Source organism: Anomalospiza imberbis, chromosome Z (genome assembly GCF_031753505.1).
Source record: "Anomalospiza imberbis isolate Cuckoo-Finch-1a 21T00152 chromosome Z, ASM3175350v1, whole genome shotgun sequence".
Classification (NCBI taxonomy): domain Eukaryota; kingdom Metazoa; phylum Chordata; class Aves; order Passeriformes; family Viduidae; genus Anomalospiza; species Anomalospiza imberbis.
The window spans coordinates 48,259,372-48,318,086 of record NC_089721.1 but is presented as its reverse complement, the minus strand read 5'-3'; the positions used below and the strand labels follow the sequence as shown (position 1 = coordinate 48,318,086).

At 42.3% G+C, this 58,715-nt stretch overlaps 2 protein-coding genes across 10 annotated transcripts in view; both read right to left on the bottom strand.

Moving 5' to 3' along the window:
• The window catches only part of ARL14EPL (ADP ribosylation factor like GTPase 14 effector protein like), a 2,291-nt gene extending 1,507 nt beyond the window's left edge, over positions 1–784 (bottom strand). Inside the window, exon 1 of the mRNA XM_068176192.1 lies at positions 659–784. Coding sequence (XP_068032293.1) covers positions 659–769 — 111 coding nt within the window. The 5' untranslated portion in view covers positions 770–784. The remainder of the gene's footprint in view (positions 1–658) is intronic.
• A 22,692-nt stretch (positions 785–23,476) lies between these two features.
• Positions 23,477–58,173, bottom strand: LVRN (laeverin). Of its 9 annotated transcripts, none has more exons than XR_010994649.1 (21): positions 57,566–58,173; positions 51,914–52,056; positions 50,552–50,691; positions 48,320–48,446; positions 46,009–46,163; positions 44,491–44,604; positions 42,229–42,369; positions 41,860–41,925; positions 41,661–41,726; positions 40,425–40,594; positions 38,915–38,991; positions 36,995–37,134; positions 34,745–34,800; positions 33,295–33,448; positions 32,332–32,426; positions 31,543–31,650; positions 27,382–27,552; positions 25,725–25,865; positions 24,380–24,455; positions 23,880–24,006; positions 23,477–23,707 (listed from the first exon to the last, which is right to left on the bottom strand). XR_010994649.1 is itself a non-coding variant. In XM_068177478.1 (21 exons), the coding sequence occupies exons 1-20, from the start codon at positions 58,156–58,158 to the stop codon at positions 23,922–23,924; spliced, it is 2,853 nt and encodes a 950-aa protein (XP_068033579.1). In that variant the 5' UTR covers positions 58,159–58,173; the 3' UTR covers positions 23,477–23,707; positions 23,880–23,921. The 9 variants fall into 9 exon arrangements, 8 of the variants coding, with proteins under 8 accessions (XP_068033579.1, XP_068033578.1, XP_068033580.1 ...); XM_068177478.1 differs by having other exon boundaries at positions 23,880–24,041; XM_068177477.1 differs by lacking the exon at positions 23,880–24,006.
• Positions 58,174–58,715: the final 542 nt, after the last annotated feature.

Below are 58,715 nucleotides of genomic sequence, written 5' to 3'. Positions count from 1 at the left end.
ATGACTGTAAGCTTTGACCATACACTTGTCATTCATTATGTAAAGACACAAAAATACATACAAATTTCTACTTTTCTCCTGTTATGTAAATGGAGCTGCCTTGCCATCTCTTGGCTTCCCTGGAGGGTGTCATTCCTATCAGAATTCACTGTGATTTTCCACAAACTATTGAGCACTTTCACTGTTTCTCAGGGGAAAGCAGTGGCGGTTCAGCCCAATCTGCTGATACAGTGATTCAGGAATGTCCATGCACTTGAGTGCACTTTTTTCCAAGGTGGTTGATGCTGTGCATCTTCAGCTGCATGCTCCTGAAAACATACAGGGCAATCTCATGTACCTTATTCAGACACGTCTGCTTTGGACTCTGGGGTAGATTTCCGGCATCATCACCATTCATGATCATAAATAATGCAATTTTAAGTTGCAAAAGAATAATTAGGTGATAGTCCTTCCTCTAAGACTACTCTACTGTTTCCCTACTTACTTAGTATTGCTTTTTTTAGCCCTCTAAATCACTGCATTACAAACTTGATCCATTTCACCATTGTTGTTACTGACATTTCCCTCTTGAATCCAGCTCTTTATTTTTGTAATGACTGAAGAAATTGAAGGCAATTTTAAGTATCTTGATAATAAAATAGTACTGGAGAAGTCATACCAATTTTTTGTGTCTTATTGAGCAGTTCTCATCAGGAGACACATTTTTTCCTGTAGATGTTTCCTGGGAAGAATAGCTTTTCTTGCAGTTTTCTTCCACGAGATCACTCATTTGACCACCCTTGTGAAATACACACATATTTGTTAAACATGTACAACGGTATAAACAGACTTTTAATTTAAAGTTTTAAGGTGAGCAGGTGATATCCACACAAGGCTTTTATGTATTCTTAATCAGTAGCAAATGCAGAACAAAATGAGGTTCAGTAACAAGCTCGGTTTTAAAACTGTATTACAATAATATCACGAGCATGTACAAAAGCTGTATCACGAAAGCCACTCCATAATTCGCTAAGCAGACGCCGGAAAAACGCAGGTGTTTAAATGACACAGAGCTCGGCAGCGCTGCCACCACGCGTGGCTCCGAGGCGAGGCGCGCACGCAGTCCCCGCGCCAGCCCGCAGGTGGCGCTGCTGCCCCAGCCATGCGCGGCGGCGCGCCCTGCGCCTGTCGCGACATTCCCTGTCGGGGACGCACGGTGCTCTTCCCGGAGATTCTAACCAATGGAATAAACTAAGCTGCTTGGTTTTTGAATCTCACTCCTTTGCGAAAGATTTTTTTTTTTAAATAAAATAGAATGTGGACGTTTTAGGTTTAATAGGAAAAAGGGCATAATTCACTCTGCTAACAAAGTACCCAGGGAGGTCTGTGGGTACTGTGAGTCTATCCTACAAATGCCATCCATCACCTCTCTGCCATCAATACAGGTTCAGCATGGATATCAGCTACCTCTTACCAACCTGGTGCAGATACTTACTTTAAAATGTTATGCAATATATACAGTACCACTGCCTCAGACTTTAACCCCAAACACAACCAGAAATAATTTAAGATTTCTGGAGTTACTCCAACCCTTCCCCACATGCTGCCCAGTCTCTCTCATCACTTCTGAAAGGTAGCATAGTGGCCTCTATCACTTTATCCCGTACTTCAGGACTGTTGCTCCAGCCCCGCCCCAGAGAAGAACTTAATTTCACCACTGCAGAAGGACCACCACCTCTCTAAAAATAAGGAGGAGTCCAAGCCTTAGGTTTCGTCTCTTGCAGCCACTTCCTGCAGGGCGACAGTCAAAGTGAGAATAGGAACCACAATGGAGTGACTTGGTATAACCTGGAGGGGATGTCTTTTAGAGAGGTGAAACAGCCTTCAGCCAGTTTCAGGGTTTCCCGTTCCCTTCGGTAACCTGAAGAATGACAGATGTGACACTGTTCACAATGGGAGGCTTGACAGCAACTGTTTTATTTCTGGGACTTGAGAATCATTTTAAGATTAGAAAATGAATTCTATTACCAGGCAATTAATATTTACTGGATGGAAGAGCCTGCTTTCCTACTGGAAATTTGTTAGGGGTCCACAACTGAATAAAGTATGAAGGGCAGCACTCAAAAGAAGGCAAGTATTGCTCTTCATTTGCACTGAAGTTGGAGTCCTGATAAGGATTTGCTTCCTACATTTCCTCTTGAGTCCAACCATTCATCTAGCATTGTTAAAGCTCTTTATGAGTATGCATGACTGTCATCCATGCCTGTTTTTTCACAGTATGCCAGGTTCAGGAGCAGAAAAGCCATCAGCATCTACCAGGGTAAGCATGGAGAGTTTCCATGTGTCCTGTAGCAGTGTAAGAATTTGACTGCTCTGACAACTAAGTCCTAACAGTTATCTAGAACCAAACACACAAAATCAGAGACCTCATTTGAAATACTAACAGAAAAGAACAAGCATCTTGTTCCACAGACGTGTTTCAAATGCCCTTGCAACTCAGCAAAAATATCCTACACAGCAAATGTAGCAGACTTATGTGTTCACATACATACATTTTAAGTAGATAATGTTGAATTTTAATCTCCAGGAGAGATAACAAAAACTTAATAACAAAGTGAGCAGGACTGATTATCCTCCACAGTGTGCTCTGAGGAGAGATGGATATGAGGGAGACACTGACACCCACTATGAAGTCTGCAGAACCTAGTTATACAGAGGAAAGTGTTCTTGGTCCTGAAATGGATTTTTTTTTCTTCTACTATTTTTAGTTTGACTGTAGCAATAATTTGGGGGCAATGCATTAAACACTGCATTTTGTCTTCCATAAAATTTAAACTCTGAGAATAACCATCAATTGCACTCTTCCTCCACCAAAACCTGTGTTCTCCCATGCTTTTTGAATACATCAAGTACTTTTCCGGAGGTGATCACCCACAGCTGAACATCCAATTGTAGCTACAGTGTATGGCTAAGGACTGGCAATTTCAGCACAGAGCCTTGAAACAGCTGACCAAGCTAAAAGCAGAGTAATGGAGGAAGAAAATTAGAGGCTGTGTTATATTTAGAGTCTTATCCATGACACAGATGTTTCTGCTCAGAGAACAATTTCAGAAGTTGTTAGGATTTGGAAGGAATTAAATTTGTTTATGATTCACATGAAAGAAATATTTTCCTATATCTGTTTTTTCAAGAATTTAATATTTCTGTTTATGACCCCTGCAGATTACACAGCAAAATGTTTCAGCAGGTGTGAAATGTGGTGACCAATATTCCAGATACTTCAGGCTGTTTGATCTCAGCAGCCTAAAGCTAGTGTCTCTGCCAGGGATTGCCAGAGTGAATTCACATTGTTTTCAAGTTGTATTTGTTTGTGCCATTAGAGATGCTTTGGTTGAGATATGTGAGCATGTTCATCATCTTCACCAGGGCAAGACGAGATGCTGCCCCTATGCCTTTAATCCCACAGTGCACACAGGGATTAGACAGACCTGTTGTAATAGTCCAATATTCCTCACAGCCTAGCTCTGCAGAGATGTCTGTGAGCTCAGGAACAAGCAGTCAATTTTGTGGCACATTCAAGTATACATCTTGGAATTTCTATAGGACATCTGATGCCAGCCAAATTAAGAATGGGAATAAATTAATCTTTCTCAGATCAACTATGGACTGAACTGTAAAGCTGTGGAAAGACCACTTGGCATCTATTCTGTGCCTTCTCTCACAGCCATGAATGTGCATGTGTGTTCAGAGGACAGCCTTGAAGCCAGGTAGGAAACACAGACCACATGAAGAAATAGATCTCATCTCTTGTAACTCAGCTGGTTTACCAGAACCCTGACAAATACAATGAGCCCATTCTTTAACAGGGGTCTGGAGGAGCAAACACATCCCTCTCCAAGTAAAATAACACAAAACCTCATAAATTCTCCCTCCCAAACACAGACACTTTCTGCTGCGTCTGGAAGCAAGGGCTCCTGTAGCTGAAGTTAAACAGTTAATTATAAAATAATGTGCAATTTCTGGTTGTCCTACAACAGGGAGAAGAGATCTGCCAGGTACTTACCTACCTTCTGAAAACCTGTGGTTCTGAAGGGTGTATGTTCAGTTCAGAGCAGACAGCAAGAGAGCAAGGAGGGTCTCCATAATCTTAAACTGCATTTACCAGAGAGAGGAGGGGAATGGCACAGCCTGGATTTACTGCTGCACGAGTCCTCTGATAGTGGAAGCATGACATCAGCCCCACAGAGACTGAAACAGAAGACAAATAATCAAAATAGTGCTCCCTAGAGAAGCAGGCTGAAGACAGTGCCAGGTAACTGTTTTAAAGGACCTTACACTTTCTGTCTCATTAATTATGGCTTTTACATAGTACTGAGCACAAAGAGTAGGAATAAAGAAATTGGATAAACTGGGATGAGAGTTCTAATTTCTCATTTGCATCTGTGAACAACAGAGCAAATGTATTTCTTAGAGCTTTTTTTTTTCTTAAAGGTAAGTAAAGAAAAATATCCTGTAATAAAATATTGCAGTTTTTATTTCAAAAATATTTAAACGTGATACATTTTTAGGATGTGGATGTAGTAAAGAAATATTTTACCATTTTAGATAAAATGTTCTTGATTCTATTCACTGTTTCTGGAAGTCAAAAATAAATATAATCCCCAATTCCTGAACTGAAGTGCAACCTCATGTTTCAGCTTGCTGCCTTTCAAGTTTATTTACTGCAGTACTGCCAACAACTCAGGCTTCTCCTGATACCTTCAGATGCTAATTTTCAGCATGCTGTAATCACCAATGGCTTTCAATATTCTTCTCTACAACACAGCTAAATCCTGAGCATCTGAAACTGTCAAGTTTTATAAATTCTCCTTTTGTGGCTTAGACAGATAGCCCAACATGTCTTTTTATCTTAATCAGCTGTATCTACCCATTCTCTGAGGTAGTTTATAACCCAGATGGAGGCAAATAGATTTTTTATTTACCATATTTTTCTTTCCCTCCAAACATTTTTAAACACAAAAGCTGATACATCATTCAAGCAGCAGACCTTAGCTAGGTGATGCAAATGCTGCTACACATGTATTAATTTTGCTTCACAGAGTGTTTTTTGGGGGTTTTGTTGTGAAAATTAAACCAGAAATCACTCCAGGGAAAAAAAATCATCACAGTATCCCAGGTACATAACAACAAGCCAAAACCAAAAAACCTACAACCTGTTGTTATAAATGAAGTCCTATATGTCTAATTTAATAAACAAAAAAATTTAAATTTAGCAGCAATTTAAATTGAGCAGCAATTTTATATATAATTAATACAATCAAATAAGCATGTACAAAGTAAGTTTGGCAGTGATTAATTAAGTCTGATTAAGGTTCTGATAAGGCATAAGCAAAACCGAATGGGGTACGAGGAAGGGCTTTTTCACCCTCCCTCACGTACAAAAACAAAATCCCAGCTAAACTTATATACTGTATGTTAATACATGTTCATCGATATTTTCCGTAAATCTCCTCCTGTTTTTGATTCTCGAAATTGACATCGCTATACTGTCTCTATAGGACACGAGAAAGCACGATGCGAGCAACTGCTATTGTAAAGGTAAAAAAAAAAGTTTATTTTCAGACTCCAGCATTTATAGTTTTCCAAAGGTGACAGTGGATTGGAGGGTGAACGTGCCACCTCTCCAACAACACTGGACAAACTACCAGTCCATCAAATTTCTCTGCCTCTATGAAGGAATGCAAAAACAGTAAGTTATTTACAGAAAGTGTGTGAGAAATTTTGCTATAAGAATATAAACTCAGAAGCCTTTAGAAAATCTTAAAAAATTAGGATGACATCTCACCCTTCTCAGTTTAAAAAAAAGAAAAAGGAAAAGAAAAAATGAACAATGTTCAGTGTCTATTCATGGAGGAATCATCAGAGTGATCACTCACGTCATCTGCATCCGAGTCACCACTCAGCAATTCACCCACTTGATGCCTTTCAGGTTGGTCACGGTTTCCATGTTGCCCGTTGGCCGGATTCTGTCTCTGCAGTCGCAGGTCAGAGTGAACACACTTCAAAGGTACCCAGTGCGCCCCAGTATCTGTGGACACACAATCATACCTGCACCCTGAAGTGATAAGGTCATAAGGACCTTCCCACTGTTTGGTGACTAAATTCCGCACTCGAACCTTTGCTCGAGGCTGATGTGCCTCATCTGCAGCCTGCAATGACAAATGATGGCTCAAAATGATAGGGTTATTTGAGTTCTGTTGCACTGTAAGATGATTGATGGTGTACAATGCTTTTTCCAACCGACTGTGCGGGGTTTCAACCTGCATTCCCTGTTTCTGTCTTTGAAGAACCCGCTTCAGAGTACCATGAGTGCATTCTACAATAGCTTGACCAGTCGGAGAATGAGGGATACCAAACTTGTGTGACACACCCCACAACTGTAGGAACTGCCGCACCTTTTGCGACGCGTAAGCAGGACCATTGTCGGTTTTCACAGCAGAAGGTACATCCAGAACGGCAAAGACCTGCCTCCAGTGGGCAGGGATATCACGGAACTTTTCTCCAGTGTGAGCAGAAGCCCACATCACAGAGGAGAATGTGTCCACCGTTACATGCACATACTTGAGCCAGCCAAACTTGGCAATCTGGGTGACATCGGTCTGCCAAAGCTCCAAAGCCCTAAGGCCTCTGGGGTCTACCCCTGCTGGTAAAGGCGGGGCCAGCACATGGCAGTCATCACAGGACTCGACAATGTCCCGAGCCTCTGTTGGAAAAACCCATGCGATGCCTTGGCCTGTGTGAGTGTATCAGGCTGAGGTGCTACCCACGCTGGGTTAGCCAACTTGTCACCCCTCGTGTTACCTTCTGCTACAAACCCTGGCAAATTGGTGTGACTCCTTACATGCAGAATGTAAAACGAATGAACCCGAGCCTGAATGGCACACCACAATGTCTTCAGTAAATGAAACAAGGCAGGATTACTGACTTCCTTCAAAACCAAATGACCCAATCGCTGTGCAGTGTCAGCCACATAGGCAGAATCCGTGACCAAACTGAAAGGTTCCTGGGAAAATCTCTCAAATGCCATGACAGCAGCCCTTAATTCAACCAACTGGACTGAGCCATCCTGAGGACCTTCCAGAACCTGCCACTCAGATCCATCCTGCCAGGTAGCAATGGCCTTTCCAGTCTTCCCCGAACCATCAGTAAAGACGGTGAGCCCTTGCACGGGTTCCTGACTGTTTTTGGGCCGCAAAGAAATTTGTGTGGATATCGCCACCTGCAGTAGCTTGTGGCTGGGCAGATAAGTGATCTGCCCTGAAAAGTTTTCCAGAGCACTTTGCAAGGACATGCTGTGCGCAAAGCTCCAGTCAAAATCCTCCCGGGATACCGAGAGTATGATCTTTGCGGGATCCGCACCCATCAATTTCAAACACCATTGCCGGCATTTGATTATCAAGTGAGTAAGCAACTCAGGCAATTCAGTTGCCTTCTTCTGTGGCTGATGGGGCAGGAAAACTCATTCCAAGATGTGCAAGGGATCGGACCATTTGTCACTCCATTGGCCAATGATACCTGTGGGATGTGAATCTGGAGTGGTAACGAACACAGTGACATCAACGGAAATATCAGTGTGATAAAATTGGTGGGCAGAGACAGCTTGCTGAACCTCCTCCAGCACCTGACGTGCCTCAGGGGTCAATGTGCGAGGCGACTTTAGATCAGAGTCTCCTTTCAACAAATCATACAGAGGAGACAGCTGTGCGTCGGTTAGTCCCAGGTATGGACGTAACCAAGTGATGACACCCATCAATTTCTGGACATCATTCAGTGTCTTCACCGAATGCACAAATTGCACCTCCTGGTGTTGGATCGTCTGTTCCAGAATTTTGACCCCCAAATACTTCCAAGGAGGCTGTTGTTGAACCTTTTCTGGAGCCACCTGCAGCCCATGAGAATGCAAAGCATCGAGCAACGGAGGCTGAATGCTCAGCAGCTCATCCTGGGTGGACACAGCCACCAAAATGTCGTCCATATAATGATACAGATGTGCACCGGGAAACTGCTTGTGAACTCCAGACAAGGCACAGGTCACATACCATTGGCATATGGCAGAAGAATTTTGCATCCCCCGGGGCAAAACTTTCCATTGATATTGCTGTGCGGGCTCAGCATTGTCGATTGCTGACACTGAGAAGGCAAATTTTGGTCTGTCATTGGGATGCAAAGGAATTGTAAAAAAACAATCCTTCAGATCCACAATGAAGATCAGCCAGTCTGCAGGAAGCATGGTAGGCAATGGCATGCCCGCCTGCAATGTTCCCATACTTTCCATCACGGCATTGACCTTTCAGAGGTCTTGTAACAACCTCCATTTCCCAGATTTCTTCTTGATGCAGAAAACAGGAGTGTTCCAGGGACTGGTAGAAGGCTCCAGATGACCCTGGTCCAACTGCTCCTGCACCAAATCTTGAAGGCCGCTCAATTTATCTTGAGGGAGTGGCCACTGGTTCTCCCAAACAGGTGTGTCCACCAGCCACCGTAGAGGAGGCATGAGACACTCTGCGCCATTTGTCACAGTGGCCCCATCAAAAACCCATCCCGATGTGCACCACCCACGCAGACAGAACATCCCTTCCCCAGAATTTAACAGGAGCAGAAGTAACATGAGGCCTAATCCAGGCCGTCTGTCCCTCTGGGTTCGTGACCAGCACAGACCGCTGGCTCAACATCGCACCATTCCCCCCAGTCCTGCAACAGGCGTCTCCACTGGATTCAGGGGCCAGTCCAGAGGCCAGGCAACAAGGAAGAGAACCGTGACGTCAGTGCCGCTGTCGAGAAGCCCGCAGAGGTGAATCTCCGACGGTGTCGCACCGGGGATGCACAGAGTACACGACATCTCGGGACAGTCCTTGGTCAGGACAGCAGTCCAGTGAACTTGAGGCGGCCCAGTGGATCCAAAACAGCCGGCCCCACGCGGCCGGCCAGCCGTCCTGCAAACAGAAGACTTAAAAGGTACAAGTTGAGTAAGTTACGTCCCCTTCGGGATCGTGACAGGGGTTGGGTGTGGAGACCATTGCATAAATCTGCCCTGTGAAGTCTGCATCAATGAGTCCCATGTGCACAATGATGCCCTGAAGGGTGGCACTAGCCCTCCCCAGAAGGAAAGCACTCATGCCCTCACCCAAGGGACCAAAGGCATCCAGGGGAACCTTGTGTATTTTACAGGATTCTAAAACAACTGTTGCTGCTGTGCAGACATCCACACCTGCTGAGCCACGGGTGCTGGCTGCAAGCTGGCTGAGCAAACCTCCATAGGCTCCGGGGTCTGGAGAGGAACTTGTGTCTGGGCGCGCTTCCCCTTCGCGCTCCGCTTCCCGTTTCCCGGGCCCGGCAGTGCCTGGCCATTAACATGAACAGTTGCCTTGCAGACGTATGACATATGGTTTGGCCTTCCACACCGGCCACACAAGAACATGGAAGTTTGCCCTTCTGCGCTTTCTTCCCCCATTTTTTGCTGGCCCGAGCATTCCCCCGCTGCTGCTGCCAGCCCTGCAGCACTGCCCAGACCGGCTGCGCAACAGTAGTCCAGGCAGCCGTCTTTTGAACCGAGGGGCTGAGGTCTGCACAGGCCTCTACCATCTGCGAGAGAGTAGCCGTACCAGGAAGAGCCCCTATGACTCTCCTACAGTCTGCGTTACAGTTGCTCCTGGCCAGGTTCGCAAGCACAATTCTCCTCGCCTCAGGATCTGCCAACTGCCTCTCCACAGAGGCAGTCAGTCTCCCTGCAAATTTCATGAAAGGCTCGTCAACGCCCTGGACAATGGTCGCAAACGGCTCCAGCGGAGCAGCCATTTCCAGGGTCTGAACCAGTGCTGCCAAGCCTAGTGTCTGGCACTGGTCAAGCACAAGGGGATCGTATCTGGCTTGTCCCTGAGGATCATCATAATTGCCTGTGCCCAGCAACATATCAGTGCCAACCGCACTCCTGGGATCCTGTGGCCCCCGCGTAGCATTCTTTTGCACTGCGCTGGCTACCAAACGAGCCCACTTGTCCTCAAAAACGTCAAACTGCACAGGGTCAAAAAGAGCATGGGCCACAGAACGGATATTGTAAGGTGTCAGCCCCTCAGCAGCAAGCATTCGGAGCGTCTGCATAACTTCAGCAGACCCAACACCATGCCGGGCAACTGTATCACGGACTTCCTTCACTATCTTAAACGATAAAGGCTTATGGGTGTTGTGAGTAACACCCCTGAGCACACGGAAAGCCTGGGGACCCCCTGGCAAGGTTGCATCACCCGCCGTGTCCCGTCCCGTGGGCTCCACAGGGACAGCGGCAGCCGCTTGACTGCGGGGCAGTGCAATATCACTTGACACCACGCTCCCCGCAGCATCAGCAGAGCCAGAGGAGCCTCCTCCGCGATCCTGCAGGCGCTGCGAGGAGGAAGAGTCGCACACCTCCTCGGCCTTATCTCGGACCTCTCGCCAAACCCGCCCGTGGTCCCTGGGACGCACGGTCACCTGGCAGGCGAGGAGAGTCCACAAAGCCGACGGGGAGGGTCCGCGGCCACGGGAACCCACCGGTCTCCCGCCGGCCGCGTCAGCAATCGCGCTAAAGCTAAACACCCCAGGGCCCCGCCGCGCCGTAGCCCCGACACCCGCGGCAGGCGGGGAAGGCGGGACCGAACCAGCCGGCAGCTCGGCGGTGCCGCCCGCCGCAGCGCTGGCAGAGGGCACCGCGGCGGACACTGGCTGCGGCGCGGAACGCAGACCCGGCGCGGCGCCCCCCGCCCCCGGCGCGGGGGAGGGATGGGGCGCTGAGAGAGACGCGGTGTGCGGAGCCACGGCACCGCGGGCCGACACAAGGGAGTCCGGCACGGCCCCAAGGAGCGTCGCACCCGTGCCGCGCAGCCGCGCAGCGGGCACCGCCCCCGCCGGGCGGAGCGGGGCGGGCTGCCCGCCCGCTGGGCCGGGGCCCGAAGGAACAGCGGCCAGCGCCCCGCCTCCGGCGGCTCCCACTGCCGCCGCACGCCCAGCAGGCTGCGCAGGCTCAGGCATGGGAGACGCTGCTCCCCCAGAAGACGAGCCCGAGCTCGGAGCGGGCGAACCCGCTCCCACCGCCCTCAGGGGGTATGTCGTAGAAACACCACAATTCGGACAAAGTGTTGTCACCGAATCAGACTCAATCAGAGGCAGAGGCTGATCCAAGGGCCCCCCGCCGCCCCCGAGCGCCGGGAAGGCACAAGGAGAAGGCGATTCTTCCCCCAGCCCGCCACCTTCGCGGCACGGGGCGGGGCGAGGCGGCGGAGCCGGCTCCACCGAGCCCCCAGAGGCCTGCGGGGCTCCGTCCGCCGGCTGGCCGCTCGGGCCCAACTGGCTGGGAGCCCAATTCACCCCGCAGGCGGAGCCATCTTCCGGCTCACCGCCCCGGGGAGAAGGGGAAGCGCCTGCATCGCGCAGAAACTCGAATTCCCTCTCGTCCGAGACGGAAGGGTCCCCCAGGGAACTCCGAGAGCTACAAAATCCAGATCCCCGCCAAAGTGCGTCTAACATTTTCCACTGCATCAGCAGTGGTCCCACGTCTACAGAGCAATCATCAAACAGGGCGTCCATGAGACGGCCTCCCACGAGAGACCACATATCCCTAGAGAGCGCCTCCGCAGGGTTGGAAAAGAACCCTTGCTGCCTCGCCCACAGAAACAATCTCTCAAAATCACTCCAGGAAACGGAAACACGTTTCCGCTCCAGGATGTCCCTCCAGAGGTCCAAAACCAGAGACTCCATCATGAAACCCACAGAGGTTTCAATTACTAGAATAGCAGCAGGCAAAACGCCAAACGGGGCGGGGGAGGGGGGGAGGTAAGCACGATCTCACCCGGCAATCCGGACTCAGTTCCCAGCCCCTAAGCTGCAATGCACTCGACGGTCACCAGATGTCACTACAGAACACGAGAAAGCACTATCGGACGCGAGCCACAGCTATTGTAAAGGTAAAAAAGAAAGTTTATTTTCAGACTCCAGCATTTATAGTTTTCCAAAGGTGACAGTGGATTGGAGGGTGAACGTGCCACCTCTCCAACAACACTGGACAAACTACCAGTCCATCAAATTTCTCCGCCTCTATGAAGGAATGCAAAACAGTAGGTTATTTACAGAAAGTGTGTGAGAAAGTTTGCTACAAGAATGTAAACTCAGAAGGCTTTAGAAAATCTTAAAAAATCAGGGCGACACTATACTGCATATGGCGCATGCTCCACTTGTTGCTAAGGGGGCTTCTTGGCTTTTCGGTGGTCGCTTCCAACGAAGGCTTCTCATCATCGTCACTGTCCTTTGAACACCCCCACAGGTTGAACATGTACCCTGAGTTCTGTGTTATAGAAGCCAGCATTATATTCCAAAATAAGCCACCTTATTTCATAGATACCTGGAATCATCTCAATTTTGTCCATTTCAAGGCTGATTCCTTAATTATCCTGAGGCCTATTCCACTTTGGGATTTTACTTATCTCAAACTACATTTTCTATCCTATTTTCTCAGGAACATCTGAAAACATCTGTTTTGTGACACTAATTACATATCCTTTTCCTCTATTACTTTTTAACAAATATTTTCTAAAATATTGATATAGTTACAATTGTTATCATGAATTATATTCATCTATCACACTGTTTTATTCTCATAATTTTTTCCAAGGTTCTTCTTTCTCCATATTCTACTTGATGAAGAAAACAGAAGTTAACTCTTCCAGCATAAAAATTGTAATTAAACCATCTTATGCTTAGTATCTCTTTCCTCTTTGCTAATTATACTCGTGTACCTGAATTTTATCTGAATTGCTTGTGCATGAGTTGTATTTGCTTATTATGGTATATGTGGTAACATGTAGCTTGCAATCTGCTCAGAAAAACGTCTATTGGGTGGGTGTCAGGCTACAAGGATGTAAACACAGGAGGATTAAAATCTTAGGTGACATTTAGAGAGATTGATTTCAGAAGTGAAACTCCTATGGGTTCCTCTAGGGACAAGTCTTCTCTGCCATGAGCATGGGACTGTAAATACACCTGGATAGATACAATAAAAATGTCCTTACCTGGGCAGAAGGAGGTGCAGGAGAGCAGATATCTTAAATTTCTCTTGAGCTTTCTGGTCAGTCTGATTGCTACTCAAACACCCCAACATACTCTGCCTGCAATGTTGTGAGTAGCACCTACAGCGAGACAAATGGGGCAGCTGAAGAGGGAAAAAAACCACATTTTTCCGTGTAAACAATTAATCTCTGTGTAAACAATGCTCTTGTCCTGTTGCAAACAGTTCTTTGGATCTCTATTATTTAATTATTAAAATTTTGACAAAGTGCTGTTCCTCCCATTTTATAATTAATTTTCACATCCTCTTCCTCCTTCTCCTCCCTTTACCCTCATTTTTTCCAAACAACCAGATTTTTCAGGTCTCTCTGCCTCTTTCTGCATATTCAAATCAGTAACAGTCACTGGGAGGGACGGGGTGGGTGCAAGGGGCGGAACAGGCAGGGGGATAGTACATGAATGTCCGGGAGGTAATTCTTGTGGCCTAGATGCCCAAAAGAGAATGTGCAAGGATTGTGCGAGGCACAAGGGGAGAGCAAACCAGCAAACTCCCCGTGTCCAGAGAAGGCTGCAAATCCTCCTTGCCCATCGGCCCGGCTCTGCAGCTGCGGACCGGCCCCTCAAGGCTCCGTCTCCCACAGGCAGACCGACCCAGCCTAGAGCAGATCGTACCGCCTCCGTGGCCCGTGTCCACAGAGCTTCCTCGGCATCGCAGGCACAAGCCCGTCCCCCTGAGCCCCACGGCTCCGGGCCGCCGCCGGGAGCTGTCCGCCTGCCCCGCTCCCTCCCAGCCGCGCCCGCCCTCGCCTGCCCCGCGTTCCTCCCGCGGCGCCCCGATCGCTCGCACCTTGCGAGGGCGGCCCAGCGGCTCTCCCTGCCGGCCGCAGCCCCGCAGCCGAGCGGGCGGCGCCCTGGGGAAAGCCTGCGGAGGGAAGGGCCCTGCGGGCACAGGCGGGAGGGGAAACCTCTACGGGAGGAACAGCGGTGCGAGCGCCAAGGTGAGCGACGCCGGCTGGGAGGCACCGGGAGAGCACCACGGCCGGGCAGGGGGATGATGTTCACTGCAGGAACTGCGGTCTGTAAGAGGGACCCCGCGCTGGAGCAGAGAAACAGTGAGGAGGAAGGAATGTCAGAAAGGAGCGGTTCAGGACTGACCTGAATTCACTTCCTTCCTTCCCAGTGGGCTACCCAAAGAGCGGAGGTGAAAGAGTTGGGAATGAAGACGAGCCTGGGAAAAAGGAAGAGTGGGGAATGGTTAATTTTTGGTTTTGTTCCTCACTATCAAAGGCTATTTTAGTGGACGACAAATATTAGACATCTGTTTTAATAGCAACAAATCAAATTATTTTCCCCAAGTCAAATCCATTTTGCCCTGTCCTGGTTCCAGCTAGAAGAAGGTTAATTTTTGCAATAACCAGGAGGGGGCATGTTCAGGATACCGTTGTTATTCTGTACCACCACATCATTGCCAGGTACAGGGGAAGCACAGCAATGGGAACAAAGACACATGGAGCTCCTTGCTAGCTCCAAAGAAGATCATTTGTTGTAAGGAACCAAGCATTTTTATACTTGAAACTTAACCAATACTTAATCAAAATAAGCACTCGCTGACTGGCTGCCACTGCAGTGTCGTCGTTCATGCATCCCTTTTCCCAATCAGCTCTCTTGACACAGTGCTGGAGTCCGCCCCCAGCAAAGAGTGGGCTGTTCCCAGAAAGCAGAGCAGTCTAGGATACATCTGCAGGGCTTAAGCTCTATGGCATTGATAGCTCAGTGTTGAAGGCAGGGTCAAGAATGAAGGAGAGGTCTTTTGTACAGGTTCCAAAGAGGTTTATTCTGTGGAGGGTTCAGGGACAAAATATGTAGAACATGGGTGTGCAGGGATTCTTATACAACAAAGAGGCTCAGGGGAGGATACAAATTTTTAGCCAATAGGGAAAGGGATGGGAAGGAGCATTAGGCACTCACTCACAACACTCAAGCCAATGGATTAACACAGGGAAGGGGAACAGTTCAAACAGGCCAATGGGGCTTCGAGTATTAGGGGATTTGCAGAACAGGGGATAGGTGCAATGTGGGATTGACAACTCAGAAGGAGGAGGGGCAGAGAACATTCTACAACAAGGGCAAAGTCTTAGTGTAAGATTGACAACTAGGGGGAAGGGCACAACTCAGACTAAACCAACAATGCAGGGGGGAAAGGAACAAACCACTAGGGATAAAAGCACACCACAATACTCTCTGATTATGTGGTGTCCATGTGTCTCCCAAACTGACTACTGCCTCACACAAGAGGTGACTATCAACCCACTCATCCTGATGCTGTGATAAGTCCGACCTAGAACAGAGGCTAGGAGATAAAGAATAAAGTAGGCATTTACTGAAAGGCGTTAATAGATACACCTTGGTCAGTACAAGAGCCTGGCCAGGGATACAGCCAAGATGAACCCAAAATAGTCACAAAATAGACAACTGATCATGAAGTCTCACAGTTTTATAAGTTTTGGTCCATCTGCCTAATGGAGCTAATTGTCCAGTTATAGCCCCATGTTATGAAGTTCCATCCTCCTTGGCTTTCTCTCTTCAAATCACCATTGTTTTTACTTTTTGGGCTTTGAGCTTGTACCAGTTGTCCTTGGTCTCAAGTTTGAAAAGGATTGTTCTGTCTACTTACTGTGTGAACAGAACTTGCCAACACTTAACATTAAGCTCAGAGCTACACACTAAAGCAGCACAGAGTCTGAAATATATGAAAGATAAAACTTAAGGCATAATTTCCCCCCTTTAGAGGCTCAACAAGACCCTTACCTTTACCTGCAGCTGAACCTTTCCCAGAACGCCTTTTGGTGAACAGATGTGAACAGGATTTAACAAAGGTGAGAAGGGTCCTTATTCTGTAAGGCTTTTCTTATTTCCCACAGGGAAGGGGGTCTTTTCTGAAGAGGTCCCTTTCAAGGTCAGTGGAAGAATGGGTAAGGTATTGTTTCTATGTGAATCTTTGCCTTTCTTGTACTGTCAGGCATTACTATTGTTCCTGTTACTGTTGTTCTCATATCTCATTGTTGTTAGCAGTCAGTTGTTCATATCTCAACCTGTAATATTTGCCCTTTGTGCCTCCTCTCCTCTCCATCAAGCTGTAGAGGGAGGAGGAAGGAGGGAGTGAGCAAGCAGCATGTGGTTTGGTGTCTCAGTGGGAGCACTAAATTGGGGAGTGCTGTTCCTTAACTACAACATGACCCTGATGATAGGCAGTAAGTGATCTCCCTGTCTTTCTCGCAGCACATGTGCTTTTTCACCTCATGTTCTTCTCGAATCACAGTGGGTATCCCACAGGCAGCCAAGGTCAGCCTCCCTGTTATAAATGAAAAATGATCCAGCCAAATTAAAAAAATAAAAAGAATTTATTTTAGCAATAGAGATCTAACTTAGCTAGCCACAAGGAAAAGGACAGTGCCGAGCCCGGGATCGGCGCTGAGTGCAAGACACAGAGATCAGCCTCAGCAGAGGTTTCACTCTATGCCCCCACACCACCATCCTGGTACAAGCGATTTTTACAGGGAAAATTTTGCCTGAAGCAAGGATTTCGGCATTCAGTCCTTTGTTTCATTCAAAGTCCCATAAGTTGATGAGATTTCCTTCTCGGCGACAAGGCAGAAAGATTCGAAGTCTGGTGTCATGGAAACTCTTGATGAAATTTACGGGAACAGAGCATTCACATGTATCGGCCCGGGGGGATGTTCCTGATGTCCTACTCGGGTCGTTCACACGATGATCAGCGCCTGGGTGTCTCCATATCGCCTCAGATAAGGCCCATCTCCTGGCGAGCCACATCTCTTTGCTTGTAAATCAGGTTTCAACACACACTTAGTTTTGCCTGAGAAGGAGGGGCTTCTAATGCCAAAGGGTACATCCTAACAACTATTTAGTATTATATATATATATAATGCAAGAAAATGGCGTGAATTATACCTGTTACATATAACACTCCCCCTCTGCACACTCAGGTCCTTGTCTCATCCCATCACAAAGAATGACAGATAGTGACACCCCCCCTGCCCCCACCCCCCCCTTCCCCAGCAAAGACCAGAGCCCACTGTCCCTCTGACACAGGGAAGATTTTCACAACTTAAGGAACCATAGTATTTTTATTGAAGTAAGACATTGTGAAAGGGAAACTTATCAAATGGTTGTTTAACAATAGGTTCATTCCGTTATTTACTGCACAGAAGATATAGTAATGATTCAAAGTTACCAATGCACAGTCTTAGTGTGCTATGACACAAGGTTATGCACGATACTGGTCACTTACCAATTTTCTTGGTTTGAAAGACAGGTGTCTGCTAGGGAAAGCAGGAGCCTCCCTTACAATGGAGAATGTAAAACCCCTCCCTCCAAATTATTATAATTTTGAAATTAAGGGGCTCTCAGGCAAAGATATGAGGATAGGGATAACAGTTCTTTACTAGTATGTATAAGAAGGCAAACAGAACAACAATAACTATGGCACTAACAACAGCCAGAACCAGGGTCCCAGTAAAGTGTCTTGGCTACTGACACTTTCCCTTTTGGTGCAGTTATTGTCACAGCTGGCAGGAATAAGCAAAAATCCCAGGCTGGTGGGTGGGATATATCAGAAGCTCCACAGTGGTAGCTGGAACTGTGGGACAGTGCCGGCTACCATGTGGAAAACCCAGAGCAGTACTGAAGGAACAGCAAGGGTGGGGCAGCAGTGGCCCAGCTCCGAGCAGGGCAGGGAGAGGTGAAGTTCAGGATTCCTGGGGCACACAAGCAGATGGTGATAGGTCCCTCAGGGCTGAGCTCCAGCGGTGCCAGTGAAGTCTCCCTGCAGTAAGCAACAGCCTGGCCGACTTCCTCGGATGCCAAAGAGCAAGAGACCCAGCTGCCCCCACCCCCATCCTTTACCTGCCCCCCATTCCCGAGGTGTCTCTGTCCTTCAGAGAGAAACTCTCTGAGAAAAAAAGAGTATAGCCAGATGCTCCATTCCTCTCCCGACTTCAGACACAGTCTTCTTCTTAAGTACTTATAAGCATCCATCTATAACCAGTAGTTAGCTTCATAGCAACTTATGGGGAAAAATCTATAAGTAAAACAAAAAAGAAAGAAAGAAACCCAACCCCCAATACCAATGCAGTTGGTAAAGGGTGTTTCAACATTGAGAAGCAATCCTGAGAGGTATCCTAGCTCCAGTGGAGACCACCCCAATGCTACTAGCTGCCTAGCAGGCAGACAGCTCAGAGAAGGCTTACATTGGCTGTCTTATTTATGGGATAAAGCAGTTGGCTCACAGTCAAATTACAAGTGATGGAAAAGGTAAAGGTGAGACTCCTCGTCTCACATAACATACAAATGTTATGTGTATTTTAGATAATTTGTGCTTGTGAGAAATAGATGTATGAAATATGTTACATTGGTAAGAAATATTCCTGTAAGTTTTTTTAAGCACCCCAGCCAGGGACGGGAAGGTTGCTTCACAGTATTTCGAAACCGCAGTTGGCAGCAGGGAGAAAAGGACCTAATTTGCAAACGAATGGACGTGGCGGGCTCGGGCTCGGAGATGGGTGCTTCTCCAAGGTGGTCCGAGGAACGAGGTACGCCCACCCGACAGTCAACACGCGATAAGTACCCGCGATAAGTACCCGCGAGTGAGATAACCAGAACCATCAGTGAGATACATCTGAATACCAAACTCCAAACTCCTGGAACACGATCAGGCACGGGTGATCATCACTCTCCGATCACGGGTGATCATCACTCTCCGGACAGGTTCTGTTCAACTCGCCACAGTGAAAGAACTCCACATGAATAGGTGCAGCCCAGAAAAGAAGAAAGGGCTTTGCCTCAGGCAAGAAAAACCATATAAAAATCGCTGGGACAGAACAGTCAGTGTGAACATAGGGGACTCTATGCTTTAGTGGTCAAACCTGTGTCTCACCCAGCGCCGATCCCGGGCTCGGCACTGACCTTTTTTGATAGTGGCTTTTTGTTGTTATTCTCTAAATTTTTATTTGTACCATTTAATAAATTTTCTCTAATTAATAAATTGGAGCATTCATTTATAACACCTACAACCTCCTTTGTTCCTTGACAAATCTGCTGTTCCCATGTTAATCACATATTTCCAGTTCCAGTATCCAAGTTTATAGCATTAATGCTCACCATGTCACCCTTTTCCTGCATGGACTACCAGAGAACAAGTTGGAACTAGAGAAGTTTTAACCTGGTCATGGTTTAGACCTTTGCTTCCTTTGGTGCCTAAACCAAAGTACCATTAGTTTGGCCAAGAGGCTGGGTCCATACATCACACCTGGCTCTGGAGGAGCCCCTGCACCTTTGAGCCAGGGGAATGCAGAGATGACATCTCATTTTATCTTTTGTGAGTCACTGCACAGCAGGAATGTGACAAGGCCACATCTCAGTTCATTTTTCGGCATTTTAGCCCACATCCCCTTTGACTACCCTACACTCACTCTTCTGGGACTTCCAACAACCCTTGAAAGAAGCTGCAGGCTGTTCCACCCACCTCATCAATGTGCCATCAGTGCAGCCAGATGGTAGCATCCCAATGAACTCTTTGCTCTCAATCAATTCCCAAGTCCTCTGCCCTGGCAACAGCAGTGACTAACTACCATAGAATAGTCCTCCTGGGGGAAAAGACAGACTCCCCCATGAACTTCCCCTGGTTTCTTCTTTCCCTGTTCCCTCATTGTTTGGATACCCCTGGTGGCTGTGCCCTGCCCAGCCCTTAGCTCCATCCTCCATCCCTTCCCCTTCTTAAACTGCCTGCACCAGGTGGTTTCCCTCTTTCTCGCTGGGTTATCTTCAGTTTCATGTGACCTCACTGGAATAAAACCTTGCTAAAAGAGCCTTTCTTGCCTCTTTTGCTGAGCCAGCTCTGGTGAGTGTGGTGTGGGGATCTGAATACGTTGCCTGAATGTTTACCCAGCCTGCTTTTCTACAGGAGAGGTTTGTTGGGAACAGATATTAGGCAGCAGTACCCACCATCCATCTCCCACATTTTTACCAGATGGCATGGAGTTTGTGCCTTGGCCACCCAGGCCCACGACCAGCTGCCTTCTCCTCACTTGCCCAGGCGGTTTCTTGAGGTGCCAGGAGGGAAAGAGGGCACAGCCACCAGGGGGGAAGCAAGACAACTGTGCCAGGAGGTGCAGAGGAGAAGTTGGAGAAGTTGGCTGGTGCTCTTGAACCTTAGCTTAGGCAGCTCTGAAGTCTCCCTCTCCACTGGGCTTGGTGTGCATTCTTGCCAGCTTACAAGTCTGCTGCCCTGTCGCACATACATACAGTATGGACAGAATAAGTGTAATTTTATGACTTCCACACTCTCAAGGCAGAGAGCAGGACTTAAAGCAAAAAGCTGCTCTTTTCACATCATATCTGTAATGAACCAAGTTTCCAGGTGTTCCCCAGAGACGCGGGCAGGGCCTTCCTAGTTCCCATGGCAACACTGGAATGAATGGCTGCTGGCTCTAGCTGAGTACTGATATTGAAATGTTAATTAGCTAATTGCTCTGTTTGTTTTCTCTAAACTACCTGGAGATAACCTGCCTCCCCCCACCACACCGACATTATGGGACTAAAATGCAAATAAGAAAACCCCCTGGGATCATGGGAGTATTTTTAGGGGATAAAGACATCCCTAAATAAAGAACTAAACACAAGTAGAGGGGGATAGACAAATGCCCTAGCTGAGGAAGGGGGAAACACAGCCCCTGATTGACTTTTGTCCGTCATCATCACCTAAAAAAGACTAGACTAGAATAGGCTGTGTGAGGTGGACACGGAAAAGACAGAGTCCCCTGGTGCTGCCACCAGGAAAGGAGCGGGGACAGCTGTTGTTCTGGACTTCAGCAACAGACACTGCACTCCATGCCTCCTTGGCTACCGGTTGTGCCACAGGGAAGAAGAAGGGACAGCTGCTGCTCTGGACTTCAGCGACAGACACTGCACACCTCCTTCCTTTCGGCCACCTGGGAAAGCTACAACAACGGGGGCAAGCTCCTTTCAGGCCCCCTGCCCAGCTGATCTTTTTAATAAAGAGCTGAACATTAATAAAGGCATTAGCCCTGTTAATTTCAATATCTACTCTCCCCCCCCACTCGGGGCCTACTGAATGCATCCTAGCTATCAATGACACACAGCTGTTTTTACTGGAAATTGCCCCATACATGCACACCTTCACAATTACATGCCCTATAACACCTACACTGTCTGCATAAGTACTATTAAAGCTAATTTCCTAATATCCTCATATTCATTTCCAATAAACTTTCTTTCACCCAGATTCTTTCTGCAATAAATCAGCTAAATAAATCAACTTCCCCAGATTCCTCCCATGCACCTCTTCTTTGCTTGCTGTATTTCCCAGTTGCCACTCTCCAGACCTCTGCACTCAGCTTGTACTCAACAGCAGCAAGAGCTGCCAATGATACATGCTACCAAGTGCAAATGTGTGGATTCTGGATGTGATTCAGATCTGCTGGTACTCAGGCAGCTTGCCTAGCAATCACCTTCACTATTCTGCCTCTGCCATGAAAACTACACTGAAATTCTGAAATATAGATTGTCACTGGGAAACAGACTTTAGTCAGGCGCTTTTATTTGAAAATAACTTCTTATTTTAAATTCTTCTAGTAAGTTTTACACATTGGCGGTTCAAATTAAAAGTTTTGTTCAGTCAGATGAAGAAAAAAGTGACAAAAGCAAGAAAGACTGGTTAGTAAGGGAGTGTGGTTGCTCATGGTTGGAGAGAAATGGTTTGAATCTGCTGGGTCTAGGGTGAAGTTATGGGATGTTTCTTGAGCTTTGCTTAACTCACATGATGAGACATACAGATCCAGTGATTAACTAGTGGAAATCACAGAAAATGCTGAAGCAAAATAGCTTCCGTACTGGCACAGGTTCCCCAAGAAGGCTGTGGACTTCCCATCCCTGCAGGTGTTCAAGGCCAGGCTGGACAGTGCTTTGGGCAACCCAAGCTGGTGGAAGGTGTCCCATGCCATGACAGGGGCATTGGAACTACATCATCTTTAAGGTCCCTTACAAACCATCCTATAGATTCTATCATAAAACCCCTGCAATTCACCACAGTCTTGACAACTTCCCCTGCTTTCTCAGTCAAGTTGAAGACTTGCAAGAACACATAAAATTTTCATTGGTATTATCCTTAACTAGATCAAATGCTAAGAGGTCAATTGTTCCCAGCACAAACTTTTGTCAGCAGCTGGTAATTCCCTTACAGTAAAGGGCTTCTTAAGTAGTCTCAAAATAGTTTGAATTTTTCTTTGCAGTCATGGAGAGCAGAGGAAATTCAGTGCAGTCATCATGGCAGCATTTTTCCTAAATGTATTTAGAGGGCACCAGTGAAAAATCCTTTGTATTAACATGTCTGGAGTTTATTCGTGTCTCTTCATAGAGCAGTATTCTAATTTATTTTGTCTCCTGCATTCCCACATAACAGTGTTTCCTGATCCATAACATGTTAACTGATCACTGGTACTGTAATCTTGCCACAATACTGTTACTCTACAAATAAATTATTTGCATGGACTGAGGATCCCATGCTTTTTTTTACGCACAAGTTAATATGCTTTGCTAATACTAATGGGCTGAATTCTGCCTGTCACCTCCAAAACGCTGTATAATCAAAGTGACTAACTTTGTATCTACAGCAAAGGAGTTGGAGTCTATGATTCTGATGGGTCCCCTCTAACTCAGCGTATTCAGTGGTGCTATGATCAGCGAGCACCTCAGTGCAATTAGAACAGTGATGTTCCAGAAGAGTAAGTTTAGACTAGTTGCACACTAGTGCCATGGACAAAATGACACCAGGAGATAAATTTTATCCAAAGATAATCCAGTTCACAGACACATTAAGTATAGATCTGCTGAGAAAAAACAAAGTTCGAATGACAAGGCAGTAATTTCTTAATTAAAATTACAATTGGAGGATTCTTTAGGACTTTCCTAGCTAGTTGTCTGAAGTAATTCTGAAGCTTATGTTTCACAGAACTGTTCTAAAGTATTGTCCTCTTTGCAATTTAAAAACATAGAAGTGGAGACAGGTTATAGATCACTGTACAAATGAAACAAAACATAATATAAACTTTTTCACCTTCCTTGTGGTTTTTTGCCACAAATATGCAGCACACTTTTCATTTGGATATTCAGAAGAAAACCCCCAAAGGATTCAAGACTGTATCTATATGTTAGATTATTATTAGCTATGCATTCCTAAGACCTCATTCAGGAGGAAATTATTTTAGATATAAGATGCAAATATGTTTATAACATCTTGTCCTAAATCATTGATTTCTTTGTGAATAGTTTTATCCAGACTTTACGTTGGAAAGACAACCACAGGACTCAAAAGTGTGCTTTAACTTTAATTACAGCTTATAATGAATACCAATATGATAGTGAATCATATATAATACACTGGAAATTGTGTTCCAAATCAATCACCTATGTTTTTCTCTAACCAGCTGGAAATTTTGATTAGTAGTTTTCTCCTTTCAATATTTTCAAGTTTTGCAGATTCCAGCAGCATAGTAATAGCGTCTCTCTCATCCTCTTCCAAAGTAGCATTATAAAAAACCTGCAACTGAAGAAATAAACACATGAGCTTAGTTCACAAATAACTTCACTTGCGGCAAGCATCTATGTGCCTGACAAATGCTTTAGACAGAAGTGCACAGAAAAAGGGCAGATGACAGAGACTAAAGAGGGGGTGGGGCAAGGATACTGATTTACACTAATGTGGGAAAGCTCCTTACATATCAAGAATGTGCCCTTTTCCTGTTCCTCTAAAAATCCTTTCAAATGCAGCCAACTTCACTGGTACTGGTGGTACCACACTGTCTAGGACTAGTTGGGTAGAAGAATCCTCTTGTGCTGCCTGTTCTACGATCACAGAACAAGAAATCTTTCTCATCAGTCTAGTAGGCAAAAGACAAGAAAGGAGTGAAGAATAGTAAATAAATATTGTGGGGAAGCAGTGATTGAACAATATAAGGGATTAAACAGATGTCAGTATGACAACCTAACAGGCCAGCTGCCCAAATGTTGGTACATTTTCAGTAGGTATCATGGCAGAGGTTGTCGCTACAGACAGATTTCATAGAGGAAAATGAGACAGTTTTGATAGAATTTGTGGGGACTCTGCTTGAAACATGAAGGTTTCATGTTTAAAGAACATGTTTTTGTTCTTTAAAGAACAAAAACTTGTATTTAAAAACTGGCCAAGAAATTGAGATTAAATGCTTCTCTGGTTTACCTCTTGGATCTGTACATCTGTTTTGACAAATCTTCCCATGGCTTTTAGTACATCATGCAATAATTCATGCCCATATCTGTAAAATTGAGATGAAAGTCCTTCAAACAGCGCATTAGCAAATATACTAAATTTCATCTCATTTGAAAATACTTACACTATTTAGTGATTATTTACTATGCTGCAAATACCAACTAAGCTGAAGTTTGCAACTATGGACTCTTTTCCCTCTTTTAGAGAACTACCATTAATATTCAATTTAGACATTTGAGCTGCATGAAATACAATAATAACCCTTCAATTCCATTTCCTAAAAGGATCTAGTATTTGTACTTTGGTAATATGAATTCTTTGCATGAAACAGATAATCTCTCTGAGGCCATACAGCCAAACTGACCTAAAAAGACTAATTAGTAATGTGTCTAACAAACTGGTGCTCCTGTTGCTATCTTGAGGATGGCATATAAATAAACACTTGCACTATTCTTTTAGTTTGAAACTAAGGGGGCAATTTTCCTTCAAATTTCTCATAAATTTAAAATACAGAAAAGCTCTGTAAGAGAACAAGTTGATATGACACAAATCTGCTACAACTTGCCTTTTCTAGTACTAGCAATAATTAATACATTTGAATGCTCCTAAATGGCTGACTTTGCTTCTGTATCACAATGATGACGTCTGCCTCCTCTGTCAGCAGCCTGCTGCTTTTCACAACTGCCAAGGAGAGAGGCAGTCTTCAAACAGACATCAAAAATACGTGCTTTGCTCAAAATAGGTAGCCCAAGCTCACTGGCAGTTTACCTACTGCAGGTAGAGCTGCAGTGTAGGTGGGCTGGCCATAGGTTTAAGAGTTAAGTCAGGGGATAACACTGTGTTTGGTCCTAGCAGCTCTCACATGTCTGCATGCTGTAATACCCCATCTCTTCATACTCTCTTTGGAAAAGAGGTGAGGATTTTACTTCAGCATTTTACACCCACAATTTACAGCATTTACACCCACTTGTAAAATCCTAGTGGATAAACCCACTTCTAGAGTCAGAATTCCCAGGAGTGGGATAAACCCACTTCTAGAGTCAGAATTCCCAGGAGTACTTAAAAGTACTGAAACAGTTATGAACAGACTAATTTTGAAAGTCTTCTGTGTTTGATGAACTATTCTTTGGCATTAAACCCTGATCGGAGTTGAATCTTCTGAAAACTCTGTTCTGCATACTTAATTGCATCTGTCATTAAAAATAGCTGTCTCTGGAAGGAAAATCTGCACCTGAATTTTACAGCTCAAACGTAAAGATAGAGGAAGAAACCAAAGAGCCACAGAAATTAAAGTAAGCCAAAACTTGTTGCTTACCCTTGACTTAAGAGTGGCCAGTTTTCCGTAACAAATTCCCAGGCTATACGGTGCCCAATATCCTGAGTCACTACATGTGAGATGATGACTGAAGTACAATTGGAAGAAAATAATGTGTCACTGAGTCCATATTGCAAGTATCTGTTAGAAAAGCAGGAAAGAAATGAACCTGTCACTTGCTGTTTTATAACAGAAATATATAATATTGCAATCTGGAAATATAATCCAGTTCACAAAAATTCCTACCTCAACAAATATCAGCAGAAGATTATACCACAGTTGGTGTCACTCTGAGCTGTGTATTCAGCTCGAGTTTTGTCCTCAACATTTGTTCTTGCACACTGACTCTTCACTTCTTAGTAAAGTGAGGGTGTAGAATATCAAATGGACATAGATGTGTTTCTTATCTTTGCACCAGAAAGACAACTGCTTCTACCAGACAAGCTTGTGGAAAGGCAGACTGCTTTTCACCTTCAGGCAATTCACATCACTGTGACGCAGATGAAGCCTACAGAGTGTGCCAGCAGTGAGACACTTTTACACAAAAACGACCTGTTTATAAGGTCCCCTACAGCAAGACTCAGATTCTTCATGAGGACTAAGGCAGGATTTCAGAAGAGTCTTCTAATGATGGCAGTGACAGTGAATGCCTGAACATCTTGAAAAGTAATTATTCCCTTTGTTGCCTCAATGTTTTACCTTGGATGCTCCTACTTCCAAATGAATCCTTTTACAGTTATTTTCTCACAGGGTCTTGGCAGGCAGCTGCTTTATGGGTAGAGTAGTTGAGTTGGGTTTCTCCCTTTTGCATGCCACCACTATGCTTAACATAATGGACATAATTGTGAGGGCCAGGGAAAGCATATCTTAACATTCTTCATCCCAAAACATTCCCTGGGTGACATTTCAAAAATCAGATTGGTTTGTCAGCTACTGAAGTACATGGAGGAAGAAGCTCATCACAACTCCCTGATTTATCAGGGAATGGTGCTAGCCTGTTCCAAGAAAAAGGCAATAGGATCACAGTAAATTAGTAGCTGGTTGGGCATCTCTTTGCAACATTTCTTGTCTTATTCTCAGTCATATTTTTCTGTCTTCCCAAATGACCACCACACTAGAGCAGGTGGCTGGAAGGACTAAAATGTTACTTCCACACCTTTAGACCCATGGAGTTTATCTGAATGTTTGGATGATATTTCTTTAGAGCATCACTGCCAAAATTCCAAGCCTTAACAAATGCTTTAGGTAATACAAACAAAACTGATTAAAGAATTTAACACCTTTTTACTGACAAAGATAAAAATGCCAGGAAAAGAAAATAAACACAATGTTCCAAACTATGTTCTGGAAACTTTTGGACAAGACTCTTCAATATATGTCTTAACTTTTTGGTTTGCCCACATGGAGCCAGGACTTAAGACCTTATGACCCACATGTTGTATTTGCAGAAGGATTGTTTATTTGTGTTTCTCCCATTTTTCATATTTGCTCCCTAACAAAACTCTTTAAAACTTTACCAATGGTTGACAAGATACATACTTCTGTGGCAGGTAAACCTCTACCAGCTTTGCACAGTAAACTATTTTTGTTCTTTTTATTTACTGTTGTATTGCAATTTGCTTCTATATACACAAAGATATACTTTGATCAAGGTCACCTGTAAAGTAACCATGACTCTTTGGCACAGCTCATGGCATAGAGCAGGATGTCTTCATCTTCCTCAACGGAGTCGGTATGGTTGTACATTTCCCACGCAAAATTCCATTCTTTGTCACTTCCCACTGCAACACCATAGCAGCAGATTGTTCTTCTAATTAGAAAGGGGATTCTGCAAGGCAAAATACAATTTAAAGGTACTGTGCGGCAGAACCCTCTTTCAGCCCCCCCCAAACTGTTCTGCTAGCTCAGCCTTGGGGACTTCAGAGGAGCAGTGCCACAGAAACCAGGAGAGAGAGGCTCGTTTTCCAGGTGTTTATTCTCTGGTGGTATGCAGGAAAAGAGACCGAACAATGGCGGGAAGGTTTTTTATCTAGGTCTGGGTCTAGGGGGGCTGGAGCTATCTGGCACTCAGCCAATGGGGTCTAGCTAAGGTTAAGGGTCATTCGGACATTCCTATCTGTGGGGCCCAGCTGCAGGGCACCCACTGAACTGCAACAGTACTGTACTGTTGTAGAGGCAAACCCTGTTAATGCGTAACTGAAATGTTTATTTACAGCTAAAAGATACACAACAATGCATATATAAAATAGTAGTGTAAATAAGGATAGAAAATCTGATTGTTTTATTTATGATTTAAGCATTTAAAAAACATGCAATTTAAAGGAAACCAAAAACCTCAGCATTTTTAGAGCAATTGGACCAGACTATTTTGTGTACATACAATGTCAATGCCACTGTTTCCCATCACAGCCTAGGAAATGGATCACATCATTAAAGAGTGTACAAATGCATATATGCATCATCCCAGATAAGCCTTTTCTAAGTTTCTTCAGTGAATGCACCCAGTAGGAAAAGTCATTTGCAGCACAGAAGGAAACAAAGGGACATTTTTCCATGCAACAGGCAGCCTCCTAATACTCCTACCCCAGGGAAGAATCCTCAACACGGCAGTGAATTTCCTAACAGAAACTAAATGCAAGCATTACCAGTATAATGCTCCATATGCAAAGGCTGAACAGGAAATTTTCCCTGTAGCAATGATGTGTCCCTGACATTAAGACATTGTAAACACTTTTCAGTGATAGCAGTATTCTACTATGCGGGCTATCTGAAAACAGTTTCAACTAATGGTATTTTGGACTAATTCCCTACAGAAGAATGGGTGCCGTTGCTATAAGCAAATTTGACTTCCCTATGTCATACTGTTAGTCTGCTTATTATTACATTAAGCCAAGGTTGTAAGTCAAGGTGTAAAAATTACCCTTTCTTTGATCAGGGGATAAACTTAGAAAAACAGTTAAGTTTCTGGTCAGAAAAGCCATTCTTCAGGCCCAAAACTGGAAACAGCAAATTCAAATTTAAGTACAATTTGAGAAAAATTCCTGAGTTTCAGCAGACTTTCCTAGAGAAAGTAAGGATGATGCCAACAGAGTTAGTCAGGAGGAAGGATAAATGACATCAATCTTTAGAGTACAAGGTAGAGAAAAGGAAGTTATACATTTTGGAAACAAAAAACTACTAGGAAAGAGCGAGAGAATTGGACGTTTTACATTACAGACATCACAGTTAGTGAACAGGCAAGATGCAGGGATTTTGGTAGTTCTGTTGCAGATGGGGTATTTTACTGTCATGCCAACAGAAAGTGTGGGTATGTTCTATATTTACTTTAAGAAATAGTTTGGATTCATTTACCTAGATATTTGCTGGGACATAAAGGATTTACCACCAAGAATGACATGTAGAGTAGTTATGTCAGGCTAAAGTATTGCTCTATGAGGAATCCTTCTCTATCAGATCTGAGTTATAGGGTCTAGTAATTTGTTTAATAATCTTTTCATAATGTTGCAGTAAGAGGTCATTGTAAGGTGACAACAGGGTAAAGCTACTTTGGCCAAATACTGTTTTTATTTTACTACTGAAGCTGCTCCAGTAGTTGAAAGAAAATGTTCATTAATAAGTGTAAAGTTGTGTGTGAATAGACAAGTTCTGTGTGTCATTTGGCTGCAGCTCTGATGTGCAACATTTGAGGCAGGCTGGATGGCCAGCCTACTATGAGGCAATGGTTTGCTGACTGGTGACATCTGTGGTGGCCCTGAAGTGGTTTATGTTGTGTAGTTCCCAGAGGGTGTCCAGTATGGTCCAAAAAGGGACTTTGGAGCTTGAGGTTATATTAAGTGAGGGGTGTGACTTATTCATCTTGATGTTTTTCCTGGCTGTGTGATTTGACATTACTGGCCTGACAGGATCCCTCATTTCTGGATCTTGGGGAAGATGCAAAAAGCTGCTGGAAAGCAGGGCAGGTTATTTTGCATTGTTTTTTTGGAACCAGAAATAACATGGTGATTTCTTAACTTTTGAGAGTAGCAGCAGTATATGTGAACCTTTAGTAAAAAGTAAAATGGACTGAAATACTGTCCCTCCCCCAAAGCTAGTTTCCTTCTTTCAAAAGACAAGCCAGTAACAGCATCTAAGGGAATACATTTATTTAGCAAGCTTCACTACACTCCTGTAGTGAAAAAAGAGTAAAACTGAGAAACTGGCTGGGGATTACAGCTCTAGTTATTTCCATGAAACAGATAAAAATGCAGTGTATTAAGTCCAGTTATGTTCTGCCAGGAACAATTTGGAAATGTTCAGCTGAAAGTTGATCACTCAATCTGAAACAGAAATGCATTACTTTGTTCCACAGCTGTGAGGATCCTTCTGGGTTCCACCTGTGGCAAAACAGCTGTTATGAATTTGCTCTCAGCATGGAAAACGTAAGTACATCTAAAGGGATTTGTCTGTGAAATATGGGTCAAAAGTGTATTATGTCTGTTTCCTTTCCTACCTAGAACATATAAAATCTCTTCATTAACTGCATGGGAACAGTGATCTGTCACTTGAAACCTAAGAAATGTCCTACCTTCTGTGGGGTTTTCTCCTTAAAACATGATCATTTTTTCACGTAATCAAATTCAGGGTTTCATTTTTTCCACACATATAGTCTGGTAAATTCCATTTGAACTTTTCTCATTGCCAAGAAGGACAGGAAAAGTAATATTTTTCATCAAATTCAAAACCCAATCAGCTAATATATTTCACAGACTTTTCAGCCATTCAGGTCAAACAAGGTATGTAGTATTACATCACCTCAAATGTTATTAGTAGGGAAAGATAACTGTTTTGAAAACAGACTGACAATTCAGCACATTATTATTGTTTTTAGTGTGGAATTGCAAGAATATTCTCTCTAGAATGGAACAAAATATATGTAGGCTATTTAAACTTTTCAGTCTAACTGCAAAACTCAGTTTGGCTTTTATGAGGATGATCACTATGAAGCTATTTTAGAAAAGTCAAATATAATAGTACAAGTTCAGTTTATGTAGCCAAGTACATGTATCAACATATATCAAATAAAAACAAAATATTTATCACAACTACAACAAATAAAAATAAACTTTAAATATTCACTCACCAGAGCCAACACTATTTGACTATTGCATAGAAAGACATCAAAAGAAAGAGGGAGGAAAAGAGAATAAGAATTTCAATACATTGTACATTTTTTTAAATGATGCAATGGTTGAATACAGAAAGTCTCTTCCTGGTAGAGTCCAGAGTCCATTCTCACAGACCAGACCCCTGATCACCAGGCTCCAGTACCAGCATAAGGACTGACAGCTGTTCCCAGCACCTCTTTATGTGAACACAGAACATGCAAGGCTCTTTGATGGGCTCACCATGGGTGTATGGCTGTATCATGCAAACATCAGTTCACTCAATATTGTTAAGAGAAGCTTAAAAGCTGAGTTGGTGTGCGTGAAAACCCCAAGGCTGTACTACAAGAAAAGGACTGGGCCATATGGGATATTAGCACTCATAGGAGGTTCACCTGTTACATGGCTAACCAGCTTTTGGTCTTCATTGCAGAATCTGCATCCTCCAGCCTGTGAAGTCTATGTAAAAAGCAGCAATTATGAAATCATAATAAAGCTGGGATTTGGGGAAGAGGAGGAGGTTGGGCAGACATAATTGCCTTAAATTCTGCCGTTCTATCAAGAAATAAGAGCAGTGTACAGAGGCATTTCTCAGTCTGCCTCCCCCTTGTAACAGCCTTTTAACTTTCCACCTCCCTTAGACATGCACACCTCTAAGAGCAGATCACCATTCTTACTTGTACTCAGGGTTGTCCCTCCACTTAGCATACAGTTCAGATGACAAGTCCAAACAGTCTTGGAGGCCCAGCCAGCACGCTGTTGCCAAGAGTTTTTCCAAATACACTCTTGAAGGGAAGTTAAAACAGTAAGAATGAAAGATATGCATACCACATTTGGAGTACTTGATCTGTGCCTGACCACCACAGTTTCAGAACATGATGCCATTAACCCACAAGAATCTCTACTAAGAACAAATAAGTTTTAATAAAAAAAATTAAACAAACAATAATGGTCCTGAGACATTAAAATTAGTGGATATTAGTGAGGCAACCAATGTACTATCTTTTTTGTAAGTTTTTTGTGTGGTTTATATCCCTCTTGGAAGTTTTAAGGTACTGGTTATGTCTAGTCCAGATCACTCTAATGTTTAAGCCTTTGGCTGCTGTGGCCTTGCAAAATGAAGTATTTTGAAGTTTTAGTAATTGACTCGAAAATCATATCTTGACTTCATTGCTGTCAGTTATTCTTCAACTAGCAGCAGCCTGTTGAGCCTGTTCTCTGACAAACGAGAGCTACCACTATGATCCTTAAATTATCATCCTTTATGCTCTTATCCTGATACTGTAGTTGCACTGGAGGTGTCATCATAAAGAATACACACTTAAAGGACAGTAAAATCACAATTCAGTTACATTCACATTAGTTAGAGAATTATTCCTCTGTCTTGTATTTAAATTTACATGAGCAAACTGCAACATATCAAATCCAGTCACATCAGAAAAAAACTCTTAAGAAAAGATACTTACTGAGCAAAATAGTCATCTTCCAAAGCATCAGCATTTTGACGAATAAAACCTGCATAATAATGGTATATTGGCAACATTCTCTTTAAAAGGTATTTCTTTTAAAAGAAGGGAAAGAAAAATTACTTTCATTTAGACGCAAGTTTTTATTTTCCTTATTTACTCAGATTTATCCTAAACATTTATCACAATTAATTTCCTGAAAACACAGAACATTAAATTAAACTGAGTCTAAAATGCAGTATACCTGTACATGAAATCAAACTGGCACATTACCATTTTGCATCACTAGGACCTTTGAATTTACTATAAAAGACAACAAATTCTTAGAGAAAAAGGAAAAAACCCTTTTCAATAGGAAATATTTTGTTCTTCTCACTTATTTTAACATACCTTTATTTTTTAGAGCTTAAGAGAACTAATACTGTGGGACTGTATTTCAAACATAAGTGGAATCTTCAAATAGATGTCAAGGAAATAAATGTGACAGTAGTATCTCAGGTGAGTCAAATATGGGAGAGAATAATTTCATTTAGTATCTAAACTCTGTTCCTTCTTTCTCTCCATGAAAGTGAATGGAAAGCACAGACCACAAATACACCACATACCTTTTATACATAGCAGTGTTGGTCTTTTCACTTACTACTGACTGATAGTTCTGTTTTCCAAATTCACCATTTCAAGAAACCAAGGATGAAGCTTAACGTAAAAAATGTGAATGTATTTCTGCTTTTCAATAAGAAACAGCTCAAGATTCAGTGAGAGTTATCATTGACTAATATGTATAATTAAGTACCTCCTCCTATTTAAAAAAAATCAAAACTTGATAAAGTCATGCAAAAGGAATGACAAACACTGTGACTCATCATAGCCACCACTACAATATTGAGAATTTAAAAAGCATTCATTTTAGACTAATATATTTGCATAGTCTAATATCTTTGGTAACTAACAAAATGGTCATACCTTTAAAAGTGGATATACTTCATGGTTCTTCAGTGTACTTTCTAAATTGTCAGGTATTAGGTTTAATAATACCACATTCCATATGAAGAGCTCATCTTCTCTGGCAAGGTATTTAGTTAGTTCAAGTGCTGTTTCAATTGGAACATATCCGAAGCTATGTAAAAAAAAAAAAAAAAAAACAAACAAAACAAAACAAAAAACCCACACATTTTAGCATACTCATTCACATTTACCACCTACCACATATATTAATTTATGGAGCAGGCAATAAAACATCAGGATACTGTGTGGAAAGTAATCTAGAAAAGACACTGGAAAAAATAAAAGAAATATAAATGAATGGTGATTTTAGGAGCTGAACTCTTGAAACATCTATTAAAGAGCTCTGTGTTGCTATCAAAGCAATAGGCCAGTCATGGCAGTATGCACACTGTATCTGCTTGTGTCTGCAGGATATGGCACAAACACATTGATAGCATGTGTCTGTCCCCCTGGAACAAAATTAAGAAGAAAAGCACTGTTTTAGTTACAATACAACTTTATTTTTATTGTGAAACAACTTATTTTGATTACATGTTCTTTTGTGGAATATTGTAAAAGTCAAACCATTTAATTCACATGCACACTATTTGTAGAATTAATTACTTCATCATGGCATTTCTGTCCCTCAGTGTGGAATAAGCATGGAATTCATTTTTTCACAACAAAATTCCAATTCAAGCCCCTCTCCTCCAGAAAAAAATATTTTTGGTGTACTTACATAGCACCACAGTTCTGTACTTCACAGTTACATTCCTTGTTAGCTACTAGTTTAGAGCTCTCTTATGAAAAAGGACATTTTTGTGGGAGAAGAAATAGGAATTTTTACTTCCTGCTGTCAGAGGTACTTCCACAGGTCCTGAAGCAGGGCAGTGTGCTTTGGCCACCTCATTCCTGAGGTCCCTCATTGCAGGGACACCTTCATCATAGGTGTCTGATGCTTTTGTTACCTCTGGTACATGTGAGGCACAGACACACTTAATGCTTCTCAGCTCCCTACAACAATGCTGACCTCTTTAGCACCACAGACCTGAACAACCAAGTCATGACTCAGCAAGAGAAATTAAAGAGATTTTGAGAGATGCAGTACAGCACAGGTGAGAAAGCCCAGAGTAAATGAAGGAAGATTCAGAATCTTCATTTGGAATTTTGTCCATTAAATACAGGTTAATCCCTAAAGAACTCATGGCAGTGCCACTATTTAAAATAATTTCCTTGGAGCTGAAACAAAATAAATTTTGACTCAGTCAGCACTGAAAAAAGAAGGGATTAAATATCTCCCCCACCATTTTGTCAAAGCAGTTTTTCTTAGGAGGCACACATGGGTAGGAATGAAGGAAGCAGAAGTAGAAATCTTGAGTGCAATCCTATTGTTTAATCAATTTCTGTAACATATTGGAAACATACTTACTCTGCCAATGCAAAAACATCATCTATCAACTGGAACCTGCTGACAGCGGGAATAGCCTGCAGAAAGCATTTGTGTTGTGTTAGTTGATATCAACATGTCATTAAGAATTTACAAAAAGCTTTGCAATGTTTCAGAAGGATCCCTAACAGGTTTTCTAAATCAAAACAGCCTACAAAACATTGAGAAATGGATCCTGAATTTTAAACTGAAATTATTTTTGTGCTTTAAGAGATATGAGCAATACACAGAGCTACATAATATATATTATATGGTATATAAACATAACTACGGTACATTAACCAGAGAATTTAAAGACCCCTCTTACTTGCATGCTGTAATTGAAATTAAAACATGGAAATGCCACATTTCTTTAAAATACCCTAGTTACACAATTTTGGCACATTTTTTCCTTTTGAGGTTTAAATACAGAATCTGTACTTGGTGCAGAGCAGTGTGTTTATCACTACCATGAAATAAAAGACCAAGGCACAGTGATGGGTGTTTCTCTGCTTACATGCATGTATCTCATGCTCTTGTGGCAGGACTGCTGTCCTCCTTGTCTCCTCCCTGTTCCACGCCCCTGCAGTTTGATCACTGCTTGAGCAAACATTCCCTCTGACAGCTGGAAGCGTAAAGCAGGGAAGAAATGCTGAAAGCAGACAGAAGTCAGGTTTGTGCTGACACCTGCCAGGCAGGAATGTGAGGCTGGATGGAAGCTGCATGTTCTTGTTCCACCTCTTGATACCAAGAAATATTATATACAGCATGACCATAAGGAACAGACGGTTTTGCACAACTGCTACCAAGAACACTTCCCACCAGGAAGCATTACCGCAAAGAGCAGTTGGTTTGACCAGAGTGACACCCAAGGCACTTTGCACAATTGTGGTTAATAAGGCAGAGAATGCACCCTGATTTTGTACATGACTGAGGATTGTGAGAATTTGACACAAAATTGTGGGCACAGATCGATGTGTCTGTCCTCCTCACCCTTCCCAGAAGGGATGCCCTATGGTAAGACTTGCATCCTTGGCCATGCTGAATGTTTTCACTCAAGAAATTAGGCTTGTCATTGCAGTCCTATTGTTAGTGCTATCCATAGTTGTTCTGCAGTTAATGCACTTGTCACTATCAATCCAAAATAACTACTTTGTTGTCTTTAATAACCCATGCTACTTGTGAACCTGTCTTGTTTGAATGTGACCAAACCTATAGTTAATAGACTATTCCTGCACCTCTGGTCTGGCTCAGTTACATTTTTGCAACTCTATATGGTGCCAAAAAATGGCTCCAAGTCAGCACACACCAAACATCTTGAAGATGTAGATTTGTCCTGAAAGAAAGAAGCTTAGAAGAAACGAAGCCACTGTGCCGTAGGAAGGTTTAATGTGCTCTGATCAGCCTTGTGTCCAGACTCTCTAGAGAAAGATTGCACTGATTACTATTAGGTCAAAAGGTTAAATTTTCTCACTTTTGTTACCAAAACCAATGAGCTGACACTACTACTGCAGCCTCTGACTCACTGTAGGATTAGGCAACACTGAAACCATGCAACCCCATATAGAGTCACATTTGTTCTGTACCACTTTCACCTTCAGTTCAGCTGTGGCAAGTCAAAGGTGGGATGAAATCTATTCTAAATCAGTGTCTACAGAGGACTGAAGGAGCTCAAATTGAATTGATTGGAATTTCTAGGAAAATTATCCACAAAAATCTAAAAAAAAAAAAAAAAACAAAAAAAAAAAAAAAAAACCAAAAAACCAAAAAAACCACACAAAACCAAACAAAGAAATCCACAAAATACCAACCAACCAACCAACCAACCAAAAAACCATCCAAAAAAAGTCACTTTTCTTTTTAATTCCACAGGCAGAAACACTGTGGTTTGACAAAACATGGAAATAAACTTTCTCACAAATTTTCCTTCTTCATGATTACTTTATACCAGCTAAGGCTCAAATTCTGCATTCATACTGAAAGCTCCTTGAGCCAGATTTAAAGACAGAAGAGCCACAAGCTAGTAACACACATTTTAAGACAAAATATCATGTAAAGTTTTTTTTTCATGCTTATCTGAAACTGTTCAGGCCTGTCATCTTCCACTACAAAAAGCCAGTGACTTTAGTGGTGCCATTGTGAGTTTGTCATTATTCCAGGTTTTCATCAATTTGATTCCAGGTAAAAACTGCATGAAAAAATATATATGGAAAGAGTCTGCTCATAAGCTTGACAAAACAAAAATTATCTTACCTTTGGATCATTTTCAAGCAACCGTGCTAATCTCTTCAAGTTTAATTGGTCATAGTTCACTCTGTAGTATCCACTTAAATTTACATTTAGCAAGATCCAGTCATGTTCTGACTCTGATACTTGCATTTCAGGAAACATCTCTGTAAAGTGACATTAGAATGTATCATTTTGTTTTCCATGCACTGTTTCTTTTGAGTTTACAAACAATGAACTTGGTGCTCCTCTGAGATATGAGACACATCTCTGCTCTGCACAGCAGGATGACTTCAACAAGCCAATGATTATTCAGGTACTGAGCACCTTGGGATTCTAAGGAGTAGGCTGAATATCCACTTTGCTTCAGCCCTTTAGCTCAAAGGCAGCTGTGAGAGTTCAGAAAGTTTACCCTGAGAATAAACTCTCAGGATAAGGAGAAATATCCTCCCACACCTGTTGTAGGGCAAGGACTCACAGCACACCTGCTGCTACCAGCTCCAAAACACAGTGCTCAGCACCTCACAGAAGAACTGATCACTTACCAGTATTCAGATAAATGCAGATCAAGGAAAAAAAACCAAAACCTGTTAAGTTTAACCAAGAGACAAGCAATTGAAAATGCTTATTTTAAAGAAGATAGTCCCATAGTCCTTTTGAGTTACATCACTCACTAGCAGCTTCCTCCTGCAGTCCATCTCACTACTTATTTATATGTTTTTGCCTGATTGACTGCTCCTGAGAGCCTACTGTGCTTTGAAGGAGCCAGTGCAGCCTTGAAGGCTCTAAGCTGCCTCATCAGAAGAGTGTTCTGTTTTCACCTCCTGATTTGAGAAAGCAAACTCTGTTAGGACAGTAAGTCAATACTGGTGAGTAATCTACACCCATCAGTGCTTTACTCTGAAGAGAGGACTCAGACTCCAGTGTTTAGACAGAGCAAGTACTGCAAGATTCACCTCGTGTTCAGAGGAATATGCATGCATTTTTTCTTATTTGCCTGTCTGTATACAGTCGAATTAATGATCACTCAAGCTATCTTACTGCCTAAAAAAGAGAGGAAGTAACTTTTAGCCCCTGCAAACAGAGGGTGGAGAGCTGCAATACACACAGCATATTGTAGATTTGCTCTTAAGCATTCCACTGCATTGGTCTCTGCATCATCTTTTAACTCATCTAAAACCTGATGCATGCCTGACTTGCTAAAGCAAAATGATTACCCCATTTTAATGATTATACTACTTCTTTCTCAAAAAAAAAAGAAAAAAAAGCTATCGGAAAGCACTGAGTTCAGAAAGAACTGAATTTTTAGTTTGGTTGGAGATGCCCAAAAAATCAGGTTCTACTATGACTTTAAAACATGAAAAATCCTACTATTTTGATAATTTCAAATTTAATTTGCATAAACAAATGCAGTTGAAAACATTAATTTTTTGTTATTACAGATATTAATGTGTAACAATATTTGGGTCACTTCCCAAAGCCAGTGTTATTTTTTTCAGTCTTCTATCTACTACTTCAGCTGATAATTTTCTGGTATTTCACAGGTGAGATCCTGTCTATATTCAAAAGCTGTCATTAACCTCAATAAGATCTGTTGGGGGAAGAATATTACAGAAGCATGAGGACCTAAATGTTTGGTTTTGTGTAAAAAATTATAAAATCAAAATTTCTGTGGAAATCTCTACCCGTAAAATGTGTTGTACCATATTATTAAAATCTCAAGTTTGCACTTAAGTTTGATGAAACATAGAAAAGAACATTGTATCGACCTAATTGAAAATCTACCACTATTTCGTTACACAAAATCATTACAATAGATAAACAGAGACATTTCTGTATTAAAGTTTTATCTCCCTATTCAACTCAAATATATCCTACTTTTAAAAAAGGCTTTAGAGTGTTCTTATCACTTTGGTTTTAGAATGTGCAAACAAATACATTACTTACTGCTGCTTTTATCTAGCCAGGTTAAGGGTTGTGATGATCCATTTCTCATCCAAGAAATAGGAACAATCCAGGTGTTACTTAATAAATAAAAGGATATAATTAAAATTCTTATATTTAAAAATCCCTCTTAGCTGATGCTAAACTACAGTGCAGATCAGTTCCATTTTACAAGAATCTCCATCTACCTTCTATCCTCTCTGATGCATGCAACCTCATCAGATAGTGGTACTTCTGCTGGATCAGCATTTGTCTTCTCCAAAAGGGAGCTTTAGCATGGCTTTAAAAAGGCACTCATATCAAGAATATTGTTCAGTGCTAGATATTTCAATACCATTGTCTTTTTGTGCTCTTTTCTTCTCCAGGCAGTAATTTTATTCTCCTCACTTATTACACTTCGCCCTGTTTCTGGAGACCTTAAAGCTACTTTTCAGAAGCATATCTACCAAAAAAAAGGACCCAGGAAAGCAATACAACTGTCTTTCCAACAACTGTAATTTCTTTTCTGAGGGAATGTAAAACTCCTTTCTGATAAAAGAGATAAAAGCTTCAAATACCTAAAAAATTCTGTAATACAGGTCCTGGGCTTTCTTACATTCACATGATAATTTGTGCTTTCCAACTGTACAGGACTTCACACTTGTGACTTGGAATGCCTTCTCTGAGCTAACCAAGAATATTGAATGGATTAATGCTTTACATTCCTGGAGATTTAGTTCCTGGAGATTGGGAGCAAAGGAAATCCCGTGGCTCTTGTCAAAATTCCTTTTGTCTGTTTTTATTACCAGCAATAATTTCCAAGAAAAAACTGGTTTGGATTTTGCTCTCATTTAGACTTCTTCCTCTCATGACAACTCATCTCATGGGCTCCATCCATGCACCCCAAAACTCATATCAACTGCTTCTTTATAAATGCTCAAACCCTAGCCAGGAATTTCCAAAGTGGGTGATAAAAGGAAGCTACTTCTGTCATCATTTTCAGACATCTAAATAAGTTTTCAAAAACCCCGGGCACTTAGCAATGCTCATTGTCAAGAACTTAAAACTGTTGTTCAGGTAACAGCACTTTTCTGAGAAACAGGTCATTTATTTAAGTATTTAAATGCAATCCTTCTATCCTTGTCAGGCAGAAGAGACTGAGAATGTGTGCACTGGAAAGAAGCTAAGCATGGTTCATCCAGGTCCCCAGTCTGTAGACCTTAGGGATGAGGAAAGAAGAAAATGCCAGGCAAAAATCCTCCCTGCAACACGCTCAGCACCAATGTCTGATTTATTGTTATGTGGCTGGAAAAGTCACTATTCCAGAGGAAAGCAACTTTTAGGAAAAACAAGCAGAATTTGCAGAACTATTGCAAACTCGAGCAAAATCTCAAACAGATTTAACTTGATTGCTTGTCACAAGAAAAAAAAGGTAAATTAAAAAATCAGATGGTCAAAACGTGTTGTTGTAAGTGAAGCATTTGCTGTAAAAAACAGGGTATAAACATACAATAAAAACACAAGCTAAACATACTTGTAAGAATCAGTTCTCTTTCTATTGTTTTTATTAAAAAATTGTTCCTGTCTGATTGTTCCAGTAGTTAGATTTAATGTTAAAACGGGAAACCCATTTTGGCATGTCCAGGAATCCATTATTTGCTTTACAGGTGCTGGCAACTGAACTTCATCCTGTGCATCTACAACCTGAAAGAGAAAGACAAATTAGAAATACTTATGATGAACAGGTATTTACTGATACTGCCTCAGTGAATCTCTGGGAGTGTTTCTAATGCAGTAGAGAATATAATGCTTAGCAGCTTGCTGGTCTTTGGCTCATGTAAAAAAAATCAATGTAACAAATTCCAAGGAACCTTTCTGACATCCTAATAAAGACATAATACAGGCATAAGCCTTTTTCAGTAATTATGAAATACTGAGATGACATTTTTCATTCTACAACCTGCTGCTAATCTTTCCCTTTTTAGTGTTAATATACTTACACATCTCTATGGCTATGACAGACTTGATTAGTTAATTTCATTCAAATAGAATTGATGGAACACAAGTATTTTTAAATGGCATAATAAACAAACTGAATTAGTCAAGACAAATTGGGGAAGACATTTAGCTGGAGTCCAAACTAGTGTGAATTGGTATAGTCTTCACTGGCTTAAAATATATCTGAATTGCATATCTGAAATTCTAGCACTCCCATTCTTAAGACAGAGTCTGAAACACAACAGAAGTCTTCTTTAGAGGACCAGGAAGGTGGATTAAAAAAAAAATAACCTAACATTAGCATTTGTTTTCTTTGTCAGATCTCTACCAAAGCCATTGAAAGGTGAAATGCTGAGCTACTGCCCTGGGTATAGATTCTGCTGATGTGTGACATACCAGCATCTTTGATCATCAAGCCCAAGGCATCACACACTCTGATCTAGCAAAACCCAAGCTCTGGAACAATACGCTATGGGACTTCATGTAGGCTTATGTAATTACCATGGAACCCAAAACTTTGCCTGGTCCTGATTTCCTATCTCATCTCTCTACTCCTTGTACTCAGTCCCACTGATCTCAGGTGCAGCAAAGCAGCCAAATAAATGCTTGAAAAGACATTAGCTGGGAGAACCAGCAAAGCAAATTTTATGCAGGAGAAAGACTGCATTACAGATAGCCACATTCCAATGCAGTCTTCTACAAACAGTTTATGCCTTAAATTTGGATTGTGCCAAACACCAGGGAAAGAATACTAGAGACATAATATGAGTACCATCTGGATGTGGGTCCACAGATCATCTTGATTAGCATTTGAAAAGGAAAATTCTTTCAGATACGACTGTGGGGAAACAAAGAGAAGCATCAGAAGTCATGGAGGTTCAATGAAAACCATCAGCAAGGCAAGCAATTTGTACAACTGGTATTTTCAAACTTATAAATCAAGACAAAGGGAGTTGTTTTTTCAAACTTACAGTAAGTGCTCTGATGAACAACTTTTCAGTCAGGAAACCAGAAAGCATCCAGGTTATAGAAGCCCCCTAGAGTACAAAATAAAGTACGAGAAAAAATGAATTATTATTGCAATTACTGTTGCAATATTTTTTCAAATATTCCAGAGATGCTATTTGGTGTACACCCACACTTCATATTTCACAGAGGTTAAAAATGTTTTCACCTCTTCCTTCATAGCCAAGTAGTTTTGCAACACCCAATAAATTTGTGTGTACAGCTGAAGCACGTTTTGTATGACAAAGTGGTTTTGTTCAACAGTTCCTCCCAAATCTACCTTGTAACATTGGCTTACAATCTGCAAGAAATGGGAAAAAATTCTGTTTTTTTACCTTGCTGTATGTGATGTTGTCAAACAGAGACATTAAAGAAAATGATCCTTTGATCTTGTCTTCACTCTCCGACAGTGATCGAGCTATTTCACTGTCTTCCCTTAAGACAGGTTGTACAACATGAGCATAAAAGATTTTATCCTGCAAGAAGAAGACAAATCTTGTCATGTGAGATGAACAGAAGATACTAATTCTCTGGAGAGAATGAGGAGTATGGAATTAGCACTATTATGAATAATTTTTCTATAAGCAAGCTCCCCAACTCCTAGCTTTCTACTAAAGAACAAGGGACCGCATACCTGATCCTGACATTTTCTACATGCAGCATCAGTGACCAGTGAAAATATTACATCTTCAAAATACTGTGGGCTTGGGCCTGACAGTCACAGTGTAATCCTTAGACAAAAATAAGTCAACTATGTAAAACAGCAAATGAACAAATACTGAAAACTGAAAGCCTGTATTTCATTTACTTCTGTTATGAATATGGCAGCATTTTCCTCCTAAATTCCCCATTTCTTTTGCTGCAACCCTGAGCAATAACCTAAAACCTAAGCTACTGAAGGTACCAGAGTTAAGCAATGTGGCATTGCTGCTGTCACCCCGTGAGAAATAGGGAAGGAAAGTGGCTCCTCAGAAAATGTCTCCTGAGTAAGTGTCACCTACCATAGTCAACAGCTCAGAGAAGGGACTGGGAGCGCCTCTCCTGTAAGAACAGGCCAAGAGAGCTGGAACTGCTCAGCCTGAGGAAGAGAGGGCTCAGAGGGATCTTGCCAGTGTATGTACCTGAAGGGAAGCTGAGCAGAGGACAGAGCCAGGCTTTTCCAGTGGTGCCCAGTGACAGGACCAGAGGCAATGGGCACACACTGAAACAGAGGAGGTTCTCTCTGAACACCAGGAACGGCTTTTTCACTGTGAAAGTGACTGAGCATTTCCACAGGTTGCTCCGAGAGGTTATGGAACCTCCATCCTTGGAGACATTCAAAAGCTGTCTGGGCACAGTCTTGGGCAGTTGGATCTTGTGTGGCCCTACTTGTGCGGGGAGGCTGTACAAGATGACCTCCACACGCGCCTTCTAACCTCAGCCGTTCTGTGACTCTGTGAACATTTACGACTCACAAAACTTTGCAAGAAAGGCCTATATTCTTACACCTATGTGATTAATTCTACATTCCCAAGGCACATTACCTAACTGCAATGTATCAAACCAAATTATTGCCCAGTATTAAAATTTACTTTATGGACACAAATTACAACTGCTGATTTTCAGAAAGGCAAGCTTCTAAATTACTGTTTAAATTAAAAATAAGTCAATAACTTATTTCTAATTTAAAATTTGGGGCCTTTATACCTTTCAGTGGTATTAAGACACTTCATTGCAGAGAATAAAGTGAGCTGTTGTTGAAATTCAAAAAAAGAAGATAGGCATATCCCATGACCTAGAAATCCTCCTGACAGAAATTGTTTTGCATGCCTTTATTTGTTTCTAATCAAACATGTAATTAAGAGCTTTGGTGAATGCGAAAAGGAAATTGACAAATGGTGTTTCAACTTAGCCAAATAAAAAGCACCCTGGAGCAACTGCTCAGATTTAAGGCCCTTCCTTCCTTCAGAAGCTGATGGCACTACGAACAGACATTTAAGATTGCATGGGGAAGTGCACCTCATCTTATGACTGCAATTACCAGCCCCTATCCATCTGTCTCTCAGTTTAACAATGGATGGAGTCTTCTAATATGCTATGGGATTTATACTTATTCCCATTTGGGCAGAATGGGAAGGAATTTTACCTTTGCTGTTGGATTAGCTATGTGCATTGTATTTGTCTTATTTACAACTAGACATCCAGGGACCCAGTGGGGTAAGCAGACTCAAAATGACCCAGCCTAATCTCTGCCTGGTAAAGATACTTGAGGACTGGGATAATTAGAAAAGAACGTGGCAGGTGAGGAAGAAAACCATCAGCTACAACAGGATCCAGGAGAGAAATCTCAGTTTGCTACATGACAGATCTAGGGCCAAACACCCACTCCTTGCCACTGCAGAATTCCAGCTGTCCACCTGTTCTCTGCACCAGCTGTAGAGGGCTGGATATGATCACAGTGCCCTCACAGATGGAGACCTACAGGGAAAGAATCAAGACCTACTGGTCTTTCCCCAAGGAGTGAAGTTTATAATAGCACTGTTCAATTAGCTCCCATCTCCCACACCTTCCTTTCCTTTGTACATGATGGAACTTTGCTAATGAGCATTGGCACTTACCAGAGAAAGCTTGGGTTCAACAAAGGTAGCTCCCAGATACTCAAAATAAGATGCCAGGCCCTCGTTAAGCCACAGATCATTCCACCAGTTCATTGTAACCAGATTTCCAAACCACTTAAATTGAAAGAAAAAATAACTCTAAATCTCCTTGGAGTGCTGTTTTCCATTTTTTTTCAGGTTAAGCATCTTTTGCAGGTTAAACACACATAAATAGGCTGAAGTAACTTTATTTAATGTCTACATGTAAATTGAATAAAATGCTGAACATTCCTTCAGGTAGTGAAAATTCAGTAGAAAAAGATGTACTTTAGAAAAAGTCAGAGGTTCAGGGCAGTAATTTTTAAATTGCTTCATCTACAATTTCATACCATGAGGGTCAATCTCAGTGCATTATGTCATTTGTATAGAATATTTAATTTTAAAGACTTCTCAATATAAGTTAAATTTCTAAAATCTCATACCAGGCTATTATTAAAAGTAGGGCATTTATCAAGAAATTACAAAATCATATCTCCATGCTCTTAACAAAGAGAAATTGTCAAAGGAATGATACACAAAACTGGGGAAATAACCATTTCCAAAACCAGCAAACCCCTCTTGTGTCAAGTACAAATCTTCCAAAACAGCTGCTGTGTACTCATATCTGACATTTAATACTTAAAAAAAAAACCTGACCCTTTCTGGATTTATATTTTATTTGCTAATTCTTAAAAGCCAGGACTACAAGTTTATTGTAAAATGGATTTTAGTTAACCACTGATATTTGTTTCATTGGCCTGCAGTAAAAACACTCTGCTCATCTGAAGGTCTGCAAAGTTACAGACCTTGTCAGAAAGGCATAAAAGTGCACTAGCCAAGTTAAGTTTTTTTGCTAATTTTATTAAGTGCAAATAGTTGTTTCTCTGGCAAATAACAGGAAATTAAACATTGTCAATAAGGAAGTGCAACTGTATTATCATTCCAAATAAAGTAAGAAAGAATTCAGACATCTCTATGAAAGCTGGGCAAAGATCCAGGCCAAAGTATTTTCACGTTAAGTCTGTTCTATTGTACTATGGGCTATGTCTTACAGAAAAACAAATACCCTTTGCAGTATGTACATGTGCTGCCACTACAAAAGAATACTGATGAACTCAGCATGAGTGTCCTAACAAAATGGTAAGTTTATTGTATGGAGAGTACTGTCATCCCTACATCCCTGGAGTATCTTCTCTCATAGCATTCAAGTACTGTGTAAGAAAAAAAACAAGTATCCAATTAACAGTTTTGTATCAATGAGTCTTGTACAATCAGTATGCAGTCTGTAAGATGAGTGAACCTAGTTCTAACATTGCTTTATCAGCAGAACGTGTGGCCAAATAGGCTTTCAGTTCTCTAGTGCTCGCACACACCCTCTACTGCTAAATGATTATTTTGCTTCTATTAATCAGTAACTGCATCATCAGTAACTGCATCATCAGCAACTGTGAGGAAATAATGTCACAGGCAAATACATGTATAGAATTTTTTACCACATGCCTGGTGTCCTAGTTCATGTGACACAATTAAGGCAATCATTGCCTTCCTGCTTGTGAATTTATCACTTGGGAGGTTCATCAATGATGCTTCTTGGAAAATCATTAGTCCCCAGTTTTCCATACCACCTGCTCCAAAATCAGGCAGTGCGACCAGATCTAAATTGATTCAAACAGACACACACACACAAAAAGTTATCTTAAACATTTTCATAAATAAAATGCTCACAATTTTAATGCTCACACTGGCTCAGCACCCCACTGAAGGATTATACATGGTAGTGCTTCTTTGTGGCACTACAGCAAAACTTGCAAATGATCACTGAAATTTCTTCTTGTCATGCTTTTCACCTCTGATGCCATTCTTTCGGGAAGCCACATAATTAATTCCCTCAAAGCCCAGATCTGTACTGTATTTTCTACGTACAAATGTTCTGAATGAAAATGGAGGTTAGAAGAGAATATATGTTCACTGCTGGCTGTCAAAAATCTTTCTCTGGGAGTTTCTCCTGTGTTTGGGTAGGATAATAATGACCTTTTTTTTCAGCCTAGCAACTGATAAAAAAGAAGTCTTGCTCTTTCGGCTCTGTAAGAAGAGCTATCTTTTCCACACTTGTTTGAAAGGTGCCTTAGAAACATCATCTCTTTCTATACACAGCAGGACTGTCACCTCTGTACTGCTCCTTCTGCCTTATGCACAGGGATTACTTTTCGAATGTGAGAGCTGGACAAAATATCAGGGTCTCAAGGAAAGATTTACTGTTTAAACTCAGCAGCAAAAATCAAAATTTGGAAAAGGTGTACAGAACATTTAGAAGCAGCTGACCACAAGAAAGTTGAAGTCCAAAAGCAAGGCAATTAATGCAAGCAAGGTGCTGAATCCCATTACAGGTGGGCTGCATCTCAACTGGGATTATTGCCTCCACCTTACAGCAAAAGTATTTCACTTTTGGTGAAGTGCCTTGGGGCAGGAGACCTCACTTACAATGGCATTAAAATCAGGTGTACAGAAACCCTTAAAGATACCTGGGTTTAAATGTGCTCATTCTTAATTTCACATTTGGAGTTTGCAAAAGAAATCTCTTGCATTTACAAGGAGGCACTCTTTATTGGTCTAATTTTACTATTTTTTAAGTGAAACTTCAAAGAAAGACACTGGGAAATCCAGTGGATATTGCATGGCATTACAGCGGAGATCGTGATGGTATTACAGCCCTCTTTGAAACTGAAATCCTGCTTAGCAGGAAGTCTACAACACTGTTTCTGTACTTCTGTTGTGTAATAGTTTTATGCTAATGAATGAATGTGTTGACATTGCTTCTAAACACAAGGACACAAGCATGAAACAGAATAATCTACAGCCCTTGACTAGCTTGTAAGATTACTAAAACAAGAAAATTTGAAAAGTGTAGACTGCATATATTGCATTTTCCAAAAGAAGTGTAGTGAGTAATTCTACAAGTTATGAGAAATATACTGGGAGATAATAAATTCACACATATTAAAATTTATTTCTTTCAAGTGCCAAAATTCAGATTTGATAAATCAACAAACTATCCAGTCAAGAAAAGAGGGAAATTCCTTTCCCCCAGTCCTGCAATCCTCTAAAATCATTGGCAGGTCCAGAATTAATTTTAGATAAGAACTGTTTATTGTCTTCTCAATATTCTACCCATTTCTCCATAATATTAATGCTGAAACCCTTGAGAATCCAAGTACAAGTAGCTAACAAACTGTACGGTGAAACTACATGTTGTCATAGTTTTTTATTTTTACTGAAGTTTGACTGAACCAACTTACCCAATGTCCATTTGAAGTAGAAACAATGTTTTCCTGCAGGGCAATCCTCCCTGTTTTTCTGGGGAGGAATGTGCAGAACACCCAAGACAAGACAGGAAGATACTGAAGAAAGCAAGGAATGCTTTGTGGGGACACAGGCTACATACAGGCAGCATGGATTTACTTCAAGGACATAGGAACTAGCACATCCTTGCATTTTGTGATCTGTGATCCCAAAGACAGCCCATTTGACTGAACTACATCTTTCAACACACTTTTTTGTCCAACCTGCCCCCTTTATTAGGAAAATTTGCTTTAAAAGAATGAGTGGAATGCAAAGGTAAGAGTGTTGAGTTACAGGTTAGTAAAAGCCATGAGACAGAAAGGAGAATTCAGTGATTTAAAATTTAGGGGGTTTATTCCATGAATGTGGTACACTGTAAAAGGAGAACCCTGGGAAAAAAACCCATAGCTTCTGTGAACATTACACCATCAGCAGCCATTTCTGATCCATTCCAGTAAATAAGTCATCTCACCTGTCTTTGGCAGAGGGTAGCTGACATTAAGTATGTCTTCCAGAAATGAAAATATTGGGCCTGTGATATTTAAAGCATAGTCAACATACCCATTTTTAACTGCCTCCTTCCGGGCCCAAATACGTATCTGCAATAAAACAATGAAGAATTATTTTAAACAACCCTTACATTTCATTTTCTTTCCTTCTCTTCTGTGAGTCATTGAAATGAAAAATGCTGACTGTCCACACCAGACCATGCAATGAAGCTTTTGATTAAAAAAAGTCCAACTGAAGTTTTACTAGACTTAACAAAATGCAGCACTGACCCTGATCCTGCTAAAACTCTAGGAGAGTTCCAGTACTTCAAAAGGACAAAGATTTTAATACAACTATACATTGCAGGAACAAATGAAATCATAGCTTTTATTTTCTTAAGTGGAAAACACTGTAAAACTATTTAGAATTACATATCTTAAACCAGTGTATTCCAGTGAGTGTGTCTGGGTGAGAAGCTTGTGTTTAGCCACCTGAAGAGAGAGAAATACATGTCCAGAGAGTGTTTTCAGTCCTAACATGCACATGTTCTCTCCTGAACTTTCTCCGAGACCACTAGCCTCCCCTTTGCAGGAGAGAGCAGGTGACATCTGAGCAGATGACATCTGTACCTCTGAGTAATGAAGACCACAGGAGGAAGAAATCTTTCCTCTCCTGTGCCCATCAACTTTGTACCGATGCTGAAAAGAGCAGCTGCTTGCCCAAAAGTGACGGAGTAGCCTGAGAAAAGGTTTATATCTCCATCATGTATCTCTGAACAAGAGACACTCTGCCAGGTGCCCAGCAGCTCAAAACCTTAACATGTCTCATCTAAATGCAACTCATGATCTCACAAGGAGCTGCACAGCCAAGCCCTGAAAGCATAACTGGGAAGCATTAGGATTTAATTCACAATGAAAAAAACTGAAGCATATTCAGTCAAGAGAGGCCCTCTTTTCAGCCAAGGCTTCAGAAGAGATTCAAAGATCTGATAATTTAATTTTGCAAAACCTAAACACAACTAGCATATTAAAATCCTAATCCTAGTATGAGCTTTGAGTGTTTCAGGTTATCAGAAACATCAAAACAGGCACAATAAACATGCTCACACAAATACTGTGGAGGCATAAACTGAGCATCTCTGTCCAAAACCAAGGGGTGAAATACCCTCTTCACTCAATCTCACAGAACACAGGTGGTGCCTTTTCCCTTTGAAAAACAGCTCATTTGAATACTCTGCTCTGCTGACTCCTTAGTCCAAGAACTCAGTCCAAGAACTAGGCCCAAGAAAAAGCCACCACAGCCATAGCTGTTAAGTGTCCAACAAGTTCAACACAGGAGATGGGAGATCTCACATACCAAATCCAATCTTCCCTTTAAAAAAGACTGTGCTTCTTAGACAATCTCTGCACTGTCCACGTGCATTGTCCCACTTTTCCCCAGTAGGATGAGAGTGAACTAACCATGAAGTGCTCTCATTTAATAAGGAGATAAAGTAAATTCTATCTTTAATAGCTTTATGCTTGAACTTACTATTTATTTTGGAAAAATTTGATACATCTTTTCCCTGTTGACTTTGAATGAAAGAAAGGAAGTGAAGCAACTGCTGCCATGCAGTACATTTTTTTACATCTCCTCTCAACAAGCCTTGTCCATTTTAGTCTAAGAGCAAAACTGAATATTCACAGATGAAGAAACTTCAGACCCAAAACAGTCACTTTTGGAGGCTAAAAAGTGTGCATTCTGTGGAATAGAAGGTTAATATACTAGTATACAAAATGTTTGGAGCACAAGGTTATTCCTACTGATGTCACCATGTGGCTCCTCAAAGGACCTTGAGGAACAAGGCACTGAACATCAGTGGACAGCAGTGGAAATGGGTATGTTTTCCAACTAAAACACCTAAGAAAGTAAGAAGATTGTGAATTATAACCAATACTTTCTGCAGAGTAGCTGCTCCTAGAATTTAACATACATGGGCCATACCTACTTGTGCAGTTGTATGAAACAAACAGGACAAGATAATAACCTAATTGTCCCAAAGGAAAGCTTTCTGCAGAAATATCTATGGAACAAATGTTAGCAGTTTTGCAACATAAGCACATAGTTTGGAAATGTTAAAAAGTTAATGTCTGTGATGTCTTCAAACCACACAAGGCACCAGAGGGCCAGCTTCTGTTGTAAATTCCTATAATGTGTTAGGCAGCCTCATATCTACCTCATTTCCCCGCTCAGTTCTGGTGACATAATCGAAATCACAAATCACAAAAGCAGTCAAGTAAGTTGACATTTTCAGTGAAGTGTTAAATGTGGTAACTGTCCACAGGCTTCCATTTTCATCCTTCACTTCAGATACATCTAGGAAAAAAGCCAAAAAAATACTCAAACCAAAGTTCTTCCATAGTAAACAAGGAATTTTGTGTTTTCTGCATGTTTATTTTTTATCCCCTTCTCCAATACGGTGTATTCCTACACTAACTCATATGTTTCTCGGAGAAGGAAAGCAGCCAGACTTGTTGCTAACTGACATGTACCAGAGCCGTGATCTTCCATGCAAGGAGCAAAAATTCACTCTTGGCCTTCCTGACTGAAGTCTTGGAAGGATATCAAACTTCATCAATTTTAAGTTGTGGGCCAGCTGAGGACAATTTATCCCATGCTACCTATCTAAAACATACAACCTCTTATGACCAAAATATTGGTCAGGTCTGCCTAAGAATTATTAAATACTTCATCATATACCTTCCCTCTAAGTAAGAAAGACATAGGCAAGATTATCTGGGGTAGAAAATGCTTCCAGCGATTCTCACAGCAATCCCATCTATTATAATTCCTAAGTGACTTAGTTTCTATGCAAAAGTCATAAAACTTAATTTTATGGCTGAAAATTATTTAGTTGAAAAATAAAGATTCATGGCATTGAACTGCAAAAAAAAAAAAAAAAAAAAGTTTTTAAGAAGGAGACAAGAGACCAAATGGATTTCTCTAGGAATACTAATTTAGAAAATTTGTTTGGAATCTTTTATTCCACAGACATTCCACTTGAGATCCCAGCAAGGGACAGAAGGAGCATCTCCAGAGCCTTATAGTCCTCTTGTTTCTATTCTGCACATACACAGGAGGCTAGAATGTCTCTGCATGGAAAAAAAATTTTTTGTTTGTTGTAAATATCTTAACATCTATTGAGAATTAAAGGAATCCCTTGATATCATAAATACAGGCTTTGCATTTTTGGGCCGCCATTTTGCTTGAAAATGACATCAAACAGTATGACAGACACACTAATGAAGCAGTAAATACCAGAAATCAAACTCTGTGCAGCCTCCGTCAGGCAGAGGAAAGCACACCACAACTGATAAAATTGTTCAACAGAATGGTTACCATCAGAGACATTAATTATGAATAACAGTGCCCAAATTTTTAAGCTCATAGGCATAGATTTTCTGTGCCTTTTGAAGACACTAGTAAATGGACAACAGAACACTTTTCTGGATGACATAAACTTCTCAGATGAATTGCACCCTTTTTAAAAGTAATGTAGGGGGAGAAAAAAACATACATCAAGTTGTTGTTTACCTACCAATAGCAGGCATGTTGGAAAGAGCCACATAGCTTGGGTCATGGATAATCCTGATATTAAATGTGGCCTTCATGGCAGGTTCATCAAAACATGGGTAAACTCTCCTGGCATACGTTGGTTCCATCTGGGAGGCAATGAACATTCTGTATTAAAAATGCAAATAAGATTAATCCAGCGTGCTACAGCTGATCAAAATTCATATATAACACATAGAGACAACAAATCAGAAAAAGCAGCAAGTGAAGCACATAGATATGCAGATTTGGAAAAGATTCAGCTATTTTTTAAAGTCATTACTAAATACCCATACCCAACAGCCAGTTCAGTTTGGATGTTTGTAAAGAAAAGCAGGCTTTTTTAATTGCATTTGGGTTTTTTTCCTTGCAAGCATTTTCCAGATGAAATATTTGAGCATTTCTATTTTGTTTGCTAAAACAGAGTCGATTAAAGCTTTGCACACAGCAGACCGTATCTCTTTACACCTGCTCTTCTCCCTAATGCATGCACTTTTATTCTTAATTTATCACACATTTTTATAAAACATTGTGATAACTGTTAACTATCTGCACATGCATGCACTTGCACAACAGACAAATGCCACTGAGAAGTATCCTTGTGAATACAGCACCAGTGCTGTCCCAGTGCACTGGCAAGCCCAGAATAATATTCAAAAGCCACCTTTATGCCAAGGAGCTATACCTAATTTGAGGCAGATCTCCGTGATAGATGCAATTCTCCTGTGTGAACCAAATGAGCTTTGCTCCACCCAGATGCTCAGCAAGTAGGTTCAATCAAGGTTAATCCTGCTGTGTGAGGCTGTCAGTGAGAATTCAGCAGCAAACTAAAACTGGAGACTGGACTAGACTGGTAAATGGCAGGAACTGCATTGATTGCAGAAAAACTGACTACAAATCAATCACTTTACACCGTAATATCTGCAGCTATCAGTCTGCTGAGCTCTGCCTCCACAGTACCTGGCTGCAGGGCAGTGATCTCCCCTCAAGGAAGTATACCTCTCAAGGTTACCCTTGAAGTTGTAAGATCCTTTACCTGGCACCAGACATGGATGCGCTGGGGACATTTTTTACCTGCATGCAACATTCAAGATTTTTTATAGGGAACTTACTCAATAATCTTTGTATCCCATCATAACTTTAAGTGTAGAGCATTGACTTCTAATCCATCCATACTTAATAAATACTAAAATATCTATTTGTACTTAATACTTATTAATTGTTAAATATTAAAACCTGAAATTTCTGTTGGAGATACCTCTGACTCTTCTGCAACACACACTTGCTGGAAGCAAAAGATAAATCAATGTACTGTGGCAGAACTCTCAACAAGCTGTACATCTGAGCTGTTCACATGAGGGCATCCATACCAAGAATTAGAAAAAATACACATGCAATGGTGCTCAAAGCTCCAGACCTGTCAACCAAGCAGTTCCAGCAGCTGGACACACAAGAACAGCATGATCTCCTGCTTTTGTGACCTCACTACTACAGGGCAAATATTTTTCTGTTGTAGTTGAGGTGTTCCCCAGCAGTTTATTCACACCAAGGTCAGAAATGCTTATTCTTAGCCCTGAGGTATCCCAAACGAGCCAGGAGCCATCAGGACAGCACCCATATGTACAGTGGGTAATGACCCAGATCTGCACTATATTCTAGTAATTGGTGCAGAAGCAACTAATTAAAAATCAGTGCAAATACTGTGTTCAGTTACATTTTGGAATGCCTATTCAGCCCTATCCAGTCAAGTGTTTTATGCACAGGACATGTGCAGAGTGGCTTCCAAGCAAAATTCCAAAAGTATTTTGAAATATTGATGCGAACAGTGACATGCATAAAGCCTGCACTTCATAGTAAAGCCTATGGAATCCTCTAACCCTGAAGTAGCACACATGAGCTCATTTATGGCAGTGCAAGAAGATCTCTGTGCAGAACAATGAACAATGAAACCCCTGCCTTGTGTATGTTTGAGCCAGCAGTGCTAGAAAAGAAGAGCAAAACTGTTTTCTGTATCTTTCTGCCTACCAGGTCCTGGTATGGACTACCACAGCTACATGAAGAATACCGATTCCACATTTCCAGAGGAAACCATTCAGACATTTAAAACTAGAGAAGTGTGAGCTCCTTCCCTTTTCACTTCCTTTGCTCCTGCAAGCACTGCAGACATGGGCTGCCCTTTATCCATAACAAGTGCTCCCATTTTTCAGCTTTTTTTTTTTTTTTTTTTTTTTTTTGTGTGTGTATAAGGCATATCAGGTGGGAAGTAGGAATTGTCAGCATCAGTAAAAACATATATAGTCATCAATGGTCAAACTGATAATAAAAAAATTCAGTGTTGGATATTCAGTGAAGTTGGAGCCTTGGTTTATTCTTTTTTCACAGAGGTAAGGTTAAGACTTCTGAAAATAGCTGTCACTATGAATAGCTTTCCAACCCAGAGCAACAGCAGTGGGGTTAGCTGACCAAGAAATATGACCAATAAAAAAGAAAGTTCAGATGGAACAAACATTTCAGGGACTTCACTTCTCAGAGCTTGCCTTGCTCTTCAGAAATTAAGAGGTCCCCAGCAGTTCCTCAACCAGAAATCACAAAAGCCACTAAGGCTTCTAACACATGCCAGAAATACAGGACTGCATGACCGTAGACAGAGGTCACATATTCTACTACAGTTGCTGGTTTCAGTCAGGTGCTGAGCTCAGAAAGCCTTTGCAGGAAACTGACCCAAGGATCTGCTAAAAACTGGTACAAATCACTTTAAAAAAATTACAGTCTGCTGGAGGTGGGAGTTTCCTTGCAGAACAGTGACTGGCTTTGTACTGACAGCTGAAGGGCACTGAAAGTTTTCATATTACTCCTCATCTATGTAATCCATTAGAATCCAACTTTTTCTGCCATTAATACCTTGACAGACCTTACAAATCACTCAAAACTTATCTCCTCCAAGCAAAAACCCTTCAGTGTTTTTGGAACCCATCAGGTTAGGAAACAGATGGTAAAGTGGTGACCTAAATCTTAGTGAAGTAAAGATAACAAGATACTATTTCATACCTTTGATTCAGAGGGAATCTTTTTTAAACCAAAAAAATATGCAAAATCATTCAATAATATAATTTATGTGTGCAGGAACAAATTAAAAACCAATACATTACATCTGCACTCAGTGGATTTTCTTTGATTTATTCCATTGTCTAAATACCACTGTCATCTTTTCAACCAGACTGCAATCTCACATTTCATTAGTGCTTTGTGATGAGCTAAGAATGAAAAGGAGCATTTGTCATAAACCCTCTAAACAACTGGATACTTAATTATACACATTATTTGAATGATTTAAAACTTTTATTCTTATTTTCTACTGTTCCAGCAAGGCTGATAACAACTTTTTTTTTCAGATACTCTGAATTCTATACAGCCTGAATTAAAAAAAGTCAGCATCTAATTCAGTGTTTCTTATGTTGCCTGATATCAAAAGAGAAAAGCTCTCACAACAGTATTAAAACTGTAAGATAAAAAAGCAGTTCTTTATTGGAAGCTTCCAGGTGCTTCCACAGTTATGGCCTGTGGGCTTGCCAGTTTCAGATTTCTACAATTTTTATAAGTGTAACAAATCATCATATTTGTTATATTATATGGACATAACAAACATTGTCCAATGAGAAGAGCAGTTGGAAAGGTAATTTTTCCCGTGGGTACTGTCCCATTGGAGTTTGTCCAGGGCTTCTTTTCCCCACATCTTGTTATGTCTTCTCAGATTTTGACTGGAAAAAAAAATGTTCTTCTTGTAGGTCCTCTACTTGAAAATAAGACTAAACAGCATTTCAGGAATGTGTTAGAAGGTTAGCTTTTTCCTCTAAAATGTAAGAGAAAGAGTAGAAAAAATACCATATAACCACATATAAATGGTCCAAAAAGCTACAAATATATAAAAAATACTTAAAACCCAAAAATATTTAGGTATCACTTAGATAGGACTTCATTGAATTAATATCACATCAGAGAGCACACGGGCACAGAATTAAGTAATTAAGTACTTGTTCCTTTCTAATTTGGATTTTTATAAAGCTATGTAAATAAAAAAAAAATCTAGATTTTTCTTACCTTAGCTTGCAGGAATAATCCTGTGAACAACAATCAGTGAATGAAGAACCAGCAATTAAATAAAAACAGAATGTGCTTCCTAAAATACTTATTGTCATATTGCACTTTTCTCTAAGGCTTACCAAATTATCACCTTTTTCTTCAAAAAGAAAAATATTAAAAAAAAAAAAAAAAGGCCTGTATAAGTTGCATTTTCCAGATGTGGCAGACAATGAAATCAAGATTTACACAAGACCTGGCAGCTAAAAAGCCAGCTTGTTGAGAAGAGCCACACAGTCCTCCTCCATGTCAGTAAAAACTATTAACTTAATTTTGTGATTTCATGTTACTGCTACTAGAGAGCAGCCTCTACAGAGGCTTGAATGGATCTTGTGACTGCATTTTACCTGTTCAAACAAGAAGCCTATGAACTGCTGAGATAGAATTTACTTTAGTGGACTCATAGACAAGAGGCAAGAACACTCGAATTTTAACTGCCAGTTTCCTTTTGACTCGTGTTTGCTCAGCAAATCACAACATCTTTGATTTTTAAAAAAGAGATAACTTTAAAGCAAGCAATTCATCTGCTACTTCTTCAAACTCCTATTTTGAGAAACTTGTCTTCCAGTGGAACTACATAGATTCTAATCTTAAATTTCACTTCACTTTAGCAAGTTTCACGTCCAGAAAAAAAAAAAAAAAAAAAAAAAAAAAAAAACAAAGAAAAAGAAAAAGAAAAAGAAGAAAGAAAAAAACGAAAAAGAAAAAGTATTTTTTGACGGTGAAAATGTTTTAGATGATTGACTACTTGATATGCTCACACTGTCCCAGCACTGATTTTGCTGTTCAAAGGAGAAGAAAGCATCTTGATAGCACCCACAATGTACATCATGGATTGTCTGGTAACAGCTGAACAAGTTCATGTGCAATAGCACATACAAGGAAGGCACAGCTGTTTAAAGCAGCCATCCATCCTACTCCACCATGTTTCTGAAATTGCATGTGGTCAGCGTCTCTGCACCCATGCCCAAAAACACAGACAGAATCCCGAGCTCTTGATAAAGACATGCTCCCTACAGACACAGGCTGAGGAGGTGGGGAATTGTCAGCGTTACACGGACATGTGTGGGGCCGGGATGAAGATTCTGAGGCGGGTTCCATCTCCCAGGCATTGGGCACAGGTACTGTCTGACCCCCGCTCTTCAGTCAAAGGCACTGAGAGACCAGAAGTTGTCCAGCCGGTGCTGCAGCTGAAGTCACCTGCCGACGGAGAGCCAGGGCAGCCTGGCCGATGCTCTCCGGAGCGCGGAGCTGCCGGCCCGGGCACAGCCCGGAGCTTGCGGCACGCTCCCTCTGGAGCCCGCGATGCGCTCCCTGGCAGGTGCTCAGGCCGTGCGGAGCAGTCAGTCCCCTCTCCCGCGCCCGACAGCGAGCGGCTCCGCCCGGCGCGGTACCAGCTCCCGCAGCCTCCCGGCACGGGCGACCCCAACCCTCGGCCGTAGCAGCCCCTCTGCCGTCGGCGCAGGGGCTCGGGATTCCCGCAGCGGCCGCCGCCGCCTACCTGCTCTGCCCCCGGTCGGTGTAGCGAGTGAGAAAGAGCCCGTCGAGGTCCTCCTCCAGCCGGCCCTGGAAGCCCAGCTGCAGCACGTAGCGGTGCCCGGCGCGGAGCCGGCCGCGGAGCTCCAGCACCGCCACCTCGTCCGCCTCCTCCTGCCGCAGCCCCGCCACCTCCACTGCAGCGCCCGGCTCGGACCGGGGCCCGCGCACGGCGGCGGCCCCGCGGATCCGCAGCCCGGCGCTGTGCAGCACCGCCGTGTCCGTGTCCTGCAGGCAGCGCACCGTGATGTTCACCTGCCCGGTGAAGGCGAAAGGCCCCGTCTGGCCCGGGCGCACCCGTGGCCACAGCTCCAGGTCGTAGTGGAGCGGCAGGAGGTGGCGGGGCAGGCGGCGAACGGAGCTGGCAGCAGGAGCGGGCGGCGGAGGGGCGGCGGGGCCGGGGGCGCGGGGCGAGGGCGGCGGCGTCGCCGCCTCCTGCCGGCAGCGCCCGTAGAGAGCGGCGAGCGCCAGAACCGTGACCAGCAGCGCCAGCAGCAGCGCAGCCCCCACGGCCGCCACCCTCCGCCCCACGTAGAGTCCCCCGCCGCGGGTCCCCATCCCCGCCACTCTGCGCACCGACGGCCGCGGCCGCCGCTACTTACGGGGCGGGGGAGTGAGCGCGCCGAGGGCGGGACGAACTGGGGCAGGGGAGTCGGGTTCCCCCCCCGGCCCGGGGAAGCCTCTCCGCCAAGGGCTGCTCCGACCGGGGGGCGGCCCAGGGACACCGGCCCCGTGCGGGCACGGGGGGCGCGGCAGCCTTAGGCGGGGTAAGTTGCCGGCTGCCCTCCTACCGTTCGCCTCAGCAGCCTGCGGGGGAAACGCTACGCGGGGCAGCCGAGCAGCCGCTCCTTATGTCCGTGCAGGTGGCCATACCGGCGGCGGGGGCGAGCCGGAGATGCTGGATGCCGAGGAACCCCCGGGAATGAGGGATAACGGCGCTGCCTGGACGGACGGAACGGCCCCGCGGTGGTCCCGGCCGCGTCTCAGCGCAGGGCGGCGGCTCGGGGCCGCAGAAAACTCTGGTCCGGAGGCGACCGTCGGGCCACTGATGGGGGCTCCCCATCTACCGGCCAGAAAAAAAAACCACCCAAAAAACAAACAAACAAACACCCAAA

Excerpts from the sequence above, each read along its gene's own strand:
- LVRN (XM_068177477.1), bottom strand. The coding sequence starts at position 58,158 with ATGGGGACCCGCGGCGGGGGACTCTACGTGGGGCGGAGGGTGGCGGCC. Across the intron at positions 48,447-50,551 it reads GAACTGAGCGGGGAAATGAG|ATACGTATTTGGGCCCGGAA; the intron begins GTAGATATGAGG and ends GTTTTATTGCAG. Across the intron at positions 41,727-41,859 it reads TGTTCATCAGAGCACTTACT|TCGTATCTGAAAGAATTTTC; the intron begins GTAAGTTTGAAA and ends GTTTCCCCACAG.